Source organism: Erinaceus europaeus, chromosome 16, assembly GCF_950295315.1.
Source record: "Erinaceus europaeus chromosome 16, mEriEur2.1, whole genome shotgun sequence".
NCBI classification, from domain to species: Eukaryota; Metazoa; Chordata; class Mammalia; order Eulipotyphla; family Erinaceidae; genus Erinaceus; species Erinaceus europaeus.
In genome coordinates this window covers 23,969,450-24,040,497 of record NC_080177.1, presented here as the reverse complement: position 1 = coordinate 24,040,497, position 71,048 = coordinate 23,969,450, and the positions used below count along the sequence as shown (strand labels likewise).

General features: G+C 48.0%; 1 protein-coding gene and 1 long non-coding RNA gene across 3 annotated transcripts; one reads left to right on the top strand and one right to left on the bottom strand.

The window, feature by feature from the left end:
- Positions 1 to 22,042: 22,042 nt before the first annotated feature.
- On the bottom strand, positions 22,043 to 27,378 carry ZFP36L1 (ZFP36 ring finger protein like 1). The gene is made up of 2 exons (XM_007525808.3): positions 27,172 to 27,378; positions 22,043 to 24,700 (listed from the first exon to the last, which is right to left on the bottom strand). The coding sequence occupies exons 1-2, from the start codon at positions 27,226 to 27,228 to the stop codon at positions 23,741 to 23,743; spliced, it is 1,017 nt and encodes a 338-aa protein (XP_007525870.1). The 5' UTR covers positions 27,229 to 27,378; the 3' UTR covers positions 22,043 to 23,740.
- A 548-nt stretch (positions 27,379 to 27,926) lies between these two features.
- On the top strand, positions 27,927 to 30,196 carry LOC132533416 (uncharacterized). 2 transcript variants are annotated; one of them, XR_009545286.1, is made up of 4 exons: positions 27,927 to 28,083; positions 28,431 to 28,563; positions 29,519 to 29,651; positions 30,003 to 30,196. It is a non-coding gene; the product is annotated as an uncharacterized LOC132533416 (long non-coding RNA). The 2 variants fall into 2 exon arrangements; XR_009545285.1 differs by having other exon boundaries at positions 29,505 to 29,651.
- The last annotated feature ends 40,852 nt before the right edge of the window (positions 30,197 to 71,048 follow it).

Below are 71,048 nucleotides of genomic sequence, written 5' to 3'. Positions count from 1 at the left end.
CTACTCATGGATGAGGAGACTGGTTCAGGAGAGGTGAGAAAATCAGCCCAGGCAGACCTTTCTTTCTTTCTTTTTTTTTTTTTTTATTTAAAAAAAGGAGACATTGAAAGTCAGGCGGTGGCGCAGTGGGTGAAGCGCACATGGCTCGAAGTGCAACAACCATCGTAAGGATCCCAGTTCAAGCCCCCGGCTCCCCACCTGCAGGGGAGTCGCTTCATAGGGGTGAAGCAGGTCTGCAGATGTCTATCTTTCTCTCCCCATCTCTGTCTTCCCCTCCTCTCTCCATTTCTCTCTGTCCTATCCAACAATGATGACAACAACAACAGCAATAATAACTACAACAACAAAAAAAACAACAAGGGCAACAAAAGAGAAAATAAGTAAATAAATATAAAAAAAAATTTTTTTTAAAGTTAACTTTAAAAAAAAAAAGGAGACATTGACAAAACCAAAGGATAAGAGATCCCGGATACAACTCTACACAATTCCCACCACCAGATCTCTGTATCCCATCCCATCCCCTGATAGCTTTCCTATTCTTTATCCCTCTGGAAGTATGGACCCAAGGTCATTGTGGGTTGCAGAAGGTGGAAGGTCTGGCTTCTGTAATTGCTTCCCCGCTGAACATGGGCGTTGACTGGTTGATCCATACTCCCAGTTGAGGCAGACCTTTCTGAACCAGCAGCAGCCTCTGAGTTCAGTGACAAGCAGACACTTAATTCACTGCCATGGGGGTGGGAGGTGTTAGGGTTCTTGAAGCTGGAGCGATTGATCCCAGAAGCAGCTTCAGGTCCCTGCTCAGGAGGCAATGGTGTGAGCATGGAGTTGTCATGCCTGGTAAGCCTGGGCCTCTCCTTGTAATTGGTGACCTGGTGTCCCCAGGCAAAGGGATGGGGAGACCCCACCCCCACCCCTGGGAAGATAGAATCACCTGCATGGCCTTTCATTCTGCTGATCACCCCCAGATTGGGCTTCCTGAGAGAAACCCATAAAGAGCTGGGCTGGAAAGGATGTAAGCTTCCTGTCCTTCCCCCAGACCCTCCACTCACTCCCACCCACTACCATAGCGACCAGTGTTCATTGCATCCTTACACTGAATTCTCACTGCCCCAGGCCAGGGAAATTCTGTAAAATGGGGTGCAGCACCTTCATTGCACACATAAGCAGACCTCAGGGAACCAGTGGTCAGTGTCCCAATCCCCACACCGCCACCCTTGTCATGGACCCACAGACTCCTGTTCCAGGTGCCCTCTGAACCCTGAAACCCCACCTGATCTCAACTGAAGCAGGTCTGCAGGTGTCTATCTTTCTCCCTCTCTGTCTTCCCCTCCTCTCTCCATTTCTCTCTGTCCTATCCAACAACAACAACATCAATAACTACAACAATAAAACAAGGGCAACAAAAGGGAATCAATAAATAAATATTAAAAAAAAGAAGGGTACAATTCCCACCACCAGAGTTTTGTATCCCATCCCCTCCATTGGAAGTTTCCCTATTCTTTACCACTCCAGTAGTATGGACCAAAGATCTTTATGGGGTGCAGAAAGTGGGAGGGCTGGCTTCTGTAATTGCTTCTCTGATGGACATGGCTGTTGACAGGTCGCTCCATGATCCCAGCCTATTTCTTTTCCTAGTAAGGTAGGGCTCTGGGGAGGTGGAGTTCCAAGGCACATTGGTAAGGTCGTCTGCTCACTGAAGTCAGGTTGGCATCATGGTAGCATCTGCAACTTGGTGGCTGAAAAGCAATAAGATATAAAGCAGAACAATTTGTTTAATAATCAGGAAACTAGAGGCAAGAATATAGCAAGTGAGCAGTCCTCATGTTGGAAGAAGCTATGAAGTCTATTTTAGGTATATTGCAAGGGGCCCATAACTTTACTAATTTTTGCCTGGACCTGACAGCTATCATACAGGTGGACTTAAAGTATTGTATGGGGAGATGGTGTAAGAGTTAGGAATAGGACTAGAAAGCTGGATTAGGGCAGAGAGTAGCTGCCAAATATGAAGAAAGTATATAAATACCGTTAACTATAAGCTCCATCAATCTAATAGAGCATCTGTGTCTGTGCATATTCAGCACAGGAGCCTGTGTAACCTCTGCATCCTTGTCTGTCTGAGCTCGAATTTCATGGTGATAGCTAGGAACATTCACTTCAGAACCAGTCTTCCTCAAGTAGCAGAGTATGTTGACCCAGTCTCCCTTCGGAGAGTGGGGAAGTTTTTACTTTTTTATGTTTTTCTATGCAGAAGTGCATTGTGACTTTTGCATTAACTCAAAAAGATGGGCATCTACGCATTCACCATTTATTCCATCCCTTCCCCCATGTATGCCTTTTCAAAGCATCCGTTTGGATTTTAAAGCACAGCACTCTAAGAAATTGCATGAGTGTTCCCCCATTTTACAGATGGGGAAAAAAGAAAAAGATAAATGGATACTCAGAGAAATGAAGTGCTTTGACTGAAGACATTCAGCTTCTGAGAGGCAGAAAGATTCAAACTCTGCCTCCTCTAATATCCAACCAAACCCTCTCTGGCCAGCTTGCTCAGTCTCAGAGCAGGAGACTCTCTCAGGGAAACTTCCAGGCCTGTGGGTTCCAGAGGCAGCCTGACCCCAGAGGGAGAGCTGTTTTTCCTGGGACCTAAGGAGAGATCTCTAGCTTTCCATCCCCCATGCTGAGAGCACGGGAAGCGGGTGTTTTTCTTCCTAGCTGCCTCAGTGGCTGTTTCCTATAATGCATCCGCCCTGGAGAATGACAGGAAGACGTGGCTTCCGGCTGGTGCAGGGAGGAGCCGGCCTCCTTCCAACCTACAGAAGAGGGGTGTTTGCTCTATGGAGCAAAATTCATTTATGTTCTACAAGTGCCCCCAAGTGCCTCTGCCTTTTTACCCTTGGACCCTAGGGGGGCTTGGATGCAGGGTCTGGAGTCTACCCTCTGCCTACTACAGGCCTGCCCAGGTGTAGAATGCACTCTCTGAAAAGTGGAAGGGGCATCACACTTCCTGGCAGGCAACCTGGTTGCTCTTGGGAAAAACAGAACTAGGCCCCCTAGATGTTTTCTAGATGGAGGGACTGTGGGAGCTTATCAAGGAATAGTTACTGATGATTCCCTAGGTCCTGGTTTTCCCCACTTCCCATTGTAGGGCCTCAAGCAAAGTACTGGCTGAAAATTGGAGGGCAATAACATTTAAGCCATTGGGTTACTGAAACATTGATGAGAAAACATAGGCAAGGGGGTTGGTAAGTGTTCGGCCAATGTTCAAAAGCAAGGGAGGGGAACTGGAGAGATAACATAATGGTTATGCATAAAGATCTCATACCTGAGGCTCTCAGGTCCCCTAGGTTCAGTCCCCAGCACCACCATAAGCCAGAGCTGAACAGTGCTCTGGTAAAAAGAAGAAGGAGGAGGAGGAGGAGGAGGAGGAGAAGAAGTAGAGAAGCTATACAATCAATATTGCCATCGGTGTCTTCTTTTTGTCACTGGTAAACTTGACCTGATTTCCAATGTGCTAATGTGAAAGCTGTCATAGGTGGCGGAGAGAAGCGGGGATTAACTCTGGAGGGCCTGGATCTGAGTCCTGCACTAGCCAGGAGATTCACATAGCTGTTTAGTGGCAGAGCCAAGATTCCATCTCCATCCTGTAGAATTCACATTAGGAAGTGATGAGTCAGGGGTATTTATTGCATTTGCTGTTCATATCATCTATTTAATTATGAGTTTGTCTCTAATGGCTGCTTAGCAACTGACTCACAAAATTCCTGGAAATTTAGCAATCAGCTTTCATGACCAATGCTACCGACAGCCGTTTGAGTCTCAGTGCTGCTATAAGTCAGTGTCACCCCCTCAGTGTGCGAGGACAGCCATTGGACCTTGGGCAAGCTTCTTACCCACTACTGGCTATAGCTTTTCCCCCATCTATAAGATGAGGCTCTCGGGAGGTTTATGGAAGAATGTTTAAAAAAAAAAAATCAATGTAGCACAGTGGTTTGTGTACTGGGCTTAAGCTTACAAGATCCTGAGTTCAATCTCTCATACTGCATGTGTCAAAGTGAAGTGAAGCTCTGGTGGGTTTTTTGTTTCTCTCTCTCTTATCTATCTATCTATGTATCTCCCTCTCTCCCTCATTTTAATAAGTAAATCAATCTTTAAAAAATTACAAAGAGGGAGTGGCACACCCCTGAATGCACATGTTGCCATGCTCAAGAATCCAGCTGCAGGAGGGAAGAAGCTTCACAATCGATGAACTTCACAAGTACTGTAGGTGTCTCTCTGTCTCCCTCTCACTCTTTCCCTCCCCTCTCAATTTCTCTCTGTCCTATCGACTGTAAGGGAAATAAAATAAAGCAAAAAAAAAGTTAAAAGTTAAAAAGAATCAAGCCAGGACAGAACCAAAGTAAGACAAGCAGGGGGCCCATGGTACAAAGTTCAGCAAAATGTTCTATCTTTCTGTTTTCCTTTCTCTCTTTTAGTCACTCTGTCTCTGTGTCCCCACTGGGCTAATGCAGTGTTCACAGTGGGTCCCTCAAGTTTTACATGCCATGCCGGTCACCTTACTTGCCTTAGCCAACACCCAGCCCTGATCCTGGCACTTGGTAAGTACTTGCTCTTATCACTACAAAGGCCTCAGGGAGGGTGTAACCTAACAGCATAGACCAGACTGAGATGGGAGAAGTTATCTAAAAATACATGAGACAAACGGCAGTGTGGCACATTGTTCCGGGGCATATGGTAGATACTCCCCTGGCTGTTTCGTTAATGAGGGTCGTGTTTCAGCAGGCAGCCCACAACCTGCAGAGAAGCTTGTTTCCTCTCTACAACACCCAGGGCTCCTGGCCAAAACAACTGCTGCAAGCAAGAATGTCTAGGCATTCCTTTGGAAAATAGAAAAATAAATAAATAAATAAATAAATTAAATAAACAAGCAAACACTAGTCTTAACAATTGTGCTGAAGTTGAGGAAGGAGCTTAGTGTTTACAGCACAGGACTTGCATGTCTGTGGCCCCCAGAGGCCCCAGGTTCCATCTCCAGCCCCACCAAATGCCAGAGCTGAGCAGTGCTTGCCCCAACTTTTCCCTCAAAAAATTTATGACAGTAACAATAAGAAGAAAGAGCACCAGGAAAATAACTCACTCACGTAATAGTGCTCTGCCTGGCCATTCAAAGCCAGGTTTGAATCCAGCCCCCATTGCATTCAGTGGCATATTCTCTCACTCACTTTTCTTCTACATAAAAAAAAAATTTAATTAAATTTTTATAAGGGTTAAGGAGGGGGGTCAGGTGGTAGCACAGCGGGCTAAGCGCAGGTGGTGCAAAGCACAAGGACCAGTGTAAGGATCCCGGTTCAAGCCCCCAGCTCCCCACCTGCCCGGGAGTCGCTTCACAGGCGGTGAAGCAGGTCTGCAGGTGTCTGTCTTTCTCTCCTCCTTTCTATCTTCCCCTCCTCTCTCCATTTCTCTCTGTCCTATCCAACAACAAATGACATCAACAACAACAATAATAACCACAACAAGGCTACAACAAGGGCAACAAAAGGAGGGGGAAAAGTGGCCTCCAGGAGCAGTGGATTCATGGGATGAGCCCCAGCAATAACCCTGGAGGCAAAAAAGTGGGGGCTAAGGAGATAGTATAATTATTACACAAATGACTTTCATGCCTGTGGCTCCTAGGTTCAATTCCCAGCACTACCATAAGTCAGAGCTATGTAGTGCTCTGGAAAATTAATAATAATAAAAATAATAGTAAACATTGTTTCAATTATACACTTTAAATTTTTTAAAAAAGAGTTATGTTATTTACTTAATAAGAGAGAGAAACTGGGAGATTCCAGAGCACCAAATCAGCATATGCAGGGCAGGGCTTGAACCTAGGGCCTTCTGCATGCACATCCTGTAACTTGCCGTTGACTCACCTCCCTGGCCACCAAATAGGATTTTCTACTAGACAGTAAGTACCTATATGTTGTAATACTAATATCCCCCCAAGAGAAATATTTTACGCTAAAATTGACACCACGAAAATATACAGGTGTATATTGATCCGTGATATCCCAAACATCTGTGCATGTCACTGCACTCAGCCCTCCAAGATGGAGATGGGGAGGTGAGGGTGCAGAGACCCTGACTGTGTCCTGTTAGATGGAAAAGAAGGCCACATGACTAGAGGCATCAACAGTCCTCTTACAAAGCCTGTAGCAGAGGAGAACTGGTGTTTGCATTAGTCAGGATTCTCCAGAGAAACTGAACCACTAAAATATGTTGAGGAAGAGATTTATGATGTGGTTTACATGACAATAGAGTCTGGGAAGTCCTGTGACTTTCCCCCTGCTGCTGGAGGCCCAGGGAAACCAGTGATATGGTTCCAGGGCAAACCAGAAGTCTGAGAACCAAGGGAGTCAGCCAATCTCACAAGTCCCGGTCCCAACCCAAGTCTGACAGTTTGAGAGTTGAGGGGCCCATAATATAAATTCCAACCCTAGTCCAGTGATGAGAGGGCCAGAAATGCCAATGTCCAAGTCAGAGGTGGACATCCCAGCTCAAGTAAATAGCACATTGGCTCTTTTTCCACCTTTTTATCTCATTCAGTGGCTCAGTGAATTGAGTGGTGCTCACCTATACTGGGGAAGGACAGGTTCATTCTTCAGTCTACCTGTGCAAATACTAATCTTTTTCTGGAAACACCTTCACAGGCACACCCTAAAACATGTTACTGGTTTCTGAGCATCCCTTAACCCACCACAGGACTGATTCTTTGAGTATGGGGGTGACTAGATAACGCCAAATAAGGGGTTGGGTGGTGACATGGCCAGTTGAGTGCACATGCGACCAAGCACAAGAACCTGGGTTTAAACTCCTCATTCCCACCTGCAGGGGATAAGCTTCATGAGCAGTAAAACAAATTTTCAACTATCTCTCTTTCTCTCTCCTTTTCTATCTCGCCTTCAACTCGCAATTTCTCTCTGTCCCATCAAATAAACAATAAATAATTAACAAAATTTAAAGAAGACTGAGCAGACAGTATAATGGTTATGCAAATGAATTTCTAACTTGAGGCTCTGAATTCCCAACTTCAATCCTTAGCACCACCACAAGCCTGCTTGTGCTTGCAGTGCTCTGGTTAAAAAAGAAAAGAAAGAAAGAAAGAAAGAAAGAAAGAAAGAAAGAAAGAAAGAAAGAAAGAAAGAGGAAGGAAAGGAAGAAAGAAAGAAAAGGGAAGAAAAAAACTAGTATAGCCACAGGTCCTTTGAAATTTAACTAAAATATGCCTACTAGCTATCTACAAAATGGAGGGGACACCCCCCCCAACTCTTCATCTGCACTATTCCAGCCCTTAGGTCCATGACTGGTCAACAATTTGTTTGGCTTTGTATGTTAACTCTCTTGTAAACCACCAGGTTCCAGATGCTAGCATGATGCCGACCAGACTTCCCTAGACAGACAACCCCACCAATGTGTCCTAGAGCTCCACTTCCCCAGAGCCCTTCCCCACTAGGGAAAGAGAGAGGCAGACTGGGAGTATGGATCAACCTGTCAACGCCCATGTTCAGTGGGGAAGCAATTACAGAAACTAGACCTTCCACCTTCCATATCCCACAATGATCCTGGGTCCATATTCCCAGAGGGTTAAAGAATAAGAAAGCTATCAGGGGAGGGGATGGGATACAGAGTTCTGGTGGTGGGAATTGTGTGAAGTTGTACCCCTCTTATCCTATGGTTTTGTCAATGTTTCCTTTTTATAAATAAAAAATTAAAAAGAAAAAGAGAAAGAAAGAAAGAAAACCAAATTGCAAATGAACAACAAGGGTTTTGAATTAAAAGAATTGATCTCCACCTTTACAAACTTCATAGCCTTAAGCTAATCATCGAGTCTCTAGGAGCCATTTGTAAAATGTGAACACTAGTGAAGAACAAGAGAAATAAGAGTCCTTTAAGGTGAAGAGTTTCTTTACAATTATCACAGTGAATATGGTAGATTACCCATTTGAAGAGTTCCCAGTGGCATCAAAGCCAAAAGTTAGGACCCTTTGACTTCCAAAATGCCCAGGAACCACAGCAGATGAGGGCCACACACACAGCTCAGTCCTGACCCAAGACTACTTGAAGCCTGCTTGTTTGGTGCACAGCAAGCTCACCCCATGAAGAAGAGATGCTGCCAGTTGTTTCTGCTTCCTGGGTGGGAAGAAGAGGTTTCCACTACAATCACTACAAGTGTGATGTCTTCATAGCCAGGCTGTTCTGTAACTCTCTTCACGTCCACACCACCAAGGACAAGGATGGGAGCTAGAGGGATTTCCTTTTTCTCCTCCCTGTCCAGCCTGCTTCTAAAAAAGTTCATTTTAGGATAATACCTGCCTGACTCTGTCTGCCTGTAGCCCCAGAGATCCCAGGTTCAATCCCCAGCACCACTGTATACCAGAAACACTCACAAGCAGTTCTCTCTCCCTCTCTTCCTCCCTCTCTTTCTCCCTCTCTTTCTTCTCTCTTTCTCCTCTCTCTCTGCCCCCCCCCAACTCTGGTGAAAATGATTTTTTTTTTTCTGAAGAAAGGAGAATGGGGCCTGGTGGAAGCACACCCATTTGACCACATGCATTATCAGACACAAGGACCAAGTTCAAGTCCTCAGTCCTCATGGAAGGGGGAAGCTTCACGAACAATGAAGCAGAGTTACAGGTGTCTCTCCTTCTCTCTCCCTCTCTATCTCCTCCTTCCCTCTCTATCTCCCCCTTTTCTCTTTCTATCCAATAAATAAAACATTTTTAAATTTTGCTTAATTCTTTAAAAAAAAAGAAAAGAAAGAAGAAGGAGGAAGAATAGGAGGAGGAAGAGGAAGTGAAGAAGAAAAAGAAAACAAAGAAGGAAGAGAAGGTGATGATGGTGAGGAGGAGGAGGAGGAGGATGGAGAAAAGCAGTGTGGTGAAGATGAAAATGCCCAGGCCTGCAGGAGGACCTTGAACATGAATATCTGAGTGCCTAGTGACAGGCTGGGTGGCCCAAAGGTCTGTGAGCCCCAGGTGGTCCAAGAAACAGACCATGGCTGGGCACCTTTCCACCCCACCGCCTGCCACCCCATGTCTTGATGGCAACTGTTTCTCCTTCCAAGGTAAACAGAAGGGTCTTATTGTAGACTGATTCAAAGCTTTCTGACTTGATTGTTTATAAGCATATTTCTTCTGTGTTTCATGTACTTGTTTGTAAGCATATTTCTTCATGTATAGAGGTGAACTAATATCTCTTGGTGATGTCACTAAAATTTGAAGTTACTGCCAAATTTCCTTAAGCTCAAAAAACAAACTCTCTTTAAGGTTTGCTAAACCATGGGAAGCTATCACATCCTACATGACACACTTGCCTATATTCTTTCTATTCAAAAGAAGAAGAGGGAGTCGGGTGGTAGCCAGGTGGCACAAAGTGCAAGGACCGGCATAAGGATCCCAGTTCGAGCCCCTGGCTCCCCACCTGCAGGGGAGTTGCTTCACAGGTGGTGAAGCAGGTCTGCAGCTGTCTATCTTTCTCTCCCCCTCTCTGTCTTCCCTTCCTCCCTCCATTTCTCTCTGTCCTATCCAACAACGACATCAATAACTACAACATTAAAAAACTACAAGGACAACAAAAGGGAATAAATAAATATTAAAAAAAGAAAAGAAAGTATTTTTTAAAAAGAAGAAGAAGAAGAAAAGGACCTTCTACCTGGTATGTTGCACCAAGGTAAAAGACTCTTGGGTAGGGGTGGGGAGGGGAGGATTCAAATCCTGGAACATGATGGCAGAGGAGAACCTAGTGAGGGGTGTACTGTAATGTAGAAAGCAGGGAAGTCAGGTTGGCATCATGGTAGCGTCTGCACCTTGATGACTGAAAAGCGGTAAAATACATAGCAGGGCAAAATGTTCAATGAACAGGAACCAAGAAGTAGGAATAGAACAGGTCGAAATAGGGACTTTGGGGTGAATAGAAACTAGGAAGTCTATTTTAGCAATGTTCCTAGGAGCCCATGACTTGAGTAGTTTTTGCTGGAGCTAATCTGCAGGTGGACTAAAAATATTGTCTGGGAAGATGGTATCAGAGTTGAGAATAGGACTAGAAAGCTGGATTGGGGCAGACAGTAGCTCCCAGACTTGAAGAAAATACATAAATACAATAAACTATTAACTATGCAATCTGACCCAGGGCCCAGATCTATTCATATTAAGCACAGGATAATCTCCGAGTCCCCATCAATCTGTGTTTGCTTGACTATTCTTTTTAAATCTCCTGATTTTCCTTTCCTTTCTTTTGTTTTCTTCTTTTCTTTTTTGGAACTGGAGCTGGGGCTGAACAAAACAACAAGTGTGTGTGTGTGTGTGTGTGTGTGTGTGTGTGTGTGTGTGTGTGTGTGAGAGAGAGAGAGAGAAAGATATTTTACTTACTTTTTTATTAATGAGAAAGATAGGAGGAGAGAAATGAAAAACAAGACACCACTCTGGTACATGTTCGGCCAGGGATTGAACTCAGGACCTCATGTTTGAGAGCCCAGTGCTTTATCCACCTTGCCACCTTCCAGACCTCTCTCTCTCTCTCTTTCTCCCCCCCCACCCCAAATCAGAGTATTTAGAGATATTACATAGGGTGAAATTGCTTATTTTATTATACTGCCACCAGGGATTTATACCTGCACAATTCCACCTCTCTTTTTTTTTTTTTCCAGACAGAGGATAAGAAACATGCAAGATAAGAGGGACTAAAAGATATCACCCTACAGTTCATGAAGCTTCCCCTTTGCACGGGACTCCCATGTGGTTCTTGGGGGTTTGAACCCAGGTCCTCCTATGTGGTAGAGTGTGCTCTCTACCTAGTGTGCTCTCTCCCAGCTCCGGGTACAATGCAATTGAATGAGTCTGTGGACCGACTCAAACTCTTGGGCATGACCTTGAGCCCTCGCCAACCTTTGCCTATTCAGCCTCTACAACCTGAGCACCTTCTGATGAAAGGCCACCACAGGGCACAGCTCCCAGGGGTGGGGGGGCTGCTCTCAGCTCAAAATATTAGCTAGGTTCCCACCCCCACCTCCACACCCACCCCCCAAACAGGCCAGTCTGGAACTACCAGTCAGCCTCTCTCCAGGCAGACGCTGGCCCTTGCCGATCTCTCCTCCTCTGACTCGCTGCCCACTAAATGTGCCACCCAATTAGCAGACTGTCTCAGGCTACTATCCTCTAATTATCCGCTCACAAGCTAGTTTTTTATTCTATCAGTATATAATACTATCAATGTGCAAAATCCAGTCCTGTAATTGACGGGCTTCAGGAATTTATGTCTTGTCTCCCCAGTGGAGACATCAAGTCTTTACAAGGAAGAAGTACATCTCACAGCTTTCTTTAACAAGAAGGATATCTGGTGCACTTCATCTGTACCCACAGCTTCTCTACATCTTGACTGGCCAAAGGAAATTCTCCATGTGTTGTTATTGCAAATTGCATTTGGGTAACACTTTAGGAATGTGTTGGATTGTCAGGAAAGTCATAAAGTATTTTTCAATGTTTTTCTATGCAAAAAAAAAAAACGTGCTCTGACTTTTCCAACAGCCCAATAGAAGATATCTCTTCTGGGGGCTGAGTGGTGGTGTACACAATTGGGTGCACTCATTGGCCTGTGCAAAGACTGGCGTTCAAACCCTTGGTCTCCACCTGCAAGAAGGAAGCTTCACAAAAAGTAAAGCAGTGCTACAAGTATCTCTTTCTCTCTCCTTCTCTATCCTCCCACCCTGAAAATTTGTCTATTTTATCAAATAAAAGGACCACCAGAAGTAGTGGCTTTGTTGTACAGGCACTGACCCCACTGATAACCCTGGTGGCAATAAAAATAACTTAATGCATAAATAAATTAAAATCTTAGGGGCCAGCAGTGGCACATTCTGTTAAGCTCACATAGCCCCATGCATGCACAAGGATCTGGGTTCAAACACTCACTCACTACTTACAGCAAGGACCCTTCATGAGCAGTGAAGCAGATCTGTGGGTGTGTATCTTTCTTTCTCCCTCTCTATCTCCCCTTCCCTCTCAATTTCTCTCTGTCCTGTCAAATAAAGTAGAAAGAAAAAAAATTCGTCACCAGGTGTTGAGGATTCATAGTGCCAGCACCGGGCCCCAGTGATAACCCTGGTGGCAATAAAAATAAATAATAAATTTTAAAAATCTTAAAAGACAACAACAAAATGGGAAAAAATGACCTCCGGAGCAGTGAATTCGTAGTGCAGGCACTAAGCCCCAGCCATAACCCTGGAGGAAAACAAAATAAATAAATTTAAAAAAATCTTAAAAGAAGGAGAAGCAGAAGGGCACTGGGCGGCGGCGCAAAGCGCAGGGACCGGAGTGAGGATCCCGGTTCGAGCCCCCGGCTCCCCACCTGCTGGGGGGTCGCTTCACAGGCAGTGAAGCAGGTCTGCAGGTGTCTATCTTTCTCTCCTCCTCTCTGTCTTCCCCTCCTCTCTCGACTTCTCTCTGTGCTATCCAACACAATGACAGCAGTAACAACAATAATAATAACAAGGGAAACAAAAGGGAAAAAAATAGCCTCCAGGAGCAGTGGATTCATAGTGCAGGCACAGAGCTTTAGCGATAACCCTGGAGGAAAAAAAAAAAAAAAGCAGCAAAAGGAAGGGAAGAAGGAGAAGGAGAAGGAAAAGGAAGAAAGAAGAGGAAACTTCTTACAGGAACAAAGTGAAAAAAATACTATGTAAGGGCAGTTCCTAACTATATCTAAGAACAAAAACCATTAGCCATCTCTGTGCCTTTCATGTCAACACATGCCAGCCAGCAAGTGTAATCCTACAACAGGTGTATTTTAATGCTATTATTCAGAGTAGCTTATCTTTAATGTTCTCACCAGTAAAATAGAATCAATCATCCAGGCTTACTAGCCAAATCCTAGAGAAACCCAAGAGAAGAAAATACAAACTATCACCACTTATAAAACATACTTAAAAGTCAGAGGTTATTAAGTCTGGTATGGCCAGGTGACTAGGTGGCCATTAGGTGACTAAAGACTGTCAAGGAGGAAAAAAATCCTCTATTGTTAATGTATGCTTGGGGTGAACTATCTATATTTAACCCAGTGATTACTTAATTAAATAGTCAATTCCCTTGGGGTTCAGCTGCAGCACTTGTAATTTGTTAAGCAGAAGAGAATAATTCATTAGCACTCATATTTACTCTTCACTTAAGGCTACTTCATATTTTTTTCCTGTTTTAATAGGCCTAGAGCCCTAATAAAAGAGAGTTGAACAAACAGTTTGAGTTGAACACAGAGTGCTTGAATCACAAGGCAGTAGAGCTGGGAAGAGCCTGAAGATCCCAGATTTAATTTACTCCCTCTGCAGATGAAGCCACCTAGACCTAAAATGGTTGGATGACTCACCCAAGGACATACAGTAAGGGAGAGGTTGTGCACTTCCTACTCCAGCTCTCAGTAAAGGGGCCATCAAGGACAGGTGGCGGCACTGGTTGAGCACATACATTACAGTGTTCAAGGATCATGGTTCAAGACCCTGGTCCCCACCTATGGGGGAGAGGGTGGTTCACAAGCAGTGAAGCAGTGCTGCAGGAGTCTCTCTCTCTCTCTCTCTCTCTCTCTCTCTCTCCCTCCCCCCTCCCTCCCTCCTTCTCTCCCTTCCTCTCAATCTCCCCCTCCCATCTCAATGTCTCTCTGTTGCTATCCTAAATAAATAAATATTAGAAAGGAAGGAAAAGCTCCTGGCTTCCCACCTGCAAGGGGGTCTCTTCACTAGCAGTGAAGCAGGTCTGCAGGTGTCTATCTTCCTCCCCTTCTCTTGTCTTCCCCTCCTCTCCCAATTACTCTCTGTCCTATACAGCAGCAACAACAGTAACAATGGGTGGGTGGAAATGGCCGCCAGAAGCAGTGAATTCATAGTGCAAGCACCTAGCCCCAGCAATAACCCTGGAGGCAGAAGAAGAAAAAGAGGAGGAAGAGGAGGAGGAAGAGGAGAAAGGAAAGAAAGAAGGGAGCTAACCAAGGGGGCTTCAAACACCTACACCCAGGCTCTTCAATGGTCTATACCATAGAGTCATAGGTTCATGGAATCAAAGGATATATATAATTTAATATAATATTTAAATTATATATTATTTAATATAATATAAAATATTTAAATAATCTATATTTTTTGCCACTAAGGTTATTGCTCTGTGTCTCCACAGTGAATCCACTCCTTCTAGTGGCCCCTACCCCATCCCACCCCACCACCTTTTATTTGCTAGAGCAGAGAGAAATTGAGGAGGGGGAGGGAGGGAGAGAGAAGGCTTTACCACTTGTGATGCTTTCCCTTCATAGGTAGGGACTGGGGTCTTGAACCCAAGGTGGGTCCTTGTGTGTGGTAACGCATGTGCTCAGCCAGGTTCGCCACCCCCCAATCCTTAAGGCTATACAATTTGTATCACTAGCTGAATCCATTCTGTGTTTGTTGAGTGTCTGCTAAGCGCACTGCTGGGACTTTGGAGACGGGAGAGTGAAGAAGGTCCCAGGTACCTGGTTCATTAGATTTACCTTTGGATTTCATGAGACTAACAAGTGAGAAAATAACTGAATGGGCCATTTTCTGAGAGGGATCACTATAAATCATAATCCAGGATGGACAAGCAGAGTGAGGGGGAGAGGGCTGCTTTGAGGGGAGGGTAGAGTGTCAGGAAATCATGCCGCATCGTCCCTGACTCAGGAAAAAGAACAAGCATGCTAGGAGGAAGCATGTAGCTCTGGTTTGAAGATTACCAGCAACAGGAAATTCACCACCTCTGAAGACCAGGATGGGCATGCTGGACTCAGTGAAGTCAAGTGACTTGTCCAAGGTCACACTGCTTATATGGCCCTGAGCAGAGTCACAGATACAGGCCTACCTTACAGGGCGAGAGAGAGAGATTAGTGAGTTGTCCTGGGGTACAAGTGTGAAGAAGCCAACCCTGAGAGTAACCTTTTCCCTTTTGCCCAAACTCTGGACTCTTCCCAAAGTGCTTAGATGGCTGCCTCTACATACCACACAGAGGAAGTCAGTGCAGCAACCCTGTCCCCAGAGCCTGAAGGTGACCCCAATCTACTGGCTACAAGATAAGGGGCCTGGCTCCAGAGTCCTGCTGCTGGAACCACTTCCTGAAAGAGTGGAAGGGCAATAGAAGGTGGAGGTGGGCCTGTAACAACCACCTGAAGTGTCCATGTACCCCTGAGCCTAAAGGCCCTAGGTCAGCAAGGCCTGCCAGAGGACTCACAGGCCCCCAGGGAAAACGAGCTGGGGACAAACAGGTTATGGAAGTGACTCCTGGAAACTGACCCTCTTGTGTCTCCAGCCCTTCAGAGCCCAGATAGGCTCCCAACAAGCCTCCCTCTACCTCTGGCAAAAAAAAAAAAAAAAAAACAGCCTACCCAGTGCCAAACAGCTACTGAAGAGACTTACATTGATCTGTAAAGAACTCTTCTAAGGTGTTCGATTCTGTGTGTTTGTTAGCCAGCTGTCTTTATTCTGGATTGCTGTGTGTTTGCTTTTCTACATAAGTAACACCTGTTCCCATAGGAGTGGTCAGCGTTGGAGGTTTGAAAGCCCATGTGCTTGGGTTCAAATCCCACTCAACCTGGGACAGTTACTCACCTGCCCTCAGCCCAATACCTTCTTCTATGATAATAAAAAGGTATGGAGGCTTCGAGATAGAGCTACCTGTTAGAACACCAACTTGTATGTCTGAGGCCTAGAGGTCTCAGGTTCAGTCCCAGCAGCACCAGTTCTCTGCATTTATTCTCTCTCTCTCTCTCTCTCTCTCATTTCTCTCTACTTCTTTTAACAAATAACTGACTGGGAGTTGCACCACCATGCTTAGACTGTTACTGTTTTTTAATGCTTTGTTTATTTATTTGATAGGGATGGAAAAAATATATATAGGGTGGGGGAGGTAGAGAGGGAAAGAGAAAGCATTATGTCACCACTCATGAAGCTTCTCCATGCTGGGGACCCAGGGATTGAGTCCTACTCCTTTATGTAACGTATGAATTCTGCCAGATGTGCCATCAAGATTGTTGCTATTACAAAAGCCAGCCACAAATGTACTAAGTGTCTATGACTGGCCAAGTAGTGGATTTTCCCCTTATAAGTATTACTTAACACACATAACTCCATTCTTGTTGTGTATGAAGTGTAACATTCATACTGCAAAGGGCACCAATTGTACTGAGAGGTGGTGCAATGGATAAGGAGTTGAGTTGTCAGACCTGAGGTTCTGAGTTTGATTCCCAACACTGCATGTGCCAAAGTGATGCTTTGGCTCTCTCTCTCTCTTTCTCATAAGTAAATAAAATGTAATCATTTTTTAATGATTTACAGTTTTTTAATATTTATTTATTCCCTTTTGTTGCCCTTGTTTTATTGTTGTAGTCATTCTTGTTGTCATCGTTGTTGGATAGGACAGAGAGAAATGGAGAGAGGAGGGGAAGACAGAGAGGGGGAGAGAAAGATAGACACCTGCAGACCTGCTTCACCACTTGTGAAGTGACTCCCCTGCAGATGGGGAGCCCAGGGCTCGAACCAAGATCCTTATGCTGGTCCTTGCACTTTGCACCATGTGTGCTTACCCCACTGTGCTACTGCCCGACTCCCTTACAAATCTTTTTTAAAATATTTATTTATTTTGGATTGAGACAGAGAGAAGCTGAGAGCAAAGGGGGATAGAGAAGAATAAGGAGAGAGACTTGCAGCCCTGCTTCACCACTTATGAAGCCTCCTCCCTGCAGGAGGGGGCTGGGATCTGGGGTCTAGAACCCGGGTCCTTACACACTGTAATGTGTGATTTAACTAGGTGTCCCACCACCCAGCCCCATAATTTTATTATTATTTTTAAAAGTAGTTGTTTTTTTTATTTATTTTCCATTTTATTGCCCTTGTTGTTTTTCACTGTTGTTGTAGTTATTATTGTTGTTGTTATTGATGTCATCGTTGTTGGATAGGATAGAGAGAAATGGAGAGAGGAGGGGAAGACAGAGAGGAGGAGAGAAAGATAGACACCTGCAGACCTGCTTCACCACCTGTGAAGCGACTCCCCTGCAGGTGGGGAGCCAGGGGCTTGAACCGGGATCCATACACCGGTCCTTGTGCTTTGCGCCACATGCGCTTAACCTGCTGCGCTGCCACCAGACTCCCTATTATTATTATTATTTTAACGTGCATCAGTCTTCTCAGACACATACTTGACATCTCATTGAATCTCTATCAGTGTGGAACAGTCTTCCCACTTACTACTTCCTTCATATAAACTGGATCCAGACAATATACACTTTGCAGGGTGACTTCTCTCACTCAATTTGATGTTTTTTTGTGACTTATTCACGTAGCTGTGTTTATCTGTCTTTTGTTCTTTTATCCAGCTGTGTGATATTCCCATGGAATGGTAGAGTTATGCCACTATTCATCCAGTGAACTCAGTGCCATCACCACCATCACACCATTTTACAGTCAAGAAAATGAGTTGGACAATACCTGACGCCCCACAGCAAGCTTGGCTCTGAACAGATATTTGAGCCTAGGTTCCTATTAGGAAAAAAAGAAAGGCCACCCAGAATGATAGAGTAGGCACCAAGTCCCAGTGATAACCCTGATGTTTTTTGTTTGTTTGTGTGTTTGTTTGTTTTCTCCAAAACCAGCTCCTGGACCCAATAATAGTTTCCCATTTCCCTGCAGTGCTGGGTAAACAGGAGAGAGCTCTGTCCTGTGTGACTCCAAAATGCTACAACGAGGAGCCAGGGAACAACTGCCCAGTTGCCTCCTGGAGTGGGAAGATTGCCTCAGCTTTGGCCATTGCCAATATCGATTTTCACTCTGCCCCAAGCTGATAGCAAGGGGATGGTCGTCACTCAGCCCTGTACCTTGAGACCCAGCTCTGCCTCAAAAACAACATGTCAAAACAACTGCAGGGTCAGAGAACTAGCTCACTGGATAAGGCATGTCAGGACTTGCCAGGTGCGAAGCCCAGATTCGAACCCTAGCACCATAGGGAGAGGAACCGTGACAACAGAGGAAACTCAGGTACTACGGTGCCTCTGTCTTTTGCCTCTCTACCCCCCTCTCTCTCTCACTAGTTGGATAAAATAGCCAAGGAATAGTGAAATCTCACATACATGATGCCATGGGGCTTCCCCCACCACCACCATCGCCAGAAAAAAAAAAAAAAACTGGTTTACATGGGCAGGAAAAGGAACCAGGTCTGGCAGGTGGGCAACCCCTGCCCTGGCTCTTCAGACGCTAGGTTCCCATGACAATGACTCAGATAGATGACCTTTGGGGACTTCTGTGAAAAGCACTGGATGCCCTCAGTCTTCTCTGTCACTTAAGCATGAGCCACTGAAAAGTGGGTCACCAGGAGGCTTCCCTACATGGACCCAGACTCATGCAAGAGCCCAGGTTTTAGCCTGCTCCCTACCTCTCAGCCTGGCCTGAGAAGGATTTAAGCTGGTCTCCCCTGATCTCACCTGCCACTTGCCTGGCCCAGCCTCAGTCTCAGGTAGCCTCATGGTCGGTTGAGTCAGATGTGATTAAATAGTTGGCTACGTGCAGGTGGTGGGGGGAGACTCCGGCGGGGGCGGGGGGGGGGAGTGCACAGGGCTGACTTCCAAGACAGCCCCCAGACACCCTTTGCTCTGACAATCATTAACAGAGGCCACCCCAAGGCAGACAGAGAAGGGGAAAGTCCACGGGGTAACCTGTCCCCTCCTCCCAGGCCTTATCCCCCCCCAACACACACACACCACCCCAAGCAGCTGATTGGAGATCAGGACTGTGTGCCATCAGCCCCTTCAGACCTGCTGCCTCTCTCTGCTCCCCTGTGAGACTGTCACTCAAGAAAGAGGTGGACACTAAGTGACCAGAGTGCTGTGACTGTGAGCCAGAGGTCATGCCAGATTCGGCATGTGCCAGCCTAGGATGTGGTAGGTGGAGAAGGAAATGCAGGGAAGAAGTAGCCCGCCTGGGTTCAGGTGGTGACAGGTCAATGAAATTGTCTGCACCCCAATGCCCCATGTGTGAAAAGGGAAGACGACGAAACTCCCTCTTTGGGGTCACTGTGAGCACTGAGCGGGCTCACACCTGCAGAGTCCTCAGAACACCAGGCACCAGGGAAAAGCCATCAATGTTCAGGGTTCACTCACACCCCTCATAGGTGCCCCTGGAGACACAGGCAAAATCCATGGACAAGTCATTCACACACAAGGCTTGAGCAGACTTACAGGGGAAGTCCAGGTTAAAGAGCTCCAACACCCCTTCCTTTGCACCATAGAAACCAGTCATCTCTGCCCCTTTGCTAACCTATGCATCATGGTCCAGTTGGTCCAAAGCTCATCCATTTGTCCCCTCTGTTTCCCAAAGACCTTCTTTTAGTACCACTGAGATACAGCAGATACCAAACGTCCCCCTAAAAATGAGGCTTCCAGGCCCAGAAAGTTGTCACCAGCCATACCTACTCACTTCTTTTAGCTGCTCCTGGAAAGACCTTCATTAAAGACTGGTCCCAATATTGCAGGAGCAACAGGCACTGGTCAGCCAGTACAACCTTCATGCAGGGCCCCAAACCAGAGGTGCCCCCCGGGTCTAGGGCAGTAGCAAGGGGAAAGGCTTCATGCCCAGGAAATTGGTTGACAAAGGCAGGTCTGGTCTTCCCAGTCCTGCTCCCTCTAGCTTTCTCTACTTACTTCCTGTCCTCAATGCTGGCAACATGTGTCAGCTCAGAGACAGAGGTGCCTGCCAGCCTAGAACACAGGGCTGCTAGAGCTGAAGCCACCATATCCGCTAATGTCCCCAGTGAAAGATGGCTCTAGAAGGATATGCCATTTGTGTGTCCTTGGACCAATCTCCTCTGCCTTCAAAATCTAAATGGTAGATGGGCTGGGGAGATAGCACATGAGTTCTACAAAAGACTTTTTTTTAAATATATATATTTATTTTCTCTTTTGTTGCCCTTGTTTTTTGTTGTTAGATAGGACAGAAAGAAATGGAGAGAGGAGGGGGAGAGAAAGATAGACACCTGCAGACCTGCTTCACCACCTGTGAAGCGACTCCCCTGCAGGTGGGGAGCCGGGGGCTCAAACGAGGATCCTTGTGCCGGTCCTTGCGCTTTGGGCAAGCGCCACCTGCGCTTAATCCGCTGCGCTTAATCCACTGCTATACCGCCCGACTCCCTACAAAAGACTTTTATGCCTGAGGCTCTGGGGCCCCAGGTTCAGTCCCCAGCACTACCCTGAACAGTGCTCTGTTGTTGTTTTCATTAAAAGTTAAAACAACCTGTCATGAGGAACTCACATGGACCTGAGAGCTCAAAGCCCCTTTCGTGTTTCTCATGGAGAAACTCAGGTTAGGACCTGTGGACAGTTTCCACCAAGCCATTCCTCCTCCCTAACTCCACTGATGTTCAAAGTTACACGCCTCCCTCCCCCCACCACTACCACCATCATTCAGGGCCTATAGTGTCCAATGTCTCTACGTAAATTAGCATTCCGAGGCCTGCCTGCACAGCAGACACTCTGGGCAGGCAGGGAGGGAATGCTTTGCCTTCTCAGCAGCCAGTCACTGAGAAAGATGGCTACCATGTGTCTACAGGGAATGAGGTCAAGCTGAGTGGTCATAATATGCCACTGCCTCCAGGGCCTGACTCAAACACCCAAGTCATTACATTTCAGGGATAAGGCCGCTAGGATCACTCCTATCCTGAAAGGGTAACTTGGCCACTTCCTCCACCACCAGCCCCCAGGTGATATAGTTCCATTCCCTATCTTATTTATGCCCAGGAAGGAAGAGCTAAGGGCCATACCAGATAGTCTTCCCCAATTTCCAGGCAAACCTGCCTTTTAAAGGTGGAAACTCAACACAGGGTTCACCCCAACTGGGTACAGGAAGCCAAAGGTAGCCTCAGATAGAAAAAGCCAGCCTGTCTCCCCGTTTCCTCAGAAATAAATTCTTCTAAGGATCAAACTTGGGGTTTTCAGATGTATCCAAATAGTGGCAGGCAAGAAAAACAATTCAGCCTTGGCTGGAGAAGATTCTAGCCAAGGGCACGCCCACAGCTCCCAAGATCAACATATACAATACTACATGGCACTGGGGGAAGGGGGCCCCAAGGCCGTGACTTCTTGTCCTCAATGACCATCTGAAGAACAGTTCTCAAATTTAGAAACTGCAGGACAACTGCAGGTGAAATCACTTCCACTATCCCAAATGATCTGGGATTGAGCCTATCCAAGCCTGCAGTGCTTCATCACATACACCGTAAGTAGCTACTGAGGCCAGGCCTTCAACTATTTCTGGTGAGGTGAAAAATGAGTGTGGAAGCATCCGAGTTCAAACATGTAGAAGGGCTGGGGAGATAGCAAGTTATGCAAGACTTTCATGGCTGAGGCAAAGGTCCCAGGTTCAGTCCCCAGCACCACCTAAACCAGAGTTGAGCAGTATGCTCTGGTGGGAAATGAAAATCCCCCAAAACATACTAGAGTGCTATGTGGTAAGTACTCCTCCCAGCCCCCACACCCCTAGTATATCAATAGGTAGGGAAGACTACAAGTCCCAGCTCTTCTGATGATCTTGTAGGCCTGTGAACAGTGCAGGTAAATAAAGGCATAGCCTTCTATGGAGTAAAGCCCCACCCACCCAAGCTCAGCTAGATTCCCAGCATCCCTTTGGCTGAAATCACTGTTGCCTCCTTCCTCCCAGTACAAACACACACACACCAGCCTCACCAAGGAAAACCAGCCTCACCAAGTTTCTTGAAAAAAAAAGAAAAAAATGGGGTTTATTGATTTTTTTAAACTGCAAATAGTCGTTACAAAAAGTTTTTTTTTAAATAAATTCACACATAGATAGAAAGCGACGGTAGTGACCAGCAAGAGGAAGAAATAATTACATTCATCTTTAAGTGTGTGTGCCAGTTCTGTTCGCGTTTTACATTGGAAAACTCCACACTTGAAATCCAGAACCTCAGATCTGCAATCGGAATGTCTTGAGATGGGCACGTGGAAGTCAAAAGGGTCTTTCTTTTTACTATTTTGTTTTTTTTTTTCCCTTTTAGAAGCTATACATCAAGAGTTGTTTTCCTTCTGTACTCACAGAACTTTTACATACATTCTCAGTCCTAGTTGTGAAAAGGCCTAAAAAGAAAGAAACTCAATTTGCAGTCCAACACAAAAGGGGGGAGATTTCTAAAATAAATAATCCAACAGTTTTTTGCATTTTTTTAAATTAATTTTTCATTTTTTTAAAATAAAATAACCAAAAAAGTGTAAAGTTACAAAAATGTCGTTGAAGAATAATATATTAAAACTGTGGAAAAAAAAAGGAAAAGACACGTCACAAAATTTTAAGATTAATATGAAGATCATAATTTAACATAAAAGAATATATTCTATGGATTTGTCATCCCGATAAATATGAACAAAATTAACAAAAAAAAGCATAGTTTGGCAATAAATACGTTTTGATAAGTTAAATAAGCTTTTTTATATTGATGTGCAGTGACAAGCAAAATTTTTGCTCTCCAATTTCTGAAAGTTATATGAAGTTTAAAACCCAGGGAAAAAAGCATGGCGTGAGTGCTCTAAGGGTAGACCTAAGGTATTCTAGAGCAAAAACCATTAAAGCTACTTCTACGGGAAATCGTTTTACACAGATATTGTATGTGGAATGAATACCATTAACTGCTCACCCCTTACATGGTTGTTATTTTTTTTTCTCATTTCTGTTTCTTTTTTTTTCTTCAGCTTTTCTCATTTCCTGTTATTCTTTTTTTTTTTTTAAGATGTCACATATGAACTGGGGAACTTTTAGCACCAAAATCAAGTCTCTCATAGTCCATCTAGCTTCCCCTTCCTCCCCAACTTGGAAAAGAAAAAAATTAAATCACAAAGTCCCACTTAGGTCACAATCTTCGTCCACTTATTTTTTTTTTTCAACCCCAGCCTTCCTTCCTGCATTCCTATGCGAACCCAGGCAAGATTAGTCAGAGGTTCAGGTCGGGGGGAAGGAAATAAAAGGTCCGGGTTTTGTTTTCTTGTGTTTTTTTTTGTTGTTTTTTTCTGAATGTCAAGATAGGTTCCCCCAAAAACCCCTATCTGGCAACAACTCTCCCTAGGGTGGTGGGGGTTGGGAAAGCAGGGGTCCTGGGAGGAGGGGGGGGCTGTGTCAGGGAAAATACAGTTGTGTCGCCAGTGGGGGGAGCTGCTGGTTCTGGGGTTCCCTCCCCCTCCCACGGGCAAAGGCTCTGGGAGGCCCAAGGGTGCCCTCTGGCGCTGAAGAGGTAATGTAGTCACAGTGACAAAAGTTAGATTACAAGGCACTAAAGTTGCTTCTGTAAACTGTTAACTGCTTTTTCTTTTGTGATTTGGCACTTAAGGCTTAAGCCGGGGAGAATTAAAAATAATATAAAAAAAAAAGACATCTACTGACAAATATGGGACTTGTCTCTTATGTATGGTTAAGTGGGCTAAAAAATAAAATAAAATTGAAGGGGGGGGGGGTTTCAAGCCAGAGGAAGCTACTGACAAATTGACTTGTCCTTATTGTTAGGAGGGTTAAAATGAGGGTGAGGGTCAGGGTGTTCCAAGGTTGGGGGAAGGGGGGGTTGAGCTTAACCTTGTTAATAATGTAGGGGGGTCTGTTGGGAATCGGAGGGAAAGGGAGGGAGTGAAGGCAAGGGATGTTGGGGGGGTTGTTGGCAGGGGGGGTCCCTCCCTACCCTACCCTGCTTTAGTCATCTGAGATGGAAAGTCTGCTGAAAATGGGCAGGCGTCTTGAGTTGTCCAAGGTAGGGGAGTCTGAGCCGCTGTGGCTGCTGCTGGAGCTGCTCAGGTAGCCCTCCTGGTCCGACAGAGAATCCTGAGGGCTGGGGGGAGAGTCAAACATGTGAGGGGACTCGGACATGGGCCGGAAGAGGAAAGTAGTGGGGGAGCCACCCCCGGGCAGCCCCATGCTAGGGGCAAAGAGGCTCGCCAGCTCCTGGCTGGAGAAGGCGAAGGGGTTATTGGAGCCATCGGGCAGGGTGGGCGAGCCCAGGAGGTCATCAGCACTCAGGATGGGGGGTGGGGTGATGGACGTGGGGCTGTCCAGCAGCCCCGAGGCGGCGGCGGTGGCGGCGGCGCTGGGGAAGCCCGCAAAGCTAAAGCTATGCTGGAGGCGCGGGCGGTCGGCCGACAGGTCCCGGGCCCCGGCCAGGGCGCGGCGCTCCTCGGCGTTGTGGATGAAGTGGCAGCGGGGCCCATAGGGGCAGAAGCCGATGGTGTGGAAAGTGCGGCACAGCTCCGTCTTGTACTTGGGGTGGCGGGTGAGGCTCCGGAGCTCGTGGATGCCGTGGGCGAACTGGCACTTGTCGCCGTACTTACAGGCGCCATTCTCCTCGAAGGGCCGGCACAGCTCCGTCTTGTAGCGGCTTGAGTTGACCTGGCCGCTCCCCGGCTGCTTCTGGGCGGGCAGCAGCCGCTCGCCCCCCTCGGAGAAGGAGCGGTCTCGGAAGCGACTGTCGCGGGAGCTCAGGGCCGGGGCCGGCTCACCCTTGAGGCTGCTAAGGAGCTGGTTCTGGTGGAACTTGGAGCTGGGCAGGGTGACCGAGTGCCTTCGGGGGAAGCCCCCGCCGGTTGGGGTGCCCACAGCCTTCCTGTCCAGCAGGCAGCCCCCGGCGGTGGGAGTACTGTAGTTAAGCATCTTGTTGCCCTGGAGAAGAGGGAGAGGAGACAAAAAGGACTGGTTAGCGACCAAGGCATTCCACCAGGCCCCGGGATTCCAGTTGTGCAAAAACACAGCCCGTGGCTACTTCTGACTTTGCAAGTCACCTTCTCCAAGACCAGCTACCTGGGTTTACTCTGCCATAAAAATCAGCAAAAAACTGTTTTATGCCTGCACCCTACTCCCTGCCAACCCCTGGAATGCACCCCACACACACACACACACACACACACACACAGTTCCTGTCCCCTTTCATCCATAAAATCCAATTTCCTTCCCTCCCAAAGACATTCCTCCTTTCAGACACAAGGCAGGCAGACTTCTGATTCTCTGTCCTGGCAAAAAAAAAAAAAAAAAAGGTAGAGCTCTGGAGACCAGAGCCACAATGAACCACATCCTCTTTCAATCAGTCCATGATTGAGTCCCCCCACCCAACCACCTGGCTTAAGAATCTCAACTCCCTCCTCTGAAAGTATTCCCTTCCTTGGGCAACAGGTTTCCAGCCAGCCACTGCTTTGGGGGAGTGAGGTGGGGCAGAAAGCTAAGGAAGAGAAATCCCTGTGCTGAGAGTGGAGTAGAGTAGGGATAGGATTCCTGCAAGTAAACCTTCTAGTCCCAGAAGGGATGCCTTCTGCAATGACCCCCCCCCACACACACACACACACACACACACACACTATCAACCCTCTCCCTCACTGGTGTAAATGCCTTTGCTATTCATCTCCTTCTGACTGTAAAAGCAGACTTGGATAGGAGTGATAGTGTTTCAGGCAAAGCTGCAGGTGGGGAAGAAAAAAACAAACCCTCCACCCAGACCGTATTAGATAGGGGAAGGGGGTACACAGGGCCACCACAGGCAGGATTCTGTTCCAATGAGACCCTAACCACACTCAAAATGGTACATAGGATGGGGGGGGGGTGGCAATGAGGGGAGAGACCTGGGAGCTGGCTCCCAAACCATGTGGGTGTCATTTTGCAAATTCATAAGTTGGTCCCTTAGGATCAGTTGTGGGTGATCAGGAATCTTGTAATAGAAGCCACCCCAAGGAAGGGAGCTGAGCCAGGTCCCAACCAGATACATTTCAAATGTTCTGCCGAAGGTTCATTGGAGAATAAGGAAAAAACTTTTTTAAAAAATCGATCAGAGTCGGGAGTAGCTGAGAACTCAACGGCCTGAGAGGTACAAGTTTGGGGAAAGCAGAGGGCAGGGAAGTGAAGGAAGCACGGGAGGAAAAAAAAAAAAAACTTTTCTGAAGTTGCTGTTCAGCCCCACGGCGGGTCCCTGCACCCCAACCCTGCAGCCTGGGGCCCTGGCAGGCTGTGCGGACTGGAGAAGAAGCAAACTGAGAAGAGCAACATGACCCGACGTGTTTAAAAGAAGGCAAAACACTGCAGCAATTAAAAGTAGTCTAGCAGCTTCCCTCTTTTTAAAACGGGGGAGAGAGCGGAAAAAGAAAAAAAAAGAGCTAACATCCGTAGGCTTTTGCTATGTACACTTAAACCGCACCCCTGGAAGGTTTCAGAGCTCAAAACTTGCTTATTTCCGCAGTGGCTGGCAAGAAACGGCTTTCAAGAGGCCCCCACTAAATCCTTCTTCGGGGAGCTCCCAGAGCTCAGGCCAACAGTTTGTCCTCCCAATAAAAGATACGGGGGGTGGTCCTGAGCAGACAGCTAATGGGGGGTGTGAGGGACTCACTGCCACTCCTAAATCTGCAGCCAGATCGGCTGAGACAGGGCGAGCCGGAGTCCCATTTGCAAACTCGTTTGGCAACCTCCTCCTGAATAGCAACTCTTCGCCCTTGTTCCTGCTCGCCGATATTCCCAGGCCCTCCAAAAAACAGGGGCGGAAGTCGCCCAGCGAAACGTCCAGGCACTCGGGGCCCCGAGGGAGCCCCCTCCCCAGCCGCACACACAGGCCTCGCTCGGTAAAGGGCTTGGGAGACTCGAACCCCTCCCGGCTGCGAGACCTGGGGCGCAACCCGACAAAACCCAGTGGAGACCAGCGCAACTGGCTTCGGCCGGCACGCTGGATTAATTTACAAACTCACTCACCGCCCCCCGCAAAAATATATACCAAAAATAGGGGGGACAACAACCCTACACTATTCCCCCCTAAAGCAGCCCTGTGGCAGTAAAATCGCTCCCCCCACCCCACCCCCCAAAAAAGCCCAGCCTCCAGATTCCCATGGAGTCAGTCTCCCTCTAGTAAAGTCCAGAAAGCGTGGCGAGGAGCCGAATTCCTTCAAACTGGAGCGAAAAACTAACCGTATCTCGATCCACGCCCTCTTCGCCCCTAGCTTTCAAGATCTAAACTTTACTTTTTGGGAGGAGAATGAAAAGGACTTTTTCTTTCTTTCCTTTCTTTCTGCCGGGTTGCGGGGGGGGGTCTTCTCTAAGGCAAAAAAGGGGCGAAGGAGAAGTGCGCTGGCCCCGCCAAGCAGCGCTGCGCCCCGTGTTACCTTGCATAGGACCTCGCTGAGGTCGAAGATGGTGGCGGACACGAGGGTGGTGGTCATCGCGGGCGCGGGGCGGGCGGGCGCGGTGCGGCGCGAAGGTCCGGTGCGGGGAAGCGCAGCGTCCGGCTCTCGGCTCTGCAGTCCCACACGCCTGCTGCCGGCGCCCCCTCGCCTTGCGGACTCTTCCCGGGCTCCGGCGCGCGAAGCCCAATTTATAAAGTTTCAGATTTGGTGGGCCGGGGGGAGGAGCGTCCGACTTATTTAAATGAGATGGGGAGGGAACAAAAAAAAAAGTTGATTGACACCGAAGTTGAATCAGCCATGCGGTCAAACGGGGGGGGGGAGGGGGAGGAGGAGGAAAAAAAAACTTTGAAAAGGAAGAAGGGGGAAGGGAGACGAGGAAAGGCGGAGGAGGGGGGCGGGAGGTGGAGAAAAACTGTCTTGGAGCCGCGCACAACTTTTTTTTCTTTTCTTTTTTTTTTTTTTCTTAAAGAGGAAAAGTTTGCAGTCCGCCGCGGCTCGGCTCGCCTAGTCTCGCCTGCGCAGGGGGAGCCCCTTGCTGGGACCGCGCTGGGCGCCGAGGGGGAGGGGCGCCCCCACCTTTGTGAGCCTCGGAGCGCGTCTCTGTGACATCACTCATTCCACCCTCTTCGGGGTGGTTGTGGTTGTGTTGTTATTGTTGGTCTCTTTTTTTTTTTTTTTTTTGTCGGGCAGGAAGGCGGGCTCGACTCGACTTTCTCTTTTTTAGTAAGCGGGAGCCGAAAGCCCGCCCGTCCGACCGACGGGGCGGCGGTTTCCATTTTGAGCCGAGCACCCCGGGACCCCTCCCAGGGGCCGCACGACTCACTCCGGCCCCCCGACTTCGCCGCCGCTCCCGGCGGGGCCAGGATGTTGCTAAGTTGGGACGCACTGAAGGTTCGAGTCCAGCGTCTTTCGCTTCCTGATTTACCCCCTGCGGGATAGGGGTGTGGGGTGAGCTGAGGAGGCCGGTTCTCCCGGCCGGGGCCCGAGCTGCACGTTTCAACGCGCTGCCCGCGTCTACACTCGCGCTCGTCTACACCCGGCACTCTCCGAATGTGGGCGCGGGGCGGGGCCGGAGGGGGTGCGTTTTGCGGGAAACGACCGCCTCCCGAGCTAATTGTCGGTTTAAACTGGTCTGAAAACTGCATTTCTCACCCGCATACAATCTTTTTAAACTTTTGTTTGTAAACGGAAAAAAAAAAAATCCTAAACGCTTCTTCCACCCCCACCCTCCCCCCCAGATAAAACCCACCCAGCAACGCACAACTTTCCGCGCGGGCTTGGGAGCCGAGCCGCAACTCCCCCGCACCCACATCGTAGCTTCTTAAACAATGAAAAAGAAAAAAAAAAAGTTAACTTTGCTAAGCACCCAAGGTAAAACAACGGGGGGGGGCGACACCTTAACTTATTGCTGCTTCTCCCCCCCACCCCCACGGGAACGGAACATATGGCTTGTCACGCTGTGCTGTTTTGGCGGGATGGGGGGAGGGGAAGCATGGGCACCTCCAAACCCCAGAGAAAAACACACACACACACACTTACACACACACCATTGATTACTCTTTTTTAAAAAAAAAGTATACATTCATTTACTGTTAGGTTGGCTTGCCTCTGCACCCACCCTGATAAATCAAGCTGCTAACACGTCCCCCGCCTGCCTGCTCGCTCTCTCGCTCGCTTGCCTAGGGGGGCGGGGGAGGGCGGTGCAGGGGCGCAGACCTGGGCGGAAATCGCCGGGCTGCAGTTTGTTTCCTATTTACCCGCGTGCTGGACCACCACCTCGTCGGCCCTCGCACGTTTCTTCCCAGCACTCGAGGCCGCCGGGGCTGTTATGAAACCCCGGGCGCGCTGAGTGGCCGGGAGCGGGTTCCATTGCGCTGTAATTAGGTCACCCCATTATGAGCACGTTTCTTTGGAAAGGACGGGGAGTTGACCCAACAGAACTCTCACCATCTTGACGGGATTCATTTCTTCCCGCTCAAGTTTAGCAGCCCCCATCCCCCAAACCCAGAGAAATCTTCCAAGGCGCCGTCTCATCTGCGAGGCGCACGACTTGGCTGATGCCAGAACCTACGCGAGTCGCAACCCAGTTTGTTCTGGACCTCTCAGACTTAAATGACTGACGACCCCATTTTTAATGTAGTTGCCCCCCCCCCACACCTTTGATTTGTTTCTTCTGCTATTCAGCCGCCTGTTGCTTCCCTGCTGTTTCCCCCCCCCCCTTTTTTTTTTCTCCAGCTTTTCTTGAAATCTGGCAAGCGCCAGAAAGGGAAATAACTTCCATCCACCTTAATTTAAATCACTCGAATGTTAAGTTTCTTTCTTAAAGGCATGTTGCCCGATCCTTTTCCCCAAACTCCAAGACCAGGGGGCGGACTTTCGTTCGTTTCGCGCAGTTTCTTGGTGACTTGGTAATGAGTTCCAGATTTCAGGACTGAGCGGGGTGCGTGTAAAACCACAAAGTTAGTCTGTGTTCCCTGTGAAGCTTTTCTTTTTTCTTTAATGCACACACGCATATACACCCCTCAAAAAAAAAAAAGCCTATAGGGCTTTAACTCTGGAGGGTTCCCGCAGACTCTGCTAGGAATGGGGGGTGGGGTAGGAGGTCTGGAGAAGCTAGAGGGGGTGGGGATCGGAGACCGGGAGCAGGCGGGGCTGTCTCCCGGACCCAGGACCCTACCGGCCGGGCCCCTCCCTGCACCCAGGGACCAGCAAGGAGCCCCGTCGCGCGGCCTGGCGCCTTGGGCTAGCTTTGGGGGGCGGGGAAGGAGAAGATGGTTTTTTGTTTATTTGTTTTTGTTTTGTTTTTTCAGCGAGAAGGCCGATTCCTCGAACTTCCTCGGCTTTTCCAGCTCCGAGCGGGCGCTCCCCTCCCTCGCCACCGGGGCGCGGGCTCCCGCGGCCAGCCTGGCCCCCTAGCTCCGGGGTTGTTTACCGACCCCGCCGACGGTACGGGTTTGTTCCAGCTCCCAGCGCCCGTCTCTATAATTAAACTTTTTTTTTTTAATTGTCGGGTTGAAACGTCATTTCGGGGACTTTCCAAGGGTAAGAGAGCGAGGGAGAGGAAACGAGCCTTCTTAACCCTTCTTGGTCCCGGCCGCAGCGCCCCGCCCAGGTCCAGGAGTGGGCCCGGAGCCGGCCGCCCCCGCCCAGACCCCGTGCGGCAGGTGCCCAGAGGCCGCCACCTCTCCCGCCACGCTCTGCAGTCGGCCCTGGGTGCCCGCCGCCCACAGGCTCGGTGCGGGCCACCACCTGCACTGCCGTTTCCTACCGGGAGGTGCGGCGCCTGCTCCTCCGCCGAGGCCCCACTTCCGGGCTCTCCCTGCGGGCCGCCAGCCCTGCGCCCTAGAGAGGGAGGCCTGGCCTGAGAGGGGTTTCTGCCTTGGGAAACAGGTTTTATTTAAAAAAAAAAAAAAAAAGTGTAGGGGCTCAGCTGGTGGGGGGAAGGACTTGCTTGACTGAGGCGCTGGATTCTCTCCCAGCGAGGTTAATGGAGAGGTGCTCTGGCTTTTCTCTCTTACCTCCTGTGATTTCAATAATAAAAGAAATTATTAAAGAAGAAGGGAGCAGAATAGCTCTCTTGGATAGGACACTGCTTTGTCATGTTCTGTGAGAACCAGCAGTTTCCTGCTGTGGTCTCTTCCATTCTCTCTCACTGCCTTTTTATCTCTGATTCTCTATTTGAAAAAGTCCTCCCAGAGTGGTGAATCTCTGGTGAAAAGGAAGGAAGAAAGAAAAAGAGAGGGAGGGTGGGGAGTGGGCAGAGGCCCAGGGAGACAGCTCAGCTTGTTAGAGCATCAATTTGTATGCCTGAGGCCCTACTGACTCCTTGCATCATATTATACCAGAGTTGAGCAGTGTTATAGGCCTCTTTCTCCCTCCTCTCATTCTCTCATAATAAATCAATCTTTTTAAAAAATATGTTTTATTTATTTTATTTTAATTAGAAAGAGTAGATAAAGAGAGGAAGAGACCAGAACAATGCTCAGTTCTGGTTTATGGTGGTGCTGGGGATTGAACCTAGGACCTCAGAGCCTCAGGCTTGAAAGGTTTTTGCAGAACCATTATGGTGTCTCCCCTGCCCATTAATCAGTCTTTAAAAAAATAGTCACAGTGGCACAGTAGAGCAATGGACTTGTATGCATGATGTCTTGAGTTTGAGTACTGTCATCGCATATGCCAGTGTTCTTAGTTCTCTAAGGAATGAGATACATCCTGAAGAAAAAAAGTAAAAGGCTCGAAAAATAGCTTACTTGGCTAGTGTGTTGCTTTGCTTTGAAGGAAGCTTCAGTGTTGTGATCTCTTTCACTCTGCCTCCCTCTGTTAAAGAAAAAGGAAGGAAGGAGGGAAGTGGATGGGTGAACTAAGGAAGCCAGTCACCAGCCAGACTGGACTCTGGGCACACCCATGCTAGATGAGAAAGTAGGAGATCAAGCAGCATCACACACACACACCCCACCCCAGCCTGGCCTTGACACAGCGCCCTCTCTCTCCTGGCCCTGGTTGCAGCACACTGGATATGTCTTCAGAGCCCTGTGAAGCTACACTTCCTACTATGCTTCTAGGCTTATGTAACCCCTCAACCTCCCCCCCCCCCAACACACACACACCATTCCTACCCTAACTCCTGCTACCTGCATTAAGAAGACAGGGAACAACCTGGGAGGAGGCACACTCAATAAAGTGTTGGACTCTTTTTTTTTTTTTTTACCAGAGCTACTCAGCTCTGGTTTATGGTGGTGCAGGGGATTGGACCTGGGACCTCAGAGCTTCAGGCATGAGAGTGTCTTTGCATAACCATTATGCTATCTACCCTCACCCAGTGTTGGACTCTTAAGCCTGAGATCCTGATTTCCACCCCCAGCATCACAGGAGCCAAAATGATGCTCTACTTCTGTTCTATCTTCTTTCTCTGCCACCCCCCCCTCTCTCTCATAGGAAAGAAGGAAGGAAGGCAGGCAAAGGCCATGTGGTGGTTCCCCCAATAAAGCACACACTTCACCACATGTGTCTCTTTCTCTGTCTCTCTCCTTTGCCATCTCTTACCTGCTATCAAAAAGAGGGGAGGGAGTAACAAGAATGATGGAGTCATGCAAGCACCAAGCTCCCCACAGGGATAACATTGGCTGCATTTTTTTAAAGACAGGCAGAGAAAGAGTTACAGAGACCACAGCACCAAATCTTTCTCCAATGCAGTGGGAGACAGGCTCCAACCTAGGCAGAGCACATGGCAAAGCAGCACACTAGGCAAGTGAGCTATTTCACCAGACACCTGGTGGCAATAAAAAAAAAAAAAAAAAAAAAAGGAAGCAGCCCAGACATTATACCACAAAACAAATGGGGGGGGGGGCACTTTGCCAAAACATTTTCCAGTACAGATTTCCACAAAATGGTCAACTGACAGCTTTGCACTGCATCACTCTCTGGCCCCCAGCCCAGACAAGTCAAACCCCAAGGCCTGGAAATAGGGAGAGAGAGCTGACCCTGAGCCTGGGGAAGAGCAGAGTGACCCACAGTGAAGTGATGGGAACCTGCCCCCTGACCAAAAAAAAAAAAATGTGATCACTATACAAATATTTCTGAAAAAAATTATCCCTTGGACCGTGACTTGTCTGTAAAAGTCCTATGCCCCTGAAAGTTTTTGTGAGTGGACATTCCCTCAATTGTCAGCACCACCCCCCATCTGAACCAGGGAGATGGCTTAAAGACAAGGCCCTTGAGAATCTACTGTAAATGCATCTCTGCACAGTACCTGGAAGAAGCTCAGGCAAAGCTCAGGTTACCTCCTGCTGGAATGACTAGGAATCTACCCCAGGAGTAGCATGGCCCCAGGTCAGAGGGAAGTAGGTGGGGATCTCCCAGCCTGGCCCACAGCCTAAAGTGATACATCTAAACCCTGAGTCTAAAGCAGGGAGACTGCTCAGTGGTAAACATAGGGTTAACACTTATGAGGTCCTAAGTTCTATCCCTAGCGCTGCATATACCAGAGCTGAGAGGTGCCATGGTCTCTTTCTGTCTCTCATAAAGATATAAATAGGACTGGTCCTATTCACAATAGCCAGAGTGGGAGCAGCCTAAATGCCTAGTGACAGATGACTGGATAAAGAAGTAATGGCACATATACTCCAGGGACTACTTACTCTGCAATCAAAAAAGGTAGTTTCACTCACATATAGAATCTAGAGAACTTGGGAGTTGGGCGGTGATAGCGCAGTGGGTTAAGCTCAGGTGGCTCAAAGCACAAGGACTGACGGAAGGATCCCGGTTCGAGGCCCTGGCTCCCCACCTGCAAGGGAGTCGCTTCACAGGTGGTGAAGCAGGTCTGCAGGTGTCTATCTTTCTCTCCCCCTCTCTGTCTTCCCCTCCTCTCTCCATTTCTCTCTGTCCTATCCAACAATGACAACATCAACAACAACAACTACAACAATAAAATAACTAGGGCAACAAAAGGGAATAAATAAATAAATAAATAAATAAATAAATAAAAGAATCTAGAGAACTGAAAACAAGAGCTAAAAAAAACAGAAGTAAACAGTTTCTAAGACTTTGAGAATGAAGGTAAATACTGGAAGGGAGGGGGCACAGGACTTTGGTGGTGGGTGCAGTGTGGCTGTACCTGATAATCTTACAATCTTGTAAGTCACTGTTCATCACAAATTTACAGAGAGGCTCATAGGGCTAGGGAGATAGCATAATGGTTATTTAATGCAAAAGACTTACATACCAAAGGCTCTGAAGTCCCAGGTTCAGTCCCCAGCACCACGATAATCCAGAGCTGAGCAGTGCTCTGGTGTCTTTCTCTCATTAAAATAAAAATATTTTCAGGGGTCAGGTGGTAGCTCAGCAGGTTAAGCACACGTGGCGCAAAGTGCAAGGACCAGTGTAAGGATCCCAGTTTGAGCCCTCAGTTTCCCACCTGCGGGGGGGGGGGGGGGTTGCTTCACAAGTGGTGAAGCAGGTCTATAGGTGTCTGTCTCCCCTCCTCTCTCGATTTCTCTCTGTCCTATCCAACAACATCAATGGCAACAATAACAATGACAACAAGGCAACAAAATGGGAAAAAATGGCCATCAGAAGCAGTGGGTCATGGTGCACATGCCGAGCCCCAGCAATATTCCTGGAGGAAAAAAATTTTTTTTCATAACTTGTAAAAAAAAAAAAAAAGCTGGTAAAATAGCTCACCTGGATAGTGTGTCTACTTTCCTATGTGTGTGTGACCAAGGAAGATTTATTTGTGTAAAAGGAAAGGTGAAGCCCCAGTGACGTCCAGAAATAAATCAAGAAGACTTTAACCCGAGTCTAAAGTCAACTCTCTGCAGAGATGTTCACCCCTTTTTTTTTTTTTTTTTGCATTCCCAGGATAACCCCATGGCATAACCTCCTCTTCCTCCTGCCTGGGCTTCCGAGGAGACACAGACTGAGCCTCAAATCACCTAGCCTGGAACAGGCAATCTGGCCCTGCCCACTAGTCACCCGTTGCACAACCCAGAGCAAAGTCACACACCTTCTGGGAAGGTGGTGAAGCCCCGCCAACAGCCATTTGCCCTGAGGCTATGCCAAACTGCTACTAGCACAAACTGCCAGTATTGGGGAGTGGTGTGTGTGTGTGTGTGTGTGTGTGTGTGTGTGTGTGTGTGTGTGTGTGTCTGTGTGTAGGGGGATGGGTGGAGGAGGCAGCACATCCATCCTGGGGGTTTGCTCCAAATGCTCCTTCTGTTGAAGTTTCAGGCAGCTCCCCCAGTAGGCAAAAATGCCTCTCTCCCAACTGAGCCCTTGCAGTCTGCAGAGCACCTGCATTGGAGCTACAACTTGTGGAAAGTACCTGTGGGTTGAGGATCCCCACTACTGACTCCTGGGAGGGACTGGGGAGCAATCTGAGGCTCAGGAGTAAATCCTGAGATGGATACATAGGGAGTGTCACCGAGTCCTGCTCTGACCCCCACAGGCTGCTTCAGACACCCTAAATCTGACCCTGAGGAAGAGACCACCAGACCTCCCCCCCCACACCATAACCACCACCACCACACACACACTTCCCCCAGGTGACAGGCAGTGAGAGCTGAGGAGGAGGCACTGGCACACTCAGAAGTCCCACAGCTGGTAACTCAGAGAGCCTGGGCTGCCCTGCGTTGCCCTGGGGCAGGCCCTGCAGAGCTATTGAGAGGTGACAGAGTCCAAAGGAATGAGCACTGGCATGGGAGTCAGGAAGCTTGGGCTCTCTACAGCTACTCTGACTCTCAGGTCATTCTTCACTCTGGGGCTACCACACTCTGCTCTGTGTGTAGATAGGGCTGTGCTTGGCTGCTGGTGCTCAAACTTGACTTTGAGGAGAGTCACCTGGAGCCTAGGCCCCACCCCACCCCCACCCTCATGCCCCCAAGGTTTTGCTTGAGTGAGGGTGGGGCCACATGGTTGTATTAAGAAGCCAGAGACACCAGTTTAAGGTAAATAAAAAGTAGCCACTCCACCAGGAGTGATTTGGCTTCCCAGGAAATATTTGGCAATGTCCAGAAATATTTCTGATTGTCACAACCACAGAGCAAAAGTCAGTGCTGCTGGCATCCAGAAGCTAGGTAGATAGAGGTTATTTGAGGCTCAGGGGTTGGCCCAGTGTATTAGATGTTGGACCCTCACACATGAGGTCCAGAGTTAAATCACGGTATCCAGTGTGCCTGTGATGCTCTGCTTTTTTCTCTTCCCTTCTCCTCCTTTCTCTCAAATAAATGCGTAAGTCTTAAAAGAGAGAAATAGAAGGCTAAATAGAAGCTGGGTGGTGCTAAACACCCTGCAGATCACAGATTCCCACAACAGAGATGATTCCCATTGTCTGGCTGAGATTGAAAAGCAAAGCCTTAGTCTCCCAGTATCTGACTTTCTCTTACTGCTCCAACCTAGACTTTCAGCACCCTCCACCCTGCCTCCAGCACCCTCCCCCACCCACCACCACTCCCAGGGCTGCCCTCTGCAGCTAGTCAGATGAAAATGAGCCTTACTTCCTCCTGCCCCAGGGCCTTGACACTTGTCATTCCTCTGGTCTAGATTGACCTTCCCCTGGTCCAAGCCATTTCCAAGGTAAACTTTTTTTTTTTTTCACTAGGCAGGGCCTCCTCCACGTCTGATTTCACCACTCCAAGGCTGTTTTTTCATTCTGATAGAAGAAGAAAGAGAGGGAGTCAGGCGCAAAGCTCAAGGACCAGCGTAAGGATCCCAGTTCGAGCCCCTGACTCCCCACCTGCAGGGGGGGTCGCTTCACAAGCAGTGAAGCAGGTCTGCAGGTGTCTGTCTTTCTCTCCCCCTCTCTATCTTCCTCTCCTCTCTCCATTTCTCTCTGTCCTATCCAATAACAATGACATCAATAACAACAACAATAATAACTACAACAATAAAAAGGGCAACAAAAGGGAATAATTTTTTTTTTTTAGATTTTATTTATTTATGAGAAAGATAGGGGAGAGGAGAGAGAAAGAACCAGACACCACTCTAGTACACGTGCTGCCAGGAATTGAACTCAGGACCTCATGCTTGAGAGTCTAGTGCCTTAGCCACTGTGCCACCTCCTGGACCACGGGAATAAATATTTTTAAAAATTAAAAAAAAAAAGAGAGAGAGAGAGACAGAGACCCCAGACCCTGGTGCTATAGTACTCCCCAGTGGTACAGGGACTGGATCCTGGGCTGCCAAGGGCAAGCGTCCTACCTGATGAACTAGTCTCTAGTCCTAGAAACTATTCTTAATACATACACACACACACACACACACTGTCACAGCACACACAGGCGCGCACGCACCACAAAGTGTCTTTTCTCAGATCTCATTGAATGGCCATTGCCTTTAAGTTAATTATCTCAGTGTATGAGTACTCATTCGTTCCTGGAAGATTTTCTTTTATTTAGCACACAGTCAGTTAGCTTCTGTTTTGTATACAGTTGTATGACTTCTAGCAGCTAAACACCTTCATGTGGTCACTACAATCAAGAAATAGGACAGTTCCATAACCCCCGCGCTAGGCCAGTGTTACCCCACCCTCCCTCTTCCCTTTCCCTCGATGCTCTGTCCTGGGTACCGCTTGTCATTTTCAAAATGCCATATAAACAGAAGCATACAGACTACTCACACAGCACAACACCTGTGTTATTTATCCATGTTAGCTCTGGTTTATGGTGGAGCAGGGGATTGAAGCCTGGAGCCTCAAGCATGAGAGTCTCTTAGCATAATCATTATGCTATCTACCACCAGCAGTAAATTTCCTGTTACTTTTGGGGAGAGAGCCTGAAGTCACTCTGGCATATGTGGTACTGGAGATCAAACTTGTGACCTCATGCCTGCCAGGTTCATGGTTCTTAGTAGCCATGGCTCAACCTGCTATGCCACCACCTAGGCTACCAATTCCTTTTTATGACAGAAAGGTGTTTCACTATGTGGGAGTACCAGTTGAAACATACAGGGTTACTTCTAGATTTGGGTTGTTATGATTAGAACTGCAATAAATATTTGTGTAAAGATTTTTGTACAGGGAATCGGGCGGTAGCGCAGGGGTTAAGCACACATGGGGCAAAGCGCAAGGGCTGGCTTAAGGATCCCAGTTTGAGCCCCCAGCTCTTCATATTCGGGGGAGTCACTTCACAGGCAGTGAAGCAGGTCTTTAGGTGTCTATCTTTCTCTCCCCCTCTCTGTCTTTCCCTCCTCTCTCCATTTTCTCTCTGTCCTATCTAACAACAATGACATCAACAACAACAAAAATAATAACTACAACAATAAAACAAGGGCAACAAAAGGGAAAATAAATTAATTAAAAATTAAAAAAATATTTTTGTATGAACATACATTCTTATTTTTCTTTTTTAAATATTTATTTATTAATTTTTCTTGCCCTTGTTATTTTATTGTTGTAGTTATTATTGTTGTTGTTATTGATGTCATCATTGTTGGATAGGACAGAGAGAAATGGAGAGAGGAGGGGAAGACGGGAAGGTGTGGGGGGAGGTGGATAGGCACCTGCAGACCTGCTTCACCGCTTGTGAAGCAACTCCCCTGCAGGTGGAGAGCCGGAGGCTCTACCAGGATCCAGGATCCAGGATCCTTATGCAGGTTCTTTTGCTTTGCACCACTTGTGCTTAACACGCTGCGCTACTGTCCGACTCTCATCTTTTTTTTTTTACTTTTTTTTTTTGCCTCCAGGGTTATTGCTGGGGCTCGGTGCCTGAACTATGAATCCACTGCTCCTGGAGGCCATCTTTTTCATTTTGTTGCCCTTATTGTTGTCATTATTATTATTGTCATTGATGTTGTTAGATAGGACAAAGAGAAATCGAGAGAGGATGGGGAAGACAGACGGGGGAGAGAAAGATAGACACCTGCAGACCTGCCTCACCACCTGTGAAGTGACCCCTCTGCAGGTGGAGAGCCGGGGACTCAAACCAGGATTCTTACACCAGTCCTTGCGCTTCGCGCCATGTGCGTTTAATCTGCAGTGTACAGCCCAACTCCCTTCTCCTTCTTCTTTTTTTAATATTTTATTTACTAATGAGAAAGAGGAGGAGAGAAAGAAAGAACCAGGCATCACTCTGGTACATGTGCTGCAGGAGACTGAACTCAGGGACTCATCCTTGAGACTTCAGTGCTTTATCCACTGCGCCACCTCCCAGGCCACTTTTTTTTTCTTCAATTTCCACTTTTTTCTTACTAGTTTCTAGAAATAGTTGATTGTTGTATATTGTTTTTGTATTATTGTTGTTGTTGTTGCTGTTGTTGTTGTTGTTGGATAGAGACAGCCAGAAAGCAAGAAGGTAGGGGAGATAGGGAGAAAGAAGGAGAGACACCTGCAGACCTGCTTCACTACTGCAGGTGCGTCACCACCAGGAGAGCACCTGTGCGCTACCTTTTTACAACAGTCACTTATGTTGTGAATAGGATTGGGGACGTTATTAGCATATGGCTGAGGTCAGGCTGACATATTTAAGTACCAGCCTGGCGGAGGAAGTCTGGCTCTCTTTTTCTGCCTCTCTCTTCCTGGGAGAGCTTGGTACCTGCTCTACTCCCCAGGATCCACCATGCTGCCTGTCACAGGAGAGACTGAAGACGTGTAGCCGAGCGCCTGTAAACTTAACTTAAAAGACTCTCCTCTACAGCCATAATGACTGAACTATATCACTTTGTCCCATTGCCTGTCTTGCTGTACCTAAATAATACCATTCCACACCACTGTATCATGATGTAATAAACCTCTCAATTGTTTAAATCCTTGCCAAGCCATGCCCTGAAAACGTTGATTTTTAAATTACTATAGCTTTAGTTGTTAGTTGTTGTTTTTTTTAGTGAAATTCCCTAAATTGTATTTTTGCACAACTCCTGGTGGCCATTTTTCCTTTTGTTGTTTGTTTGTTTGTTTTTGATAGAATAGAGAGAGAAATTGAGAAGGGAGGGGGCAGAGAGGAAAAGAGAAAGACACCTGTAGCATTACTTCACCGCTGGTGAAGCTTACCCCCACACCTAGAAGTGAGGACTGAAGAAGGCTTGAACCCAGGTTCTTGCATATTTTTTTTTTTTACCAGAGCACTGTTCAACTCTGGCTTATGGTGGTTCAGGGGACTGAACCTGAGACTTTGGAGCCTCGGACATGAGAGTCTCTTTGCATAACCATTATGCTATCTACCCCTGCCCCATATATTTTTTTTTAACACACACACACACAAACACTTCATCCAAGTAGGAACAGTTTTTCTTTTTCTTTTTCATTAAAATTTTTTATTTATTTTAAAGAGATAGACCGACCAGAGCACTATTCAGCTCTGGCTTATGGCTGCGAGAAGGAGAATTGAACCTGGGACCTCACAGCCTCAGGTATATATGTCTTTTTGTGTAATCATTATGCTGTCTCCCCAGTCCTTTTGATTTCTTTTTTTAATCTTTTCTTTTTAATTTTTTTATCTTTATTTATTACGTAGAGACAGCCAGAAATCAAGAGAGTAGGGGGAGACAGACAGAGACACCGGCATCACTGCTTCACCACCTGCAAAGTATTCTCCCTGCAAGTGGGGACCAGGAGCTCAAACCTGAGTCCTTGCTTATTTTAACACGTACACTCAACCAGGTGTGCCACCTTCCGGCACCCCCAGCCCTTCTTTTTCAATCCATGCATTACATTTCTTTTTATATCCTTGCTGAATTACCACCTCCAGTATGAAACTGAATAACTTGGTGAGTCAACACCCTCAAATAAGCCCCCACTCATAGGGGGAAACACCCAACTTCTCACTACTAGCCTGATGAGTTATTAGCTTTTTGTAGTTACTTAACCAGTTGCCATGATAGCAGACTCTGTTCTTAAGTCAACCTCCACTGCCTGACACAGTGGTGAGCCCTCAGTAGACCCTCAGTTAGTAATTCCTGCCTGTAGCCCAGGGGTGGCACAATGGGAAAAGCACTGGACTTGCCAGCATGACATCTCAATGTCAAAGTAATAATATTCTGGTTCTCTCACTCACTCTTTCTCCATATTATAAAAAATTGTTGTTCGGGGAGTTGGGTGGTAGCGCAGCAGGTTAAACACATGTGGCACAAAGTTCAAGGACTGGCGTAAGGATCCCGGTTCAAGTCCCCGGCTCCCCACCTGCAAGGGAGTCGCTTCACAGGCTGTGAAGTAGGTCTACAGGTGTCTATCTTTCTCTCCCCTCCTCTCTCCATTTCTCTCTGTCCTATCCAACAACGACAACAACAAGAATAAGTATAACAATAAAACAATAAGGGCAACAAAAGGGAATAAATAAATATTTTTTTAAATTGTTTTTCTTTTAATGTTCTCCTTTAGCAACTTAACCAATGATAACTGCTGTCCTGTGGTGATCAAGAGGAGAGACAGACTTGGCTGAACAAAGAACCTTGCAATAAATAACCCTCAATGGGTCTAAGCAGACTGCAGCCCAGGAAGCAGACTGCAGCCCAGTGAGTAGATAACGGTCACCTGTAGTGCATGGCATTTACCTATGACTGTAGCCAAAGGATAATTTTAGATTGAGATCATTCCATTCCCAGCAGGAAATTTAAATAAGAAAATGCATACATACATACGCACATACATGCATAGATAAGACTCAGCACTGAAAAACAGGGGTTTTTCAGGATCAAGAGTCCCACTGCTCCGACATCTTGGGCCCTCAGACGGGTGGGGTTGTTTCGCTAAATTTACTGCAGTCATTTATAGTAACACCCTGGGGGCAGAGGGGGGAGGTTGTATGCACTCTCGCCCTGGCTCTAGAGTATTAATATCTGTGGGGTCAGGCTTGTATTTGGGTTTTGTTTTACCTTTTGTGGGTGGGGAGGCTGGCCAGCTGCAGGACAGCCTCCCAGCTGCTTGGCTGGCTTCTGCCCTGTGGCTTCCCACCTTGGACTCAGAACATTCCCTACTGTGAACCCAGCCAAGCCCACTCTTCCCCTGCCTCTCCGGAGGATGCCCATGGCCCACCCAATACCTCTCACTGAGCCAGACCCTGCTCAGCTTTCATGCCCAGGCACCTTGGACATGAGCTTTGTGCCTGGTCCCCACCCAATCCCACTTCCCCACCCCCAGTGGCTCCACTGCTTGGTTTTCTGTAAGTAGAAAGAAGAGTTAAATCAGGCCACCATGTTGTATTTTGGCTTTTAAACCTGTGGTTCTGAATTGGGTGGAGCAAAGGGAAATCACCTTGCACAGGCGTGATAGAAACCGAGGCACAGGGACCAGTGGTAGCACACCTGGCTGAGTGCACATGTCACAGTGCGCAAGGACCTGGGTTCAAGGTCCCAGTCCCCATCTGCAGGGGGAAAGGTTCACAAGTGGTGAAGCAAATCTGCAGGCATCTTTTTCTCTTCCTCTCTCTCCCCACTTCCTTCTAGATTTCTGACTCTATCTATCCAATAAATAAAGGTAATAAAATTTTTTAAAAAGAAGAAGAAAGAAAAGGAAAAAAAAAAAAAACTGTGGCACATGTTGCACCAAAGCAAAAGACTCTGGGTTAGGAGGGAGCCAAGGGGAGGATGTTGGAGTCCTTGCACATGATGATAGAAAGAATTTAAGTTGGGAGTCAGAGTATTTTGCAGACACCTATCACGAGGAGATAAAAAATCATACCAGCGCAGGTTAAGCAAAAAAAGCACAAGGACTGGCGTAAGGATCCTGGTTCGAGCCCCCAGCGCCCCACCTGCAGGGGAGTCGCTTCACAAGCAGTGAAGCAGGTCTGCAGGTGTCTATCTTTCTCTCTCCCTCTCTGTCTTCCCCTCCTCTCTCCATTTCTCTCTGTCCTATCCAACAACGATGACATCAATAACTACAACAATAAAACAATTAGGGTAACAAAAGGGAATAATAAATAAATATTAAACAAAAATCATACCAGGCGAAGGGTAGATAGCATAATGGTTATGCAAAAAGACTCTCATGCCTGAGGCTCCAAAGTCCCCGGTTCAATTCCCCACACACCACCATAAGTCAGAGCTGAGTAAAAAACAAAACAAAATCAAACCCATATCTCACCAACTAAACAATTAACCATGACCCCCTCCCCAGTAAAATGATAAAATGAAAAGAAAGGAGGGAAAAAACTGAGGTACAGGAAGGAAAGGAAAGAGTGAATGTCCTGCACCCACTGTGCATGTCAGATGAAGTCAGCTGAACCAGAAAAGAAAGGACCAGAAAGACAGGGTGCTGTATTGTGGCAGCTGTGTGAGGGCAAAAAAAAAAGAGATTGGGAACTGCTGAGCTTAAAACCAGAGTGACTGCATTAGAACATGGGAAGTCAGTCCCTTGCACAGTCTGTCCCCAGCCCACAGGTATCCAACTCAAGGGCCCATTTGGTTCCCTGGCAAACTGCTTCCTGAGTCACCTTAGCAAACTACTTCCTGGTCACCAAGGGTGTGAGAGAGAAAAGCAGCCCCCCTCTATTCCACAACCCTGTGCTAGAAAGATTAAACATGGGCTGTGAGAAGGTGGATGGCCTGGGGGCAGGAGTTGAGGAGACATCCCACAGGAATGTTCTTCAGGGGGTTCTTGCTCTGAACTGGGGGTGTCTTTTCTTTAGGGAGGGTCAAGGGTCAACTATAAAGTGTTCCCAGAGCCAGGTAATGGCGCACCTGGTTATGTGCACACTTACAGTGCACAAGGTCCAGGGTTCAAGCCCCTGGTTCCTGGCTGCGGAAGGGAAACTCTACTTCACCACTCACAAAGCTTTCCCCCTGCAGGTGGGGACCCGGGCTCAAAGCTGGGTCCCTGTGTACTGTAACATGTGCACTCAACAAGTGCACCACCACCCAGTCGGTTGGTGTTCTCTCTCTCTCTCTCTCTCTCCATATATATATAATTTTTTTTTCTTCCTCAAGCCCTCTTTGACAAAACCCAGCCCAGAGTGGAGCAGACCGCTTTCCTGGGAAGCCTCTGAGAAGCTCTAGCCTCTACCCAGGCCACAGCAGTCTCAGGGCTCTTGGAGGGTGGCCATGTGGGCCGGGCGGAGGAAGGACTTCAGGACAGTCCGGTGACTTCTCAGCGAGCTGTGATTCTCCCGCCAACTGCGCCCTCCGCCCCCGCCCCCGGGGGAAGGGGAGACGGAGGGCTCCCCAAACTAGGGGCTGCCTGCCCTTGTCTGACCAAAGGCAACCAGATCTGCTGCAGCTGTTCAGGGAGAGAACAAGCTCTCCCAGAGACCGGGAAAGCAGCTGGAGAGAGATTCCTGCCAGCCCGGGGGTGTAAATATTTATACAGTGCGTGGGAAGAGGCGAGGCAGGGGAGGCGGCAGGAACCAGCACAGAGGCAGCAGATTGCAGGAGCCGCAGGAGTGGGCTGGGGGCTCAGGGCTGCCAGGGACTGCTGGGACCCGGACCCATATCTTAATGCCTGAATAAATATCCCCTGCCCTCTAGAAGCACCTTCCATGCAGAGAAAAAAGCTTTGCCTAGAGCCAAGAGAAACGAGGAATCAGTGTGTGGGTCCTCCTCAGGTTCATGGTTTTGGGCCTCTCATTTTCAGATTTTGTTTGTTACATATGACAGAGAGAGAGAGAGAGAGAGAGAGAGAGAGATGCATATGAAACAGAGAAAAGGAGAATGCTTCACAAGCCAGGGCATCATTCTAGTATAGGTGGTGCCAGGGATTGAACTGGGAAACACAGGCATGCAAGTCAGAAGCTTTACCAGTTGAGCCATTTCTCTGACCCCATGGTTCTAGGTCTGAAGCGTCCTGGACCCTGAAGATGGACTCCAGAGCTGAAGGTTAAAGCTTTGGACTCTCAAGCATGAGACCCTAAGTTCAAGATCCTCAGCATCACACAGGTCAGAGTGATGCTCTGGCTTCTCTTTCTCTCTCATGGTAATGAACACATCAATATTTTTTCAATATTAAGAAAATTATAATGGCCCAGGAGGTGGTATAGTGGATGGAGTATTGGACTCTCAAGCATAAGATCATGAGTTCAAGTCCCAGCATCACATGTGCTTGAACGATGCCTGGGATTCCTCTCTCTCTCACTCGCTCGCTCTCGCTCTCACTCTCTCTCCTCTCTTTGTCTCTTTCATGAAGAAAGGACCAGATGGCAGCACACCTGGTTGAGAGCACACTTTACCATGTGTGAGGATTCAGGTTTTAAGCCCCTGCTTGATAACCTGCAGGGGAGAAACTTCAAAAGTGGTGAAATAGATCTGTAGGTATTTCTCTTTCTCTCTCCCTCTCCATTTGCCCCTCCCCTCTCAATTCTTCTCTATCAAATAAAAGAAAGAGGAAAAAAGGAAAACTGGTCACTAGAAGCAGTGTATTTATAGTGCTGGTACCAAGCCCCAGCAATAACTCTAGTGGCAATAAAATAAATAAATAAATATGTAAATATATATGTGAGTGAATCTTGGGGGACTGAGTGGTGGCACACCGAGTAAAGTATATATAGTATGAAGCATAAGGACCTGAACAAGGATCCTGATTCAAGCCCCCAGCACCCCACCTGCAGGGGGGTTGCTTCACAAGCGGTGAAGCAAGTCTGCAGGTGTTTATCTTTCTCTCTCCCTCTCTATCTTCCCCTCCCCTTTCATTTTTCTCTGTCCTATCAAAAAATAAATAAATAAATAAATAAAAATGGCCTCAGGAGCAGTGGATTCATAGTGCAGGCACAGAGCCCCAGTGATAACCTTGGAGCCAAAAAAAAAAAAAAAGAAAAGAAAAAAAATCCTTCTCCCCCCCAAAAAGTATAAGCAGAATCTATAAGACTGAAGCCAGGTTTTTCTCTTTATGCTCAGCAGTACTTTTTTCTCTTTTTAAAATATATTGTATTTGATTTATGTTAATGAGAGGGAGCACCCCAGAGCACAGCTCAACTCTAGCTTATGGTGGCACTGGGGATTGAACCTGGCAACTGTGAGTCTCATACATGAAAGTCTTTTTTGTACAACCATTATGCTGTCTTCCTGCCCCCCCCCCCATCAGTACTTTCCTACAGCAGCATAGAATTTTGTGCATTGATGAAGATGGTGATGAAGAATGGCTTGGGGCTGGCCAGAGAGCAAGGGTTGGGCCAGGGGTGGGGGGTGCTGATGGCAGTTCCAGAGGAACAAATGCCTGCCCCCACCCCCCACCCAAGAAAAGGCTAAGTGGATGATGGGTGTCTACCTGGTGTTCCTGGTCCCTCCACCCCAGGATACAGCTCATCAGCTCCTGGGGTATCCCAGAAAACAGTCACCCAGTCGCCCCTAAGCTGGACTGGCTGAGGACTTGGCCAGCACCCTTAGTCCTGGACACCCCAGGGTGGGAAACAAGTCTGGGCTGGCGGGGGTGGAGGACAGCCAGATGGACACCAGCCGACTTGCCTCAGACAGCTGGGGAGCAGAGCCAGGGCACCCCCCTCCTCCACATACACACACCACCACCACCCTAGACAAGGAGGGGTGTGGCTGCAACTTCTAGGATTTCTCATCCCCGCCCGCGCCCGCCCGTGGAGAAGTGCCACCTGCTTCTATCAGTACCAGCGCTGACACTTGCCCCACAGGTGGGGTTTGAGCTGCTCCTCAGGGTCCAAGCTGTCTCTCATCATGGGGCCTTGGGCATAGTAAAACGCAACAGTAAAACGCAGATTGCAAATAGGACACCTTGGGTTCAATTCCAACAGCACCCCCAAAAGACACTTCACAATGCAGCCAGTCTTGTGCATTCCCCCTGCACCCACAAAATACGCAGTGATGGTGGGGGAATGTTGAAAAAGAAGGACCTTCCTCTGGAAAGCTCCAGCTTTGGGGGTACCTGGCTGATCTCAGCAGGGGAGCAGGGGTCAATGGGTACCCAGATTGCCCCTCAAGAGCAGAACCCTTGATACAAGTTTGTCATGCACAACACAGAACTTTGCAAGCAACATATTCCCAGTGGGTACAACTGCCATGAGCTCAGCCCCTGTGGAAGAATCTGGTGAAACCCCACCCACACACCCCAAGGACAGATTCCACGTCTCCCTGAGCACTGAGGCTATATACATCCTGAGAAACACTCACCCCTCAGCAACCTGGGCCTGGTTTGTGTAAGCAGCCCTGTCCCCAGCCCACTCCAAAATGAGGGTCCTCTTCCAGAGGCACCAGGATTTGGGGCAGAGGCGGGGGGGGGGGGGGGGGCTTCAGGTTCCCAGGTTCTCCTCTGTCACCAAGACTCTGCCTGCAGGCTTTGGTCTCCTTCTTGCCAATACTGCTCAAGAGATAAAGCCTGTGTGGCCAAGGGAAGACTTTAGAGGAATGAGCAGAATCTGAAGGGAAAAAAGAAGAAAAAACATATATATATATATATATATATATATATATATATATATATATATATATATATATATGAAATAGGAGAGGAAGAGAGAAATTCAAGTAACTGACAAATATACCATTTGCGAATTCAGCGCTAGAACAGGGAAGAACAAAAGGAAAGGGGGGGATGCAAGAAGGCAAAGTGGGGTGGGAAAGGGAATTAAGAATGAACAAGGGAGTCGGGCGGTAGCACAGCGGGTTAAGCGCAGGTGGCGCAAAGAGCAAGGACCTGCATAAGGACCCTGGTTTGAGCCCCCGGCTCCCCACCTGCAGAGGAGTCGCTTCACAGGCGGTGAAGCAGGTCTGCAGGTGTCTATCTTTCTCTCCCCCTCTCTGTCTTCCCCTCCTCTTTTCATTTCTCTTTGCCCTATCCAACAACGACAACAACAATAACTACAACAACAATAAAAAACAAGGGCAACAAAAGGGAAAATAAATAAATATTAAAAAAGAAGAATGATCAAGAGGCAGTTATATTCTGAAAAGAGACAAGAACGTGAAAGCAAACAATAGCAGAAGAAACAAACAAAAAGTAAATTAAAACTAAATAAAGAGATTTAGGGGGTAGCAATGAATTTGAAACAGTTGCTCTGACCCTCAACTAGACACACTCAGTTTGGAGTCTTACTACTTCTTGTGAATTGCAGAATGGCTTATGAACACTGAGCAAACATCATTCTAGAAAAAAAAAAAAAAAAAAGAAGGTTTAAGCCTGGCCCTCACTACATTGAAGGATCTCTCTCTCTCTCTCTCTCTCTCCCAAATAAATAAATAAGTAAGCCATCCTGAATGCTATCAAACCCTAAGCAAGGATCATTCTAGAAGAAAAAAGGAAAAGCAAGCTTTCCTTTTGCCGTTGTTTTCCAATGGTTCTCTCAACTCCCAGCCCCTGCTGGTGTTTTGCAGGGTGAAGGCTGCTCTTTCTGTGGGCAAGGCCAAGAACCAGCCCAGTCTATGTTCACCTGCTCCCCTCCCCCCAGTCTGGTGGCTTCCACATGGTGCCCTCTGGAGGGTTCGCATGGGCATCTGAGCAGGAGGATCCCTGTGCCAAGAGAACGGCCGGTTGTGTGACTGGCAGATTTACATCTTCAGGGCAGGGTTTCTTCCAGCCCTCCTCTGTGGCCCAAAGCTAACACTCACCTCCCCACCATCACTGCCACCGACACAACAGTCCTAGGACAGTGGAGGTTCATGACTGGCTTGCAGACCCAACTCAAAGCCAAGCCAAAGGCAAGTACATGTTTTCGAACAACCTGAATGATTTATGTGAACTTCCAGGCAGTCCCAAGGGGACCTAAAGATAGCCACAGCTCTTCCACTGCCATGCTGGCATGTAGCTCCCTGACATTCACCTTTGTTGCCTTGTGTCCACAAATTCTGTGGACGCTTCCAGAGGACACTGGTCCTGCTCCCTTTTCTGCTTGCCAGCCTGCTGCCTCTCTTTCTCCAATGAACTTGCCTATGCCACTCTACTCTGTCAACTTCTGTTGGCCCATTTATCTTGTTCAGTCCAATCCATCTCTTATCACACGTCTTGAGAGCCACAGGAGCTGAAGCTAACCAGGGCAAGGTGGAGAAAGAAGCAAGGGAAATGAAAACAAGTGGGAGTGCGGTCTAGCTCGCAGCTCTGCCATGTCCAGTCTGTCTGCAGTGGCGGAAGCAGGCTCTCAAACAGACTGGGGTCTGAGGGCCCTCAAACCACAGAAAACTGCCTCCCCCCACCCCAAGATCAGCCAAGGAGAAGCCACACTGACAGAACTCTGAACAACTGGGGCAAAGGAAACACTGCTCATGCCAGAACTTTCTCCCTCCAGGAATTCTTAAGCATTTGACTCTTCTCTGTGCTTTCTGAAAGTCACGCCATTTTTTTTCCTTCACATAACAGTGTCAGTGAGAGACATAAATGTGCCAGAGGTGTAGTCTAGAGCCTTCCTAACCTTCAAACCTGTCATAGTCCTATATAATCTATGACTCAAACGATTATTTAACCATGGGGAAAAAAAAAAAAAAAGACAAACCCGGAAATTAGAGGCTGAATGACATGAAATTGATTCCATTCAACTGAGCTAATCTCCTAATAAGGGTGTGTATGATAATTAAGTCATGCTAGATCTGAACTGGAAGATGTGGATGTTGTAGGGAAAACGTGCCTGGGGACCGACAGGCCCCAACCTGCCAACATTTGTCCTCAGAGCCATAAGCACTTTGTCCCGGGCCATGTGGCCCAGCCGTTTCCCAGAAGAGTTTTAGTATTTGGAGGTTGATATGTTGCAGCAGACAGCAATCACTGAGTGTTCAGGCTGGCCACGTTCAGAACCTAGGCAAACCAGCCTCTTTACCTGTCATCCTCTGGCCTCCACCCCCGTGGAGTGATAACAACAGCAGACCCATCTCCTGTATCAGGAAAAATAAGCAGAGCTCTCGGCAGGTGGGAGCAGCAAGAGGACTCCACCCCACCCCCCAGTCAACTGTTGCTGCATGTTGAACAGCAAATTGGCAAGACCCAGGAGACTGGAGGCCCCCAAAAGTGGGGTTCCATGGAATCACTGGAACATAGTCAAGTATCCCGAGCAAGAACAAGGAGAGGGTCCCAGCGGAGGCCCAGGCAGCTGGCGGGTGGAGCGCCGCCTTGAAAGCCAAAACAGCCACTCACAGCCAGGGCGTCTGCGTGGGTGGGACCGTGCAGGGGGGCTGCCAGCCAGTCCTCCCGTTTTAGCTCAGCTCCGCTGCATCCCAACCTTGGGCTGTGCTCCTCCTTTGCAAACTCAGTGCACCCTGAGCCAGCACCTCTGTCCCTGGTGTCAGGACTTCACAAGTGGAACTTTCTTCCTGTTTCTTTCTTTCTTTCTTTCTTTCTTTCTTTCTTTCTTTCTTTCTTTCTTTCTTTCTTTCTTCCTTTCTTCCTTCCTTCCTTCCTTCCTTCCTTTCTTTCTTCCTTTCTTTCTTTCTTTCTTTCTTTCCCTCCAGGGTTATTGCTGGGGCTCGGTGCCTGGCTCCTGGAGGCTATTTTCTCATATTGTTGCCTTTGTTGTTGTTGCCATTGCTGTTGTTGGATAGGACAGAGCGAAACCGAGGGGAAGGCAGAGAGCAGGAGAGACAGACACCTGCAGATCTGCTTCACCGCTTGTGAAGTGACCCCCCCCCTGCAGGTGGGGCTCAAACCCGGATCCTTGCGCTTTGCACCATGTGCTCTGCACCATGTGCTCTTAACCCGCTGCACATTCATTTTCTTTCTTTCTCTCTTTCTTTCTTGTTCCTTCCTTCCTTCCTTCCTTGCGCTCTCTCTCTCTTTTTAAATATTTTATTTTTTTAATGAGAGAAAGAGAGAGAGATACAAAGAAAGAGAAAGATGGAGAGAGACCAGAGCACTGCTCAGTTCTGGTTTATGGACCTCAGAGCCTCAGGCATGTAAGTCTTTTTTGCATAACTATTATGCTGTCTCCCAGCCCCAACTGGAAATTTCTGCCCCCGTTCAGCAACCTGGCCTTTCCTGAGCTAGATTGGATGGGCATAACCAAAAACCAAATGGATATTATTTCTGAGTTAACTAACTAACTGCCTGTCTACTCAAAGAAAACAAAGAGTTAAAAAAAAGAAAAAGTTCTGGAAATATATGCACCCACTGAATCTTAGTAATAACTAGGGGGCATTTTAAGTTTGGGGCTGAAAGAAGGACATGGAAGCTAAGTTTATCTATTCCATTAAAAAAAAAAAGATATTCTGAAATATCAACAAATGAAATGATGTAATCTGAGACAGAGGATTAACTCAAATAATATGGGAAGTGGGGAGGCAGATGGTGTAAACAGACAAGCTTGGAGCCAGGGAAGTGGCTCAGAGAAGAATATGTGAGCCTTGCATGTGTGAGGCCCTGGGACCCATCTCCAGCACTGCATTTAAAAAAAGAAATTGTTTTAACAGACAAGCTCAGTCAGGAGCTGGTGATGTCAGTGATGATTCCCTAAGAGTTCATCACACTAGAACTCTGATCTGCATATGTTTGGAAATTTTCATGTAAAACTGTTTCTAGTGCATAAAAGCTAACTTTTAAAAAATATTTATTTATTCCCTTTTATTGTCCTTGATGTTTTATTGTTGTAGTTATTATTGATGTCATTGCTGTTGGATAGGACAGAGAGAAATGGAGAGAGGAGGGGAAGACAGAGAGGGGGAGGGAAAGACAAACACCTGCAGACCTGTTTCACCACCTGTGAAGCGACTCCCCTGCAGGTGGGGAGCCGGGGCTCGAACCGGGGTCCTTATGCTGGTCCTTGTGCTTTGCTCCACCTGCGCTTAACCCACTGCGCTACCGCCTGACTCTTTTTTTTTTTTTTTTTAGATAAAGGTAGAAAAGTAGTGAAAGGGGGCTGGGAGGTGGTGCATCTAGTTGAGTGTACACATTTCTATGTACAAAGACCCAGGTTTGAGCCCCCGCTCCCCACCTGCTGGGGAAATGTATTGTGAATGGTGAAGCAGGTCTGCAAGTGTGTCTCTCCTTATCTCCCTCGTCCCAATTTCTCTCAAAGAACATAGAAAGAAAAAGAGGCCACAACACCAAAGCTTCCTTCAATGTAGTGGGGGCTGGGCTCGAACCTGGGTTGTGCTCATGACAAAGCAACACACTGTCCAAGTGAGCTATCTTGCCCACCAAGGCTAAACTACTTTAATCTGAGGAATCTTTTTTTTTTTTAATTTCTTATTTATAAAAAGGAAACATTGACTAAACCATAGGATAAGAGGGGTACAACTCCACACAATTCACACCACCAGAACTCTGTATCCCACCCCCTCCCCTGATAGCTTTCCTATTCTTTTTTTTAATATTTTATTTAGTTTATTGTAATAAGAAAGAGTAGATACAGAGGGAAAGATACAGAGAGAGAGAGACAGAGAACCAGAACATTGCTCATTTCTGGCTTATGGTGGGGCTGGGTATTGAACCTGAGACCTCAGAGCCTCGGGCTTGAAAGGCTTTTGCATAACCATTATGCTGTCTCCCCAGCCCCAGTTTTCCTATTCTTTAACCCTCTGGGAGTATGGACCCATTGTGGGATGCACAAGGTGGAAGGTCTAGCTTCTGTAATTGCTTCTCCGATGAACATGGGTGTTGACAGGTTGATATGTACTCCCAAACTGTCTCTCTCTTTCCTTAGTAGGGTGGGACTCTGGGGAATTGGAGCTTCAGGACACATTTGTGGGGTTATTTTTCCAGGGAAGTCTGGTAGGCATCATGCTAGCATCTGGAACCTGGTGGCTAACATATAAAGCCAAAGAAATTGTTGATCAATCATGGACCTAAGGGCTGGAATAGTGCAGATGAAGAGTTGGGGGGTCCTCCATTTTGCAGATAGCTAGTAGGTATATTTTAGTTATATTCCAAAGGGCCTGTAGCTATACTAGTTTTTTTTTTTCTTTTTCTGTTTCTTTTTCTTTTTTCCCCTGAATTTGAAATCTCATATGGAGGTGGATCCAAATTATTGTCTGGGGAGATGATGTCATGACTGGAAAAAGGACTAGAAAGCTGGATCAGAAAAGAGAGTAGCTCCCTAGTATGGGAAAGGGGTGTAAATATTGTTAACTGTAAGCCCCATCGATTTGATGTGATCTGGGGACCATATTCAGTAATCTGGGGAATCTTACCTTATTGGTTCTGGCAACAGGATAGATATTGACTTGCCCAGATCCTTCCTCTTCAGCAAGGTGTGGCAGGAGCCAGGAGGGTTGGAAAACACATAGACAGACCTTAGGGAGCACCCCAGATCCTCTACCCCATATGTGAGGACCCCAAGGACCCTTCAAGGCCTCCTGGACCGTAGAACAACATCCAGATGAACTGGTGTCTTTTTTTTTTTGTACTGTTCTTAAAAGAGAAAATTACTTCTAAATTAGCTTCCATGTATTTTAAGTCAATGCACTGATGTGTTTATTTGTTTCAGCAGAAGCCATTATGGCAGAGCGAGCAACCTTTTCTACCTTTGACACCTCACTTTCCTCAACTGGAAATGGGGTTGTGAGTACACATCTGTCTTTTCCTAGAATGTAAGGATAAGTGCAGTCTATGTGCATGCAACACCCTTCTTCACAGGTACTTTGGCATATATATATGTGTGTGTGTGACCATCTTCCCAGAATTTTACAATATTGTAAACCAATGTCAAACCAATAAAAAAAAAGTAAAAGAAACAAAAAGTGCCCTAGTGGTAGTTAGCCCTGATAAAGAGTGGGTTTGTTTGATTTGAGAGGTTGGGGACTAATGTTGGCCTCCAATCTCTTAAGTCCATGGTGAAGCCTCCCACTCTATTTGCATTGCAGCTGTTTCATTTAAAATCTTTTATTTAGGGGCCGGGAGGTGGCACACCCAGTTAATCACACATAGTACTATGCACAAGGACAGGGTTCGAGCCCCTGTTCCCCACCTGCAGCAGGGATGCTTCATGAGCAGTGAAGCAGGTCTGCAGGTGTCTATCTTTCTCCCTTCCTCTCTGTCTCCCCCTGCTCTCTCAATTTCTCTCTGTCTTATCAAATGAAAAACAGGAAAAAAAAAAAAAAAGGGGGAAAGTGGCCGCTGGGACCAGTGGGTTCATAGTGGGAGCACCAAGCCCCAGTGATGGGTCAATCTCTACCATGGCTCTGAATGGTGAAATGCAGTCCAAGAAGATCACACAGCACAGCTCATTCCCAAAGATGGAAGCAAAGGGTTCCGGCTACACAGACAGCAGTTCCTTCTGTTTGCCCCCCCCGCGCCCCACCCCCACTTTTCCTGGAGACTTCCTCGGCTGAGCAGAGGACAGTGGGTCATGGAGGCCTCCAGACACTAGGGGGCAGCACAACACGCCCTCCCTGGATCACAGAGACCCACTAACTGGCCCGCACCCTGGCAACAAGTCACTACAGAGCAAGTCTAGGTCACCGGCATTGCAGAAGGAGAGTCTGAAGAGGCAGGCAAGCCTAAACAGTCAGTTCTTGTCTAGGCCACTTGCCCCTAGGCAACAGGTAAGCAGCTTCCTGGTAACAAGTCTCACTCAACAGAGTGTGGCTTCAGGTGCGGGACCCTCTGGCTGCAGGGCTGAAAGGGAGTGAGATGCTATGAGAAAGTAATCCAGGTCCCCAAGTGCCTGGTTCCTTCCTGTACAGCCTCCCCACCACCACCACCAAGCAAAGGAAGGGGCTTGTCCCAGCCATCTCCACACCCCCTCCGCTATCACCACCAGCCACCAGGAGGAGGTGTTCGCCAAGCCTTAGGAGGAAAACCTTAGACAAAAGTTCAAACTGCCCTAAGGTCCTAAGGCTTGGGCACCTTTGAAATGCATTCCTGGGGTCACTGTGAATTCTCAGAACACCACCACCCCCACTTCAGAGAAGGAGTCATCTCAGTATGAGACCTTAAGTGCTAGAGCTAAATAAAACCTGGGCTTTGGAACAATGCCCAGGGTCCAGTCCCAGCTCTGCTACTCATTGGTCCCTGTAACAATGGGGCAGAGACTGAGCCCTCTGTGACTGCAGATAACAGTGGCTCCACGGGGCAGAGCAAAGTCCTCAGTGCCCGGTGAGCCAGAGTCCCGCCTCAGCCCCGTGGGGACACACTGCCAGTGACCCTGCAGGCCCTGGAAGAAATAAACACCAGCAGGAAAGAAGTGAGAAGTTTTCATAGAAAGCAGCCCAGAGAGAGCTGCACAGAGTACTTGCTCCCAGCACAACAGGACCTCTAAGACTTTTGTGCTTCTTTCCATCTGAACCCAGCTCCCAAGGATCACTGGACTCTGGAGAGTGCATGAAGCAGAGGTTCCTGGCCTGGAGTGAAAAACAGATTTGTCTACCTAGTTTTTCACTGGAAAAGTGGAGCGAGAAAAGGGTACTAACAACGCCTTTTTTTTTTTTGTTTTTGAGCAGGGCCTCAAGCATGCTTGATGGAGCCACTTCAGGGCTATTTTTTCATTCAGATGGAACAGAAGGGGGGGTGGGGGAGACACTACAGCATCAACCAGAGCTTCCCTTGGTTCTATGGCGCTTCCCTTGTGGTACCAGGTACACACCTGGGCCCTATCCAGTGAGCCCAGCAAAAACCAAGTTGCTTCTGCTCATTTGCAAGGGACAGGCCTGGTGAGAGGCAGGCAGCCTTGCAGAAGCCAGGGCAACACCAAAAGGCCTGAAGAGTCTGCCAACCCCCAGAGCAGACTTGAGCGCTCCTGAGGATGGGAAGGAAAGAGTTAACATGTTCTGGGAGGGCGGCTCAGCTGCTATAAACACTAAGCCAAGGGAGGGAGCAAGCCGACACAGGATGTGGCTGGGGCTCTAGCTGTCTGATTATTAACTCCGCTTTTATTTGGAGGGGGGATTCAATTCTCTGTTTTACTTCCCATCAAGGAAGTGAAAGCCCAGATCTCCCTTGGAGGAGCCTGGTTTCAAATTGTTTTGTTACAGCTCATTTATTTTTCCCCCCTTAAACAAACAAACAAAACCACCTCTTTGTTTTCCCCTTAATGAGTGTTTAGTAAAGCATCTTGGGGGAGGCAGGAGAGGGGCTCCTTGGAGTTGCTTCTGGCTGCTTCTTTGCAAAAGGACAGAAAGGGTCTTTCCTGGAGCTGTCACCTTCTCCAAGGCTCTCAAGGCACCTTTTCTGCCTGGAAACCTAAACTCAAGCCCAGCCAAGGCTGTCATCCTTCCACAGATGACCACTGGGATGTGGCTTGCTGACTGTCATCCCATGTCCCAGGTTCTGACCTCCAAGGCCACACTGGAGAAGCCGCTAGCACAGGACTTGGTTAGTTGTCATAGACAAGCTCAGACGGTGGCACACTGACATTTCCACTAAAAGTATGTGAAAGCAATTAAACACACACAAAAGGATTCCATGGCAAGGCTTAAGAAAACACCATTTCTGGGCTGGGTCATGACACACCTGGTTAAGTGTACACACTACAGTGCACAAGGGCCCCGGTTCAAGCCCCCAGTCCCCAACTGGAGGGCAGGAAACTTCACAAGTGGTGGATCAGAGCTACAGGTCTCTCTCTCTCTCTCTCTCTCTCTCTTCCTCTGTATCACTCCCTTCCCTCTCAATTTCTGGCTGTCTCTATCCAATAAATAAAGATAATTTAAAAAGAAAACACTATTACATGTTCCTGTGTCCAAGGTTGAAAGACATTTGGGGACTTTGTTTCCAAAATGAAGAAGACCCATTTGATCATTTCACAATTCTCCTGCAGCAATCCGTGCTCCACAACCTACAGGTGGATACAATGGGGGACACAAAGACCACGGTCACTCAGGTCCTACCCTCTCAGTGCCCAGGACTGGGGGAAGGAAACATAGGCAGGAAGATGGGATAGTCTTTCAGGTAGAGGCCAATGGCACTGCTGGCAGACAGGGAGGGGAGAGGCACACTGTACTGGACACCAAGAGGGGAGGGAAGATTGAGGAAGGCTCCCCTGGCAGAGCTGATATTTAAGCTGGACCTTAAGGAGCAGACGATATGAAGAGGAAGGAATATTCTAGAAGTTGAAACATACGCAAATGACAGAGACATGATCAATGTGTGACCCAGGTCAGACAGTAGACAAGAGAAGCGGTGGGAGTTTTTAGAGTCCTACTGCTCCTCAAACTATATTCAGAATGGCATTTAAAGCCATTTAGATGCATAATGGTTATGCAAAGAGACTCTCATTCCTGAAGCACTATGGTCCCAGGTTCAAGCCCCAGAGCTGAGCAGATCTCTAGTTAAAAAATACATATATGGGGAGTCAGGCTGTAGCGCAGCGGGTTAAGCGCAGGTGGCGCAAAGCACAAGGACCGGCATAAGGATCCCGGTTCGAACCCCGGCTCCCCACCTGCAGGGGAGTCGCTTCACAGGCGGTGAAGCAGGTCTGCAGGTGTCTATCTTTCTCTCCTCCTCTCTGTCTTCCCCTCCTCTCTCCATTTCTCTCTGTCCTATCCAACAACGACGACAACAACAATAATAACTACAACAATAAAAAAAAACAACAAGGGCAACAAAAGGGAATAAATAAATAAAAATTTAAAAAAAAATTTAAAAAAAAAAGTGAAGCAATAGTATTAAAAAAAAAATACATATATGGTCGGGTGGTAGCGCAGCAGGTTAAGTGCATGTGGCGCGAAGCGCAAGGACCGGCATAAGGATCTCGGTTCGAGCCCCCGGCTCCCCACCTGCAGGGGAGTCGCTTCACAGGCGGTGAAGCAGGTCTGCAGGTGTCTATCTTTCTCTCTCTCTGTTTCCCCCTCCTCTCTCCATTTCTTTCTGTCCTATCCAACAATGATGACATCAAAAACAACAACAATAATAACTACAACAGTAAAACAAGGGCAACAAAAGGGAATAAATAAAAATATTTTAAAAAACATTATCATTAAAAATATATATACATATATGGGGCCAGGTGGTGGCGCACCTGGTTGAACACAAATGTTACAAGACACAAGGACCCAGGTTCAAGCCCCCGGTTCCCACCTGTAGGGGGAAAGCTTTGCAAGTGGTGAAGCAGTGCTGCAGGTGTCTCTCTGTCTCTCTCCCTCTCTATCATCCCCTCCCCTCTTGATTTCTGGCTGTCTCTATCCAATAAATAAATAGAGAATTTTAAAATATATACATATATATTCTCATGTGGCAGTGGGGAGACAGCATAATGGTTATGCAAAATGACTTTCATGCCTGAAGTGGCAGGTTCAATTACCTGCACCACAAGAAGCTAGAGCTGAGCAGATCTCTGGTAGAAAAAAAAAAAAAAAGATAATATAATAGTAGTAAGATAAAAATAAATAATAATAGGGGTTGGGCGGTAGCACAGCGGGTTTTAAGTACACATGGCACAAAGAGCAAGGACCAGCATGAGGATCCAGGTTTGAGCCCTGGCTCCCCACCTGCAGAGGGGGCCGCTTCACAGGTGGTGAAGTAGGTCTGCAGCCTTCATGATGGAGAGGAAGTGAAAGGGGGCCCCTTGGAGTTAGGCCCAAGCAGTCAGCCCTCAAGCCCTGGTTCAGAAGCTAGCCTTAGCCGAGAAGGAGCTTCAGCTTGTGGCATGAGCAACAAGCCCCTGCACTTGGAGACACCCCTGTTTGGGCTCCTGACTTTCAGCTACCTGGCCCACAACACTGGAGGCCCACTCAGAACCAAAACGGTTACTGCCTCTGGATTTCTGTTCTTTAAAAAATGAAGCAGGGGAAGCTGGGCGGTAGCGCAATAGGTTAAGTTTACATGAAGCAAAGCTCAAGGCCCTGTGTAAGGATCCCGGTTTGATCCCGGGACTCCCCACCTGTAGGGGGTGTCACATGCGCTTCACAAGCAGTGAAGCAGGTCTGCAGGTGTCTCTCTCTCTCTGTCTTTCCCTCCTCTCTCCATTTCTCTCTGTCCTATCCAACGACGACACCAAGGACAACAAAAATGGGAAAAATGTCCTCCAGGAGCAAAGGATTTGTAGTGCAGGCACCGAGCCCCAGTGATAACCCTGGAGGAGGCAAAAGAAAGAAAGAAAGAAAAATAAAGAAAAAATCGTTTTTAAAAAAAGTGAAGCAGGGCCAGATGACGGTGCACCCGTAGAGCGCATACTTTCCCATGTGCAAGGTTGCACATTCAAGTTTAGGGTACCCACCTGCAGTGGGGGAAACTTCACGAGTGGTAAAGCAGTGCTGCACGTGTCTCTCTTCTTTGCTTCTGTATCTCCCGCTCCGCTCCCAACCAATTTTTCTGTCTCATCTAAACTAAACAAATATGCTAGGGAGATAGTAAAATGACTATGCAAAAAGCCCCAGGTTCAACCCCCAGCAACACAAGCCAGAGCTGAGCAGCACTCTGGTGGGGGGAAAAATTAAAAAATAAAAGTAAAAAGTGGGGCAAGATGAAAGAAGGGGGCTGGAACCCAAGCATTTACAAAAGTCCTGGGCTCCTCAGAGCCAACCTCACCCCCCCCCCAACACACACACACACACACACACACACACACACACACTCCCCAGGGAAGATGCCAGGGTGCAAGTTTTCTGGACTTTCTCACATTCCTCCCCTGCCCGGGGAGCCTTGCAGAGCCCAGCCCGCGCCGGCGGCCAGCACGGGGTTAAGGCCTGCAAGATGGCCGACTTGTTTTGCACTTGGAGGGGTCACGCGGGCGGCTGCCCTTTGCCTCCCCGGAGGCCGTCAAGGTCCTGGCGCGCTGCCCCGGGCGGGCGGGAGGTGGCCACGCTGTCTCCTCCCCTGCGCGTCGCGGGCGGGCTCGGAGGGGCGAGGCCGAGAGGCCGCCCCGGCCCCGCACGCGGTGCAATACCCCTTCTGGTTTCTAAAAACCTCCGGGGCCCGGGAGCCAGGCCGCTAGCGCGAACTACAGCCCGTCCCACTTGGGCTCCCGGCTGGAGCTGCCGCGGCTGCTCTTCCCCGCCCGCCTCTTCCCGGGCCGCGCCGCACATTCGCGTTGGACGTGGCCGCAGTGCCCTCCAGTGGCCATGTCATCAAACAGCAGGAGTGCATGGGCCCAGAGTGGGGGTGTAACCCAGCTGCTCCTGGCTGCACCTCTCCTTCTCCCTCCCCCCGCCCCTCTCCCCCCTCCCCTCCCTCTCCCTCTCCCTCTCTATCTCAGAGCTGGGCTGCTCTTGGCTACTTTACACATACACACACACACACACACACACACACACACACACACACACACACACACACACACACCTCTATTTTAAACATACTAAAGTTTTTAGAACCAGCACATCATGTGCTGAGGATGGAACAGAGGACCTCATGCTTGACAGTCCAATGCCATGTCTATCACACCACTTGCCAAAATACAGTTGTATTAGAAAAGAACTCTGGCATATGCAACACCAGGTATCAGACTCTTAGAGAAGGGCCACCCTTGACTGTTTTTTGGGTTGTGTGTGTTTTACCAGAGCACTGCACATTTCTGGTTTATGGTAATGCTGGGAGATGAACCTGGGACCTCAGAGCCTCAGGCATGAAATATTTTTGCATAATCATGCTGCTCCCCAGCCCTACTCCTCCTCCTGTTTCTTTTTAATGACAGAAAGTAGGAGAGAGTGAACTCTAGCATTTGTGATTGAATTCTTAAAGCAGGTTTTCTCTTGGCTGCCTTTTTATTATTATTTAATGAAAAAGATAAAGATACACACAGATCAAAGCACTGCTCAGCTCTGGCTTGTGGCGATACTGAGGATTGAACATGGGACCTCAGAGCCTCGGGCAGGAAAGTCTTTTTGCGTTGCATAACCATTATACTGTTTTGTTGTTTTCCCAAGGTCCTTTTTTATTTTTATTTTATTTTGTTGCCCTTGTTGTTTTATTGTTGTAGTTATTATTGTTGTCATCGTCGTTGGATAAGACAGAGAGAAATGGAGAGAGGAGGGCAAGACAGAGGGGGGGAGAGAAAGATAGACACCTGCAGACTTGCTTCACTGCGTGTGAAGTAACTCCCCTGCAGGTGGGGACCCAGGGGCTCGAACCCGAATCCTTATGCCGGTCCTTGCTCTTTGTGCCACGTGTGCTTAGGCTATTGCCCGACTCCCTCAAGGCCCTTTTTTAATTTTATAATTTATTTAGTTTTTTTTTTTCTAGAGTACTGTTCAACTCTGGCTATTAATGGTAATGGGGATTGAACCAGGGACGTCAGAGCCTCAGGCATGAGTCTTCTTGCATAACCATCAAGCTGTCCCTTCATACACTCTCCTCCATTCCTCTTAAATTTTTATTTATTAATAAGAAAGGGGGTGAGGGAGAAAGAACCAGAGCATCACTCTGGCATATGCAATGCTAAAGGTTGAACTTGGGACCTCACACTTAAAAGCTGAATGCTTTATCCACTGTGCCAACTCCCATACCACTGCCCTAGGCTGCTTTTGAAGACTGCCCACTTTGCCCTTTGCTACTGTCGACATAATGCACTTTAACAGACCCCCAGAGTCTTCTGACTGTGGGTTCCACACAGATTGCTAGGCCTACATCCAAAGTCAGAAAAACTGTGACCCTGGGACCATGTTTACAGAACCTCTTATCTCCTGTCCCCAGTCTGTCCCAGGAATATTGGTATTCACTCTCAGTGGGTATAAAATGTGCCCTTCAGGGCAAAAGGACAAGAGATGACACCATCCCCAGCTCCCACCCTAAGGTGCTTATACCAATACAGGAGACAGACGTGTTGAAACTCATAATCTAGTAAATCCAACATTCCATTAGAAAAGGTTTCCGGGTTCCTCTGAAGCAAGAAAGCAAGGCACTGGAAGAGTACACAGCTAAGTTCTCACTGGACATTGTCTGTAGGTTCTAAGAAACTGACTCAGAGCCAAATAAGGTACAACACCACGAAATAATGTTTTGTCTGGTGAGAAATATTTTTTCCCCTTTCATCAGTGCTGTGGTGAAACAAAGCCAGGTTATTCAAGGACTTGCTGTATGTCCGAGGGAGGCTATTTACAGTAGATGTGAACTGGGAGGCTGGGGGAGAAGGCCTCCCTGGAGAAACCCATAAACTGAGGCTAGAGAAGAGAGAAACACTCTAGGGGAGATTCTAGGGGACAGTGAGAGAAGGGCATGAGGGAGCTGGCAGGTCAGATGGGAAAAAGTGGGCTGGGGATACAGCATAATGGTTCTGCGAAAGACTTTCATGCCTGAGCCTCTGAGGTCTCAGGTTCAGTCCCCAACTCCACCATAAACCAGAGCTGACAAGTGCTTTGCTGTTCCCTCTCTCTCTCTCTCTTTTTCTCCCTCTCCTTCTGTCTCATAAACTCTTTTTTTAAAAAGAGGATTTAGGGACTGGCTGGTGGTGCACCTGGTTGACTATACACATTACAGTGCTCAAGGACCAAGGTTCAACTCCCCCCCATGTTTACCTGCAATGAGGGAGGAATCATAAGCAGCGAAACAATGCTGCAAGTATCTTGCTCTCCCTAATTCCCCCTTCCCTTTCAACTTCTGTCTTTATCCAAAATAAACAAATAAGTAAAGTTTAGTCATGGAGGAAGGCTGTGGGCAGAGAGTCGAGCCCCCTAGGTACTCAAATACCTACCTCTTCAGAAAGGGGAGATTCCGAGTGGAGAAGTCAGACACTGAGCTCTTAGTTACAATACCCCCCCCCCACTAGGGCCTGTTCCCCCACCCAAGGAACTTCAGCTAGGGACCCATGTCTCTGAACTTCCCCTTGCCTGAGCTATATATATTTTTTTAAATAAATTGTTTTTATAAATATTTTTGCCATTATTTATTTATTGGCTAGAGACCGTCAGAAATTGGGAAAGAAGGGAGAGATAGAGACGAAAAGAGATAGATACCTGTAGCACTCCTTCACCACTCACAAAGCTTCCCCCCTATAGGTGGAGGCTGGGATCTCGAACCCAGGTCCTTGTGCATTGTAATATGTGTGCTCAGCCAGATGTGCCACCCACCACTTGGCCCTGCCTGAGTCATATTTAAAGAAGCCCCTTCTGAAAGCCTGAAGGAGGCACCTTTGCTAGATCCGAGTTTCTGAGCATGGTATTCACCCCTACTGGCATTTTATTTATTTATATTTATATATTATATTTACACTTATTTATACCAGAGCACTGCTCACTTCTGGTTTATGGTGATGCTGGGGGATTGAACCTGGGACCTCAGACGCTCTGGTATGAAAGTCCTTGTTTTTAACATGTTTTTTATTAATTTTATTTTTGAGAGAGATGCAGAGAGAAAGAGAGAGAGACAGAGAAACACCAGAGCACTGCTCAATGACATCTGCTGTGCAACTCAGGCATCCAAGTTCGACATCCTCGAGGAAACACTCACGAAAGACATGTCTCTGATATCTGATTACTGTAAAAAATGGCGACTAATCCCTAGCACTGCAAAAACGGTATCCTCTGTTTTCCATCTACACCATGCCTCGGCCTCGCGTGAGCTTAATGTGCAGCTTGGCGATACGAGAATCCGGCATGAAGCCCAGCCAGTCTATCTTGGTGTTACTCTCGATCGCACTCTGTCATTTCACGAACATCTCATAAAAACTGCAGCAAAGGTGGGCGCGAGGAATAACATCATCGCAAGACTGGCCAGCTCCTCATGGGGCGCGAGCACTTCCACACTGCGATCATCATCTCTGGCATTATGCTATTCCACTGCAGAATACTGTGCCCCAGTATGGTTCCGTAGCCCCCATGTCCACTTGGTCGATTCCAAATTATATTCCTCCATGAGGATCATTTCTGGAACCATCCGTTCCACCCCAGTTCCATGGCTGCCAGTTCTTAGCAACATCACCCCGCCAGATATTCGTCGGGATGCAGCATCATCTAAGCTCATTTCCCACGTCTACACTCGACCGGACCTGCCAATATACGCGGATATCTTCGCCCACCCTGTCCAACGCTTGACGTCTCGTCACCCAATCTGGTCCCCTACGCCTACACTGAACTTCTCTATTCCAGACTCTTGGAAGCAGAGTTGGCAGTCAGCTGAGGTAAAGAACAAACAGCTCATCACAGACCCCTGCAAGCGTCAACCTGGCTTTGACCTAGCACGTTATGATTGGGCCCTCCTCAATTGCTATCGAACAGGCCATGGCTGGTGCGCCGCTATGTTCCACCGCTGGGGGGCCAGAGATGACCCGAACTGCCCCTGTGGCTCCAGACAGACTATGACCCACATAGTCAACGACTGCCACCTCTCCAGATTCAAAGGAGGTCTCGAAACTTTACATCAGGCTCAACCTGATGCTGTTGACTGGCTACGGAAGAAGGGCAAATGCTAGAAGAAGAACTGCTCAACTCTGGCTTATGGTGGTGTGGAGGATTGAACCTGGGACTTAAGAGCCTCAGGCATGAGAGTCTGTTTGCATAACCATTATACTGTCTCCTCCGCCCATGAAAATCCTTCTGTGTAACTATTACACTGTCTTCCTCTAGTCCTGGGACCTGCATGCATACTGCCTATGCACCAGCAGTCACTTGGAAGCACCTACTGTGTGACCACACAGAGGCACCATAGCGGCCAGTGATGCCAGCCCAGGTCTCCGCTGCTACTCCCAGCTCCTTGCAGAGTAGGTTGGTGGGTTTAGCCCCAATCCCTTGCCCCCAGGCCCACACTCCCCCAATCCAGATGTCCCTAGGATGGTTACTTGTTTGGGCCAGGCTTCTAGAGCAAGGAAGCTTGTTATCTATGGCAGCTTGATGGGACCAGCCAGCCGCTATGGCCTCTAAGTTTTCCTCATTTTCCTGCTATCTAGTCCAATCACTGCTCTCTCCAACATCACTTGACACTCAAACCCACCCAGTGCCAACACCTGCTCTGCTCCTGACCTGCTGTGTGGCTTCCCACAAGTCACTGAACCTCTCTGAGCCTTAGTGTCCTCAGCTGAGAAACAGTGACAACACAATACCTAGGTTGATCCACAAAGGAACAGGAATCAGAGCTACCTGCCAATCAAATGCATGCTCCAGGGATAGGGAGACAGCATAACTGTTACGCAAATAACCCTCTTGCCTGAGGCTCTGAGGTCCCAGGTTCAATCCCCAGCACCACCATAATCCAGAGTTGATTAATGCTCTGTTCTCTCTCTGCCTCCCCCACCCTCTTTGTATCTTTCTTTCTTTTCTTTTTTTTCCAGGGTTATCACTGGGGCTCGGTGCCTGCACTAGGAATCCATTGCTCCCGGGGACCATCTTTTTTCCTTTGTTGTTGCTGTTAGTATTGTTGTTGGATGGGACAAAAAAAGACATTGAGAGAGGAGGGGAAGACAGAGGGAGTGAGAGAAAGAAAGACACCTGCAGACCTGCTTCACTACTTGTGGAGCAACCCCACTGCAGGTGGGGAGCCGGGGACTCGAACTGGGATCCTTAAGCCGTTCCTTGCACATCGCGCCATATGTACTTAACCCACTGCGCTAGATCTTTGTATCTTTTTTTCTAAAAATATTTATTTATTTATTCCCTTTTGTTGCCCTTGTTTTATTGTTATAGTTATTATTGTTGTTGTTACTGATGTTGTCGTTGTTGGATAGGACAGAGAGAAATGGAGAGAGGAGGGGAAGACAGAGGGGGGGAGAGAAAGACACCTGCAGACCTGCTTCACCTCCTGTGAAGCGACTCACTCCCCTGTAAGTGGAGTCTTTGTATCTTTTTAATATCTCTGATTAAAATAAATAAATAGAGGTGGGGAGACAGCATAATGGCTATGCAAAAGACTTTCCTGCCTGAGGCTCTGAGGTCCCAGGTTCAGTCCCCAGCACCACCATAAGCCAGAGCTAAACAGTGCTCTGGCGAAGAAAAAAAAAAAAAAACTCTTGTTCCAAGCAGGTCTCTAAGGGCTTCTCACCAATAGCATGAAGTCATGTATGGACACACTGGCACCAGGCCAGCGAGGAGTAAGAGTCAGGGATGGAGTCTCGAGTGTGACCAGTGACAACCTGTACTTGAGCACACTTGGTTGGCCGAAGGGGCTTAGCAAGCCCTTGCGCATAGCAAATGGTCAATTAATGGCAGCCTCCAGCCTCTAGCCAGGAACCCTGGTGAAGAAAGAGGTCCTGGGCGGAGGGAACTGTGGGTGGCCTGAGGTGCTGGTACACCCACTGCACCCCAGGAGGGCCATCCCCGATCTGTGCAGGCTGGCAGAATGGCAGCTCCTCTTACTCACTCTTCTCAGACAGCGGGCAGCTAATTAGCCTAGGAGCAGCTTCCCCAGATGAAAGGTGCTTCATAGGAAGGCTAGGTGTGACCTCGGATTTATAACCCGGTTCCCTGGGCTGAGGAAGGCCCCAGGGCAGACAGGCAGGCCAGATCAGGGCCTCACCTTCTTTATGACCCAGGTTCTCAGGGAAGGGAGCCGGCTTGCGGTGGTGGCAGGTCTGAGAAAGAGATGGTGGGTGTGAGGCTGCCCTGGGCCTGGGAGTGGGAGGAGCCCAGGGGGCTGGGGCTGTGGGGGACACCTACACTGCCTGGAATCAGTTAATTCACAATACTTAGCACAGGCAGGGTGTGCCTGGCCACATCCTGGCATATCTGGGTTGTGAAGGACTCAGGTGACCGGGTGCAGGGGTATGTTGGGGTGACTTGTCAGGTGCAGCTGTAGCCCTGCTGCTTGCTGGAAACAGCCTGAGGAGGGCGAGGAGCAGGTGGTGAGGCTGCAGCAGGCAGGTGGAGAGATGGCCGGGGGGCCAGAGCGAGAGTTCACTGGCTCAGGACTATGCCTTGCCATGCACAGGGGCCAGATTTCAGCCCTGGGACGACCTGGGAGGAACTGCTATACCGGAGGAAGTTCTGCTGCTGTGGTGTCTCTCCCTCTCTGTGTCTCTCTATCTGAACAAAAGGTTACTTGAAGGGACCATGGAGTGGAGCACCCAATTGAGTGCATATGTTTTTTTTAAATATTTATTTATTTATTCCCTTTTGTTGCCTTGTTGTTTTATTGTTATAGTTATTATTGTTATTGATGTCATCATTGTTGGCTAGGACAGAAAGAAATGGAGAGAGGAGGGGAAGACAGAGAGGGGGAGAGAAAGATAGACAGAGACACTTGCAGACCTGCTTCACCGCCTGTGAAGTGACTCCCCTGCAGGTGGGGAGCTGGGGGCTCGAACCGGGGTCCTTTCACCGGTCCTTGGGCTTTGCGCCACATACATTTAACCCACTGCACTACCGCCCAACTCCCTGTTTTTTGTTTTTTTAATTTTTATTTATAAAAAGGAAACACTGACAAAAAAAAAAAACATAGGATAAGAGGGGTACAACTCCACACAGTTCCTACCACCAGAACTCTGTATCCCATCCCCTCCCCTATTTCCTATTCTTTGTCCCTCTGGGAGTGTGGACCCAGGGTTATTGCGGGATGCAGAAGGTGGAAGGTCTGGCTTCTGTAATTGCTTCCCCACTGAACATGGGCGTTGACAGGTCGATCCGTACTCCCATCCCATTGAATGCATATTTTACCATGTGCAAATGCTGATCCAGGTTCAAACCCCCAGTCCCCACCTATGGGGTGGCTTCACAAGCAGTGAAGCTGTGCTGCAGTTGTCTTTCTTTTTCCCTCTCTATCTTCCCTATTCCTTCTTTATTTTTCTCTGTCCTATCAAATATATAAATAGCTGCTCGGAGTAGGGATATCATGTATGAGTGAGGTCCTGGCTTTGGAAAAAAAGGAGAAAAAAGGTAAAGAAAGGAAAGAGAGAAAAAGAAAGGAAGGAAGGATGGATGGAAGGAAGGAGGGGAGAGAGGGAGGAAGGGAAAGAAAGGAAGGGGGAGGGAGAAAGAGAGCAAACAGATGGCCCAGGACTGAAGGGCCAGCCCAAACTGCCCAGCAAACTGGAAGCCGGACCCTAGACCTACAGGGGAGGAATCAGCTACTGAAGCCCCTTGTGCTGACTGAGAGGGATAAGCTGGCCTAAGCCGCATTCCCGCACCTCCTCTTTGGCATCTGAACCCCACAATGTCCAGAGTGGAGGGAGGAAGGAAACTGACAAGGTCCCACCAGCATCCACCTCAGCTCAAGCCTCACCTTCACCTCCTCCCTCAAGCCTTCCAGTCCCCTGAGCCACCTGCAACCCTATAATTTCCATGGAGGTGTGACTCACATACAGAGAACAAGCCATTTCAGTGGGGACACTTCAGAAGCCCAGGAAGAGGCACAGTGGCTAGAGCACTGGACTTGAGAGGCATGAGGGCCCGAGTTCAATCCCAGCATCGCATACGCCAGAATGATAATGTTCTGGGTCTCTCCTCCTTGCCATTTCTCTTCTCTCATGAATAAATAAATCCTTTAAAAGTATTTATTTATTTATTGGCTTGCTTATTTAATTTATTTATTTGTGTTGTTGTTTTGGTTTTCTTCTCCGGGGTTATTGCTGGGGCTCACTACGAATCCATTGCTCCTGGAGGCTATTTTTTCCCTTTTGTTGCCGTTATTGTTTATCATTGTTGTTATTGCTGTTGTTGTCGTTGTTGGATAGGACAGAGAGAAATGGAGAGAGGAGGGGAAGACAGAGAAGGGCAGAGAAAGATAGACACCTGCAGACCTGCTTCACCGCCTGTGAAGCAACCCCCACCCCTGCAGGTGGAGAGCCCGGTGTTTGAACCAGGATTCTTATGCCGGTCCTTGCTCTTTACACCACGTGTGCTTAACCTGCTGCACTACCACCTGGCCCCCAAATTTTTTTTTTATATTTATTTATTTATTCACTTTTGTTGTCCTTGTTTTATTGTTGTTGTTGTTGTTGAATAAGACAGAGAGAAATGGAGAGAGGAGGGGAAGACAGAGAGGGGGAGAGAAAGATAGACACCTGCAAACCTGCTTCACCGCTTGTGAAGTGACCCCCTGCAGGTGGGGAGCCAGGGGCTCAAACTAAGATCCTTGTGCTTTGCACCACCTGTGCTTAACCTGCTGCGCTACCATCCGACTCCCCCAAAATTGTTTATTTATTATTGAATAGAGATAGAGAGAAATTGAGAAGGAAGAGTGAGACAGAGAGGGAAAGAGACAGAGAGATACTCTCAGCTCTACTTCACCACTCACGAAGCTTTCCTCCTGCAGATGGGGACCAGGGGCTTGAACCCCAGTCCTTGCCCACTGTAATATGTGTAAATAACCAGGTGCATCACCACCTGGCCCCAGTAAATCCTTAAAAAGAATAAGACAGGGAGTCGGGCAGTAGCGCATCGGGTTAAGCACATGTGGCACAAAGCTCAAGGACCAGCATAAGGATCCCAGTTCAAGCCCCCGGCTCCCCACCTGCAGGGAAGTCACTTTACAGGTGGTGAAGCAGGTCTGCAGTTGTCTTTTTCTCTCCCCCTCTCTGTCTTCCCCTCCCCTCTCTATTTCTCTCTGTTCTATTCGACAATGACAACATCAATAACAACAACAATAATAACTACAACAATAAAACAACAAGGGCAACAAAAGGGAATGAATAAATAAATATTAAAAAAAAAATTTTAAAGATTTTAAAAAAGAGAATAAGACAAGTAAAATACTATAAAATACAATCCAGGGTCTGATGGTGACATACCTAGTTGAGCACACATGTCATCATGTACAAGGATCTGAGTTCAAGCCCTAGCTCCCCACTGCAGGGGGAGAGCTTCACAAGTGGTAAAGTAAGTCTGCAGGTGTCTCTCTCCCTCTCTATCTCCCTTGTACTCTCAATTTCCTTGTCTCTATAAATAAGTTTTGTTTTGTTTTTAAATATGTCTATATTCCCCACTTTTAAGGTGCCCCTTTTCTGAGTAGGTTCTGCAATCCCAGAATAAAAAGGGGTGCTGGGAGCAGGGGCAGAGCAGTGGGGAGCTGGTGGCCTGAGCTCAGCATACTTCACAGTGGCCAGGCCTGACCTCAGTGCCCTCTGTATCTGCCAGTGGGCCTGCCCACCTCCCTCCTCGGCCCCTTGCCCAGGCCCCCACAACACCTGTCCACCTACCTAGGCTCCCGGGAGATTGTCCATATGTTTTGTTCTCACCACCCACCTGCCTGGAGTTCATTCACTCATTCATTCTGTTCATTCTAGTCACAATACCAGGCACAGAGGCTTAAAAGAATAGTAACGGGCCAGAGGAGACAGCAGAAGGGTTCTGCAAAAGATTCTCAGACTCCAAAGTCACAGGTTCAATTCCCAGCACTACCATAAGCCATAGCTGAGCAGTTCTCTGGCAGAAACACACACACGTACACACACATGCGCACACACACACACTATCTTCTAGTAACTTAAAGCTAAGACTAACTTACCTGATAGCTTGATAGTGACCTCACTCAGGGTCCGTGGCAGGACCCCAGTCTTGTGGGGATTGGGGAGAGGGAGGACCCCCACAGTCTTGGCAGGGCCCCTGAGCATTGCTCCAGGAGATAGATGTGGGGAGTGACAGGCTGAGCTAAGTGACCGAGGCCTCATCCAGGCTGGACTGACCAATGCACAGCCCGAGCATGGGGCCAAATGCCAGAGTCACCCCCATGCCAAGCCCATGCTGACCACGGCCCACACACGCCTTTCTCCTTCCTGCCTGCCTTTTTCTTCCTTCTCTTGTTATTTTTTAGATAGAGACAGTGGCAGAAAGACAGAGAGAGACTGAGACCACAGCACCAAAGCTTCCTTCAATGCAGTAGAGGCCAGGCAAGATGCAAGGTCTCTCACATGGCAAAGCAAAACATTATCCAAGTGAACTATTCCATGGGCCCCCTTTCTTTCTTCCTCCTTTCCCTTCTTTCTTTCTTTTCTTCTTCTCCCTTCCTCCCCACCCCCCACCCCCAGACCCCAACACTGAGACCTGGCACATGCATAATTCCTTTGCTCCTGAGCCAGTTTTCCCCATTCTTTTCATTTCAGAGGAAGGAGAAACACCACAACACTGCCCCAGCGCTGGGGAGCTTTCCCTGGTGCTGTCCACAGTATTCTTGTGTGGTCTTGAGACTCAAAACCAATTCCTCACATGTGCTCAGTGTATGTCCTGCCAGGGCAAATATCTCCGGGCACCCTATTTCTTTTTATTTATGTGTTTATTTACTTTTGTACATTTGTTTACTTACTTTGGGTAGACAGAGAGAAGTTGAAAGGGAGGGGAGGATAGAGAGAGACACCTGCAGCACAGCTTCACCACTTGTGGAGTGTCCTCCCTGTGGGTGGGGAGCGGAGGCTTGAGCTCTGGTCCTTGAACACTACATTATGTGCCTTCAACCAGTTGTTCCACCATTCAGCTCCCCAGGCACACTATTTCTGAAACCACAAAATCATTCCCCAGATCTGCCAGAGGCCCCCAGAGCTAGTGGTGGATCTCTATTCAGGAGGGACCCAAAAACTCAGGCTACACCCCCTGTTGGCTATGTTCCCTGCAAGGAGCCCACCATACTTTCCTGAGGTCAGGCTGGGGAGTGGGGGTGAAGCTCTTGGAAGTGGGAGGGAGGGAGGGAGCTGGGTCCTCCAGGTGTGTCCCTGACCTGATGCAACCCCAGAGCCCTGCAGTCAGAAGGCAGAGGATGGGGTGCGTAGGAAGAGGGGTGATTAGGGCTTCATGTCAGGGGAGGGTGTGGATGCCACCTGCCCCAGGAGCACAGCCAGGCCAAGAGGCAGGATGAGCCCCTGCCTGTCCTGGGCTTCAAGCATAGCCCCTGCCAGAGGCCA

Bases quoted from the DNA above. Each gene is read 5' to 3' on its own strand.
- ZFP36L1 (XM_007525808.3), bottom strand. From the start codon at position 27,228: ATGACCACCACCCTCGTGTCCGCCACCATCTTCGACCTCAGCGAGGTC. The intron at 24,701-27,171 runs GTAACACGGGGC...CCTCTTCTCCAG, and splicing joins TCAGCGAGGTCCTATGCAAG to GGCAACAAGATGCTTAACTA.